Source organism: Zeugodacus cucurbitae, chromosome 2, assembly GCF_028554725.1.
Source record: "Zeugodacus cucurbitae isolate PBARC_wt_2022May chromosome 2, idZeuCucr1.2, whole genome shotgun sequence".
Lineage (NCBI taxonomy): Eukaryota > Metazoa > Arthropoda > Insecta > Diptera > Tephritidae > Zeugodacus > Zeugodacus cucurbitae.
Genome location: NC_071667.1, coordinates 13210610 through 13281385, shown reverse-complemented (window position 1 = coordinate 13281385; position 70776 = coordinate 13210610). Strand labels below are relative to the sequence as shown.

Below are 70776 nucleotides of genomic sequence, written 5' to 3'. Positions count from 1 at the left end.
TCAAATTCGACTAATTCAGTAATGCCGTTGCTTGAGGTGTGAGTTGATGCCTCGATGTCGAACCGGCTCAACAATTCGACATAGTGGATCTCTCTGATCGTATATTACTTCTCTTGAACCCATGAAAACTGTGGTCGTAAACTATTCGGTCTTCACTTTTATTTGAACAGTTTCACCGAATGAAGTTTATTGTTAATTGGTCTGGTGTGTAACAGTGAATCAATGTTAAGTTAATTGACAACACTAAAATACCCCGCTGCTGTGAAGTTTGATGTTACTGTCCGTTGTCAGAACCAGTTAATAATGTTAATCTGTTGTATGTAAATGGAATGATCACTTTGTATCATTTCAGAATACATTTCCTTTAAAATAATGATATTTTTGGAGCGACATTTTTGAAAGAATTCTAAAACGAACGGAATTTCCTACAGGGTTGTTAAGGCACGTATATTTTTAATAAATGGCTTTGATTTTCCACTCTTTACTGCAGTGAGCGTTGTGGTAAAATCGTAAAAATGAAAATTCGAAACAAAGTCATAAAATGTTTATGAATTATTTACATAAAAATGTTTGCATACATTAACTTGAGTATTGTACATACATATATATATGTATGTATTATTGCGTTTCGAAGAGGAGTCTATTACATTCAGACTATACACTCTAGTATTCAGGGTTTGCGATAAAAAATAATTACTTATATACTTGTACCCATGTTTGTATCTATGTGTTGTAATGTAGTGGCACATTTGAATAAAAATATATTGATGAAATAAGAAATTACACATGACTGAATAAATTTATTTGATTGATATTATCTGAGTTAGACTATGGCGTTATGGCTTATGCGACTTATGAGACTACAGTTTTTTTTGTGGTTGGTCAGATGTTGCGTTTGGCTTCAGCTATAAATTAGTGTATATTTAGTGTATAAAAAACTGAACTTAGAATGAAGGTAGTATGAGAGTTATTGTCGTAAAAGATATATACAAAAATTTAATTTTTTTTGGATTCCCGTGGAGGAATTCCCATTATGTAAAATTTGATACACCAAAAATTTCAGGTTCAGTAAACTAAACACATAAACTTATTAGAGAGGTTCACCGTTACAATTTCTTAACTCGCGTACTAAAGGGTGATTTTTTAAGAGCTTGATAACTTTAAAAAAAAAAAAACGCATACAATTTGCAAAATCTCATCGGTTCTTTATTTGAAACGTTAGATTGGTTCATGACATTTACTTTTTGAAGATAATTTCATTTAAATGTTGACCGCGGCTGCGTCTTAGGTGGTCCATTCGGAAAGTTCAATTTTGGGCAACTTTTTCGAGCATTTCGGCCGGAATAGCCCGAATTTCTTCGGAAATGTTGTCTTCCAAAGCTGGAATAGTTGCTGGCTTATTTCTGTAGACTTTAGACTTGACGTAGCCCCACAAAAAATAGTCTAAAGGCGTTAAATCGCATGATCTTGGTGGCCAACTTACGGGTCCATTTCTTGAGATGAATTGTTCTCCGAAGTTTTCCCTCAAAATGGCCATAGAATCGCGAGCTGTGTGGCATGTAGCGCCATCTTGTTGAAACCACATGTCAACCAAGTTCAGTTCTTCCATTTTTGGCAACAAAAAGTTTGTTAGCATCGAACGATAGCGATCGCCATTCACCGTAACGTTGCGTCCAACAGCATCTTTGAAAAAATACGGTCCAATGATTCCACCAGCGTACAAACCACACCAAACAGTGCATTTTTCGGGATGCATGGGCAGTTCTTGAACGGCTTCTGGTTGCTCTTCACCCCAAATGCGGCAATTTTGCTTATTTACGTAGCCATTCAACCAGAAATGAGCCTCATCGCTGAACAAAATTTGTCGATAAAAAAGCGGATTTTCTGCCAACTTTTCTAGGGCCCATTCACTGAAAATTCGACGTTGTGGCAGATCGTTCGGCTTCAGTTCTTGCACGAGCTGTATTTTATACGGTTTTACACCAAGATCTTTGCGTAAAATCTTCCATGTGGTCGAATAACACAAACCCAATTGCTGCGAACGGCGACGAATCGACATTTCACGGTCTTCAGCCACACTCTCAGAAACAGACGCAATATTCTCTTCTGTACGCACTGTACGCATTCGTGTGGTTGGTTTAATGTCCAATAAAGTAAACTGAGTGCGAAACTTGGTCACAATCGCATTAATTGTTTGCTCACTTGGTCGATTATGTAGACCATAAATCGGACGTAAAGCGCGAAACACATTTCGAACCGAACACTGATTTTGGTAATAAAATTCAATGATTTGCAAGCGTTGCTCGTTAGTAAGTCTATTCATGATGAAATGTCAAAGCATACTGAGCATCTTTCTCTTTGACACCATGTCTGAAATCCCACGTGATCTGTCAAATACTAATGCATGAAAATCCTAACCTCAAAAAAATCACCCGTTACTTAAAGCTTCTATCACGAAGGTGAGAATTTATAAATGCATAGCTTGCCATTCGATGCTACTGCCTCTCTACTCAAACCAAAATATCTCTCCCGAGATTCCTGCTCCTTTTTAATGGCATAAGCGCTCTTCAAGTACAAGAGCCGAAAAAGAATAAATAAAAATACATATATCAAGTATCTCTTAAGAAGTTAAAACTTCTGACTCAGTCACATTTCATTTTGGTGGCCCGTTTATAGGAGTTTGCTTATGGTAACCAAGAGTCTTTGCAATCTTCCCCAACCAAGCAAACTGTTTTGATATTCTGCAACACGACATTTTAGTGCTTTCGCTTTGGCAATTTTAGTGACCTCTTACCATAAAAATGGAAACGTCCAACGGTGCTTGCTTGTTTGTTTGTACATATGTAACAAGAGCGCTGGTGTGATTTTTATTGCGTTATGCTGGTAATGAATGTGAAATGGCGGTGCCGCATTCCCGTACCACACTCTCATTCTATTAAACGGCATATGTATGCTTCGTGCCTCTACTGTATCACCGTCGTGCTCCGTTGCTCTGTTGCTTTGGTAACTTGTGACAAATTGTTGCGATGATGTTTTTTATTGCCTAACCTATCTGACAAAATGCCCCTGACTTATATACATATATGCAACTATGCAGACATACTAATATATACGCGCTCATTGTATATGCAAACGTGAGCAGATGTGTTGAAAGCACACGCGTTGCTCTTTGTATTGTGTGATATTTGTTGCAAGCACATTTGTTGATGTTTAGTACGATGATTCCCAAAGTGTGAGTTGCGGACAATTTTCCATTTGCGTTAACTGCTACCGTTTGCTCTATTTGGTTTTTGTTTTATAGTTGTTGTTATTCGTCTGGTGCACAAGTTGGCAGCTCATAAAAATGTTTCATATATCCTAAATGAATTTCCTTTTCAGCCATATAAATATGCAGAGTTGCATGGAACACATAGGGTGTCCGATAATAATTCCGGTTTACTTCAATAAATTTCTATAAAACTGACTCTTTGTATTCAGAATATATGTTGAGTATGTCAAGGTCTAGTCTGGATAAGTAGGAGTTTAACCTGTGACAGTATCCAGAACGAAGTTGCGTCACGGTCACTCTGGTTTCGCGAAGCAACTCGAGCTTTATGTGCGATGGGTGGGGGTTTTATCACCAAGTACGCCATTCACGAAAAGGAAGTCGATGAAGGTGTTAATGTTAATGTGTTTGTCGAAAGTTTGTCGCATACGAAGTCCGATCGGTATAGTCCTGTATGTCGTCGATGTATTTCAGGAAGAAACTCTTGATGGCTCTGAGAGGCGGCGCAACTTGCAGTGGGTGACTACAGGGATAATTACCACGAAAACTTCCCAATATCAACTGTCTGGAGAGCATTTCGTAATGCTCCATCGCAGGTAGCATACGGGCCTCATTTTACAAGAACTCAATCGGAGACATCAAGAGGAAAACTGTCCGGAGAGCAGTATTCTGAAAGTCTGAAGCTTCCCCATCTGCGACCCACTGCGTCCAGGCGACCATATTGGGGCTGCGTAGTTTCATTGCCCACAACAGCCTGTCCCGTGATAGACTCGGACTTTCGGATCCGACCAAGGGCTGTTATTTTGACGATCCAGACCTGTTTGGATCGGTAAGTTTTAGATTGCTGAATAGTGTTCACCGACGCTCAAATCGGTTTATGTTCCCAACAACTGTTGAGTCATAAAAATTGATTTGAAGATGCGATCAAACTAGCCATATAAATCAGTTCACCCTGTATGCGCCTTTACCATTCTGTCATACTTTGTCTTGTCGTTCTTGTCACATTTGTTGCTTTCATCAGCGTATTGCTAGAACGTGATTTAGTTAACTACGCCATATACACCCACATAGGAACATTATGTATATATGTATGTCCAAATACTAGCGAAAAAACGTTATATTTTGTTAGTATAAACCAATTTTGAAATTAGCACGACTTTCACATCTCCATTTCAATTTCTCACTGTTATTTATAGAGCGCTAACAGGTGTATGCACTTATAAATTATACGAAGCTATGGCTCCTAAATTGTTTAGATCAATTAGTTCAGATTTTTAAATGCTATATATCTTCAAATGATATTCTAATTTACATAAAAAGTACTCCATAATTAGAATTCACACAAAATAACTTGTGATTAGGTAGCTAATTTCTTATTTACTTCCTAATCCACGAATACAATATAGATTTATGCTTCTAGAACAGATCCTATTTTACAACCAGCCAATTGCCGTAGCGGTGTTCTTCACATCAGTTTGTGGACATCATTTTTATGCTGTTTTAACTGCAATATTTCTGTATTTGTTTTTTTTTCAAAGATATAGTATGGACCTCAGATATGGTTCTTTAAACAGGTTATGAATTATCAGCCTGAACGGTATGAAAAGACAACAAGTAAGGAAGGGTTAAGTTCAGGTGTAACCGAATAACTGTTATGTGAACAAAACTATTATACTCTTTGTGCAAAATGTTGCGAGAGTATAACAATGTACAAAATTTTAAGTTCTCCAGACAAATATATGAAAATGCAATTGTGTTCCTGATCGAGAAAGTTAATGGACAGTCCGTCCAGTACCAAAACTATGGGAATAATAACATAAGTACTTGGTAAATATTTCTTATTACCTAAATAACGACTATCCTCGGTATTATATGTAAAAATCAATAATATATACATTGGCAACCCTTAACAATTATGCAACTCTTCGCGAAATACTTATTCAGTATCAGAAATAATACAAATGCTGTTCCAGCTGTGCTACTTTAAAATCGAATAGGTATTTATTTTCTCTACTCATTCCATGTGTTTTCATTTGCTTATATAAATTGCCATATTTTAAATTGGCGACGGTTGCAATACAATATTTCGCGCACACACCGACGCGTCGTGTCCCACTTGTGTGGCAACCTACTACACTTCACGGCACTTTACTGCGCAGCAACATCATGTCACCACTTGTGTCTGACAACAACACGCCTTGGAAACACATAAATAATCTTGTTGCTTTCAGCCGTTGAAATGTTAAATAAAATGAAATGTTAAATAAGAACGGTTGTTTCGTTTTATTTTTTTGGAGCTTGCGCACTTTTTACCCGCTTTGCAGAGTTCTTGCGACAAAGGCAAATATATTTACACAACATTGTTAGTGTGGCCAACGGAGACAAGTTTTACTGACTTATTATTCAAGTACGATTTGGAGACAGAAAAAAGTAAAAAATACTTGATTCGCGTTAATGCGCCGCTCGCGGCAAATGCGTGCGAGGCGAATGAGCCTTTTCGCCTGAATTTATACTTTAAATTTCGACCCACACCCACATTTGCGCGTATTTGCTTTGTGTTTATTCACGCGTTTTGCTGGTTTCGTTGCTGTTACTCGTAAATATTATTGTCACACTTTTTTCGAGTATTTTTTATAGTTGTTGCTTTGGTTGTCTGCGTTCTTGCCGCTCAGAGGTGCTGTTAAAATTTACAATGTCCTTTTATATTTTTATTTCGAATATAATTTGTGTTGCTAGATTTTGAGTTAATGTCTCCATTCAAATGCTGTTTCGCTCTTGAAAGCTTTTACAAATATACATGTGGTATACAGTTATTTGCCTCTAAGCTTTCCTATTGCTCTAGAAACCTTAGTACGCTCTATTAAGAACTTATTTGTATTTATGTATTTGTGCTTGCTTACTGTCCCTAAAGGAAATTCTTACTAGCTTAGGATCGTATTCCTTCTTGGTTCACCCAAACCTATCGACGAGTTGTTTTTCGATAGATCAGCGTTCCAGCTTAAATAAATACGGTGTGGTTTCAAGAAAAAAAATTAATTTTTTTTCCTCAATCTCTAGATATTTAATTTTCATAATATTTGTTCATGTAGTTAATCATATTATTCCTCAAAACTTATGCGTGGAATATCTCTGTAACACATAGCAGTATCAGTCAGTCACTATTTCGGCTTTCATTTGAGTTACTTTTTTCGCATCGAGAAATGAATAATCATTTATACATACATACATTTATAATGTGTTTTTATAGCCTTTTCGCATGGCCAAATTAATTTAATATTTACATTAAGATTATAATTGAGAAACCTGCTTTTGCTTTTCGCACAGCCTGGCTACTGGATTAACGAACAGCTGTTATATATTTTGTTTTGCTGCTCATAATAAGTTGGAAAGTTTTACAGGGTGGACAATAACCGGCAGAGTTGTATTCCAATTTCAACTCGATTTGTATTCGATTAAAAATTAATGTAGTAAAATAAGATTTTTTTGTATGGTAAATCGATCTAAATCAGCACTTTATTTGAGCAAAAGTCGTTTAATTGATCAATCAACTCCAGTGCGAAAAAGCTACTAATCGAAATGTTTGTTTCGTACTAGTTGTAACTGGCTAATGGTTCCATTACAGGTCAATAAGTAAATAACTATATAACAAGTAAGGAAAGGATAAGTTCGGGTGTAACCGAACATTTTATACTCTCGCAATTTATTGAAGAAATTTTATTAAGATAACGCACAAATTTACCCATAAATTCGGCATAAAGTTTAATAGAATAACGAAAATGGTCATACATAGATATGAGGGCTGAGGTAATTCCTGAACCGATTTCATTCAAATTCACCAGCAAGGGACACTATATCCAAGACTATACGCTCACTTAATTTTGCTAAGATATCTCACATATTAACCAATACATATATGCGTAATAAGGCCCAACGAATGTTTGCAAAACCTATAATTAGGTATATGGGAGCTAGGAGATGTTGTGACCCGATTTTAATAATTTTTGGAACAGAGACACACTGTTGGAAGAAAACAATTTCCTCTGAATTACATTAAATTAGCTGAGAGATTTACCCATATTTTCGGTTAAAATTTAACCTTAGGCCTTGAAAAGTTATAGTCCGTTTTCGACAATTTTTTCACAAGTGATGCCACAGATCATATACTGTATTTGTGTAAAGTTTTATTTCGCTATCATCATTTGTTCCTAATGTATATATTATAAAGTGAAGGATTCAGATGGAATTCAAAATTGAGTTATAAAGAAAGTAGTCGTGGTTGTGAACCGATTTCATCCATTTTCCACACATGTCATCAGGGTGTCAATAAAATATTATATACCGAATTTCATTGAAATCTGTCGAGCAGTTCCTGAGATATGGTTTTTGACCCATAAGTGGGCGATGCCACGCCCATTTTCCATTTTGTAAAAAGATCTGAGTGCAGCTTCCTTCTGCTATCATTCATGTGAAATTTTGTGTTTCTGAGGTTTCTCGTTAGTGAGTTAACGTACTTTAAGACATTTTCAACCTAACCTTTGTATGGGAGGTGGGCGTGGTTATTATCCGATTTCTTTAATTTTTGGACTGTATAAGGAAACGGCTAAAAGAAACGACTGCAGAAAGTGCAAGATATATACAAAAAACATATTTGGGGGCGGGGTCACGCCCTTTTTTCCAAAAAAATGACATTCAAATGTGCCCCTCCCTAATGCGATCCTATGTTCCAAATTTTATTTTCATAACTTTATTTATGGCTTAGTTATAGCTCTTTATGTGTTTTTGGTTATCGCCATTTTGTGGGCGTGGCAGTGGTCCGATTCCGCCCATCTTCGAACTTAACCTTCTTATGGGGCCAAGGAACACGTGTTCCAAGTTTCATTAAGATATCTAAATTTTTACTCAAGTTACAACTTGCACGGACGGACTGACGGACAGACAGACATCCGGATTTGAACTTTACTCGTCACCCTGATCACTTTGGTATATATAACCCTATATCTAACTCGTTTAGTTTTAGGACTTACAAACAACCGTTATGTGGACAAAACTATAATACTCTCTTTAGCAACTTTTGTTGCGAGGGTATAAAAAACAAGGTCACAGTAGGAAGATTATACAATAATAACAATACTAAAAAATGTATAACGCTAAAAGAAACCGCACTCAATAATAAAGATTTGTACAAGCAACGGCTTCGTTTCGTTTACACTTTACAGTAAGAGTATTTGAGTAAGAGTATTTAAAAATTTGTATTGCTTGTTCCGTCTCATTCCTACATCTTGACAATTTCATATTTTCAGTGTTTAATGTGGCTAGTACGCGCTACTCCACCTAACACCCACCCGGCCGGCTGGGACGCTCCCAAAAAAGGGACGACTATTTAAAAAATTTATGGCGGATTTTATGCTGTCGGCTATTTCCGGTTTATGATGATTATGTTTTCTTTTACATTTCCAAACAAGGGAATTACATATTTTTGAAGATGGTCTTTCAGAAAATTCCATATCTTGCTTAAAATACGCTCGCTGTAAAGTTGCTATCCCTTGCTTTGTGTTGTATGAGAAATGTGTGCGCTATTTTGTGTATTTGTTGACGTTTTTTTCCAAAGAAAAGAGCTTAAAAGCGCGTAGTCTAACCCGAAAAGTGTAGAAGTTGAAGTATGAATTGCTGAAGAAGGAAGCGAAATTAGTAAAGTAAATGTTAATATTAAGTCTTGTTATGCTTACAAGTATATTTTTGAGGTCGTAAAGCACGAATTGTTCACTGAAGTAAATTAAGACAGGCACAAGTGATTGGGGTATATGTAAGTTGGTGAGGTTTATGTAATTAATTTAAATCGGAGTTGATTTGAAAATCATCGATGGTACTGAACTAGGTACTTACTTATTAAATCATGTTATTTTACAAAAGTAATAATATGGCATTATTATACAATATTTTGACTTAAAGTCACGAAATTTTGGAAAAAAAAATTATTACTTCCAAAGTTATAGCTGTCTGTGTTTCTGTCCCAGTTTCAAAAAAAGGTCCTTGCGGTGACAATCATAAGTCCTTGGAGATTCATCTAAAATCAATCGGTTAAGAAAAATTAGTTTTATAAATAGATAATCCTGGGCCTGATCCGAACATTTTTTTCAAAAATTAGCAAAATGGTGGCCTCTGGATTTTTTTAGATTTTCGAGAAAAATTGTTAATTGGTCTTAAAAAATCGAAATTTTTGAAAAAAAAAAATCCTTCGGATCAGTCCTGAGTTTATTATGGATGAATTTCATTAAAATCTACTGAGAACATTCTTAAGATATTACACTTAACGAAAATACAAAAACAAAAAAACGTAGTTAATGGTGACAACTGTAACTCGCAATTTGTAGATTTTAATGAAACGTCTACAGCTTTTAGAATACATAATTATCCTGGGCCGGATCGAAGCGGTTATTTTTAGTGTCCGACCGATACCAAAATTTTGGCCGATGCCGATGGCGATGCCAATAAATCGGCCAGTTGGCAAAGAATCGGCCGATGCAGATGTCGATGCCGATTTTTTCATCAACAACTTTATTTAGTAAATTAGTATAGTAACAAAATAAAAACAAAGACAAATAACATCACAAAATAAGTAAACAACTCAATTCATATGTAAATATGAACTTTTTTATTGATTTAATTAATATTCAGAACTAAATAAATTATTATTATTAGATATATAGTATGTTGATAGAACAAATAAGTTATTCGCGTTTTCTCAAAGCGAATCAGCAATATAGCTTTTTTTCTTTAAGGGGTATACCGGTGTGACATTTTCAAAAAATAGATTTTTTATTTTTTGCTTATTCGATAGTTTATAATTTCAAAAATATCCTGTGAAAGCGGTAAGGTCGTTTCTTGAATAGTTTTTGAATGGCAGCGTTATAAAGAGCAATCACCCACAGGTATAAGCTGCTATAGCCGAAACTTTAAACGCGTATTTTTCGAAACGACTTTTCACAAAATTACTGACATCATAACTTAACGAGATATTGACCGATCAACTTCAAATTTTAACTGAATGTTCTTGAATATATTTTCTATACAATGACCTACGATCTTTTTGATTTGTTGAAAATTGTCAATTTGGCAACGACCATTTTTTACCTAAAAAATCGAATTTTTTTCAGATCTAAGCCATTTTGTTAATGTTTGATATTTTTCAATAATCGAGGGTCATTGTATAGGGAATATATTCAACTTTAATAACTTTTTTAAATTTGTGTGTTTCAGTTACTCATTCGGCCGGAATCATGTTAGCAATTGCGGAACTGTTTTTTTTTGGCACTTCCCAAGACAACCCATAACTCCTTTATTTTTCAAAATTTTTGTAAAATAAAAATATTAAAATATAGTTGAAAGTACAGCTTATTATGTCCAAAAACTTCGAAACATTTAACCGAGTACTTTCTTTAAAAAAATTCACTAAAATCGCTTAATTTTTCATGGGTTACACTGGGTTACCCCTTAAGGACAAATATGAGCATTAAGGCCAATATTCGAAAATAGTAGGTCTAGTAAAAATAATCCGTTATTTTCAAAGAGATGACTTTTGTCATTTATATCTCGTATTGTGAAAAGCGGCAAATAGTGATAGTGACTCAATAGAAACTTCGGAAGCTTGTTGAAAGTTCTTTTCCATGCACCTTATAATCCAGGCCAGCACCAAGTGATTATTGTACTTGACCCTGTCTATGGCAAACTTTTAAAAATAGTTTAACCTAGTTACGAGTGCTTCTATAATAGTGGCTTTATGACATTAAAAATCTCAACAACTTCAAGCCAAACTGTACATATTTGACATAAATCGAATGTTTCTAGCTGTGCTAAATAAAACCTTTTATTAATGCAAAATTATTGAATTTCTTAAATTATCACCATGATGAATTGTTAGTTTAGTCAAATGTGTTTCACTGTGTTTTATATGGTAAGCAGAAGTATTCAAATTATATGCTCTAAAGAAGTCCAAAAAGTAAAAAAATGTATTTTAGTGAAATCCGAAAGAAGTAGAAAGAATCGGCTAAGAATCGGCTAAGAATCGGCCAAATATGGCCGATGCCGATACCAAGGCCGATTATTGGTCGGTCTCTAGTTTTTTTATTTAGGTTTTTAAGACCAATTAATTGTCGATTTTTTCCGAAAAATTTAGGAAAAAATTCCTGGAGCCGCCATTTTGTTAATTTTTGAAAAAAAAAAAAAAATAATAATCGATCCGGCAAATTTTTCTCATCCGACTGATTTTAGATGAATCTACAAGGACTTATGGTTGTCACCGCAAGGACTTTTTTAGGAACTGGGTTCCTGACTACCCCTAACACCTTAAGTGATTTAATTGTAGATATGAAATTCAAAGACAGAAGAAGTTACATATAGCCCTACCCGCGAGCGGAATTTTAAAGTGTTATTTCCATCTTTGTTATAAGCTGTTCGAGAAAGGAAGGTCGTTCGCGGAAAGAATCGGCTAAGAATCGGCCAAATATGGCCGATGCCGATACCAAGGCCGATTATTGGTCGGTCTCTAGTTTTTTTATTTAGGTTTTTAAGACCAATTAATTGTCGATTTTTTCCGAAAAATTTAGGAAAAAATTCCTGGAGCCGCCATTTTGTTAATTTTTGAAAAAAAAAAAAATAATAATCGATCCGGCAAATTTTTCTCATCCGACTGATTTTAGATGAATCTACAAGGACTTATGGTTGTCACCGCAAGGACTTTTTTAGGAACTGGGTTCCTGACTACCCCTAACACCTTAAGTGATTTAATTGTAGATATGAAATTCAAAGACAGAAGAAGTTACATATAGCCCTACCCGCGAGCGGAATTTTAAAGTGTTATTTCCATCTTTGTTATAAGCTGTTCGAGAAAGGAAGGTCGTTCGCGGCTCTTGCTGTTGTGATAACTCTCAATCAACCAACATACCAAGTTTTCAAACATATATTTGATCTTCTTGCCAACAAAATTCGTTCCAGGTACCCACAATCCAATAATCAATTTCGTTCCTCCAAACTTATTATTTAGACTAACGGGTTTATTTGATCATTGCTTCTATGTCATTAAAGCCACGCTTAGCAGCTCTTTGAACAAGCTTAATATACATGTTGCCAATTAACCAGGAATATCGAGTCTATTTGTTTCTTTATAATATTAATTTTTTCGTAACATCTAAAAAAATAATATTGAAAGCTTATAGCTAATATTTAGGCATTTCCTTCCGTTTTATTTACGTCTTAGCTTAGTTAAAGCACATAATTAAGACATAAACTCTTTTGTAACATGCAAAAGTCCGCAAATCCACAAATTTGTTGGCAAATCTCGAAAAGCCAATAAGCATAGAAATACCGTTAAGTATACTTAACTCCATCAAACTGTTAAACGAGTGGTAGGAACGTTGAGCTACAGGTATGTGTATAAAAATTGCATACAACAGGAAAATGTAATAAAAATCTGCTATTGTATGTGGCAGTGTAAGTGCAGGAAGAACACACCGAAATTAGTAGCATTTTAGTATCATGTCTACACATAAATTTAATACCTTTAATATACGAGTATACTCTTCATGATGTTTATAGGAGTGGCATATAAGGCATGACAGAAGCAAGCAGATCTGGCAAATAACGCATAATAAAATGTCAAATGAAATATGAAATTGAATAAATGGAAATGAGTCAAAAGTAAATAACACGAAACATAAATTGCAATAAAAAGTGAAAGAAAAGAAAAGAAACGTATACTTACATGCTATTATTGCAAGAAGAACTGAGCTACCACAAAAGGATGCATAATTTTCTTGGTAAAACATAAAAATTGCGCTCGACAGTAATCCCTTCAAGCGTCAACCGTAGGTTTACATCAAAATTCATCACATACGCTCAGCGCACGCAGTGTTGCATGCAACGCAACATTTGTGGATGACTTTGGACTACGGTACACAATAACATAGCTACACACACACATAACATACAAACATGCTGGCTGATGATGCTCTGTGTATGGCAGAAATGACACATGCGCTCACATTTCCGCCTTTGATTTAAAATAATTTTTCCACTGTGTCTGTGTGTATGGGGTAGTAAAAATGTTATACCACCTACAGATGTAGGATGTGTGTGTTTGGTTTGTTTGAATATATGAATGGTTTGTGCGCGCTATAAAACGACTGTTGCCAATTTCGTCGAATTTTTATTGCACATATTTTTATTAGATTTTATTAGATGAGATGTCATGGCAAATGCCAAAAGCCAAAGGCATATACGAGTTTATATGTCTGTAGCTACAATATGATTTTGCGTTTCAGCGTGTGTCCGTGTGTTTGAAGGGAGTAATGTGCGTTTTCCACACCCCTGTCAGGAGCAGCAGCAGCTGCTGTGCGCAGGAAGCACATAAATGTCGTGATTCGCCACAGAAAAGAGGTCATCATAATTTTGTGAATTTGCCAAATTTCATGAGCTAACTCATAAATTCGCTGTTATTTGTTAGAGAAATTTAAGATTTTGTATGTTATGAACGCGAAAATAAATCCGTTTGCGCTGTGAAAAATTGTCATGTTAAATGGTTTTTGTAATGGCACAAAATATTAGCGAAAAATTACTGGCATAACGAGTTTTATTTTCATACTTATCTTTCTGAGCAGTAAAATTCTTTCTCGATGAATAAAAACACACAATGAACGCAAGAAAGGTGAAGAGAAAGCATTGTGAGCTTAACGAGTATGTTGAGGTTAATAAAAAACAAGTAAGGAAGGGCTAAGTTCGGGTGTGACCGAACATTTTATACTCTCGCAATTTATATATTTAATTTTATATAATACACAATTTGACCCACATAATATATATATATATATTGTATAAAGTCCGTTGAAAGTTGGAAACCCTAATATTAGGTTAGAAGCACCGAGGTCCTCATGTTCTAGATATGAGGCCTTGAAAACCTATGGTCCGATTTCGGCGATTTTTAGAATGGGGCTGCCATACTATAAACGTAGTATTTGTGCAAAGTTCTGCACCGATATCTTCGCTAGGACTTACTTTATATATTGTAAAGTAAACGATTCAGATCGTCTTCAAAGTTCTGCTATATAGGAAGTAGGCGTGGTTGTAAACCGATTTGGCCTATTTTCACAACATATCATTGGGATGTAAGGAAACTATTACAAACCAAGTTTCATTGAAATAGGTTTGAGTAGTTCCTGAGATATGGATTTTGACCCATAAGTGGGCGATGCCACGCCCATTTTCCATTTGGTAAAAAAATCTGAGTGCAGCTTCTATCTGCCATTGCTTCTGTGAAATTTAGTGTTTCTGACGTTTTTCCTTAGCGAGTTAACCCACTTTTAGTACTTTTCAATCTAACCTTTGTATGGGAGGTGGGCGTGGTTATTATCCGATTTCTTTCATTTTTGGACTGCATTAAGAAGTGGCTAAAAGAAACGACTGCAGAAAGTTTGGTTGATATAGCTTTATTGATTTGCGAGATAAATACAAAAAAGCTATTTGAGCCACGCCCACTTCTCCAAAAAAGTTACATCCAGATGTGCCCCTCCCTAATGCGATCCTGTGTTCCAAATTTTATTTTAATAACTTTATTTATGGCTTAGTTATGACACTGTATAGGTTTTCAGTTTCCACCATTTTATGGACGTGGCAGTGGACCGATTTTGCCCATTTTCGAAAGCAACCTCCTCAGGGTGCCAAGGAATATGTGTTCCAAGTTTCATTAAGATATCTTAATTTTTACTCAAGTTATCGCTTGCACGGACAGACGGACAGACAGACAGACGGACAGGCGGACGGACAGACATCCGAATTTCAAATCCACTCGTCATCCTGATCATTTATATATATATAACCCCATATCTAACTCTTTTATTTCTTGGTGACACAAACAACCGTTATGTGAACAAATTTATGATACTCTGTGCAACATGTTGCGAGAGTATAACAATGGATTTTGCATTCTATGCAAAAATTTCAGGCGTCTTGTTAAGCTACATATAATGAAAATAATCGGGACCTATCAAAACAGCGAAAAGTTTGGATCTAGCGGAGAAAGAGAGAAAACTTCAAAAATAAAAAAACTGGTTTCACACGATCGAAGAATTGTAGTTTCAGGATTTCTCAAGTAAAATAAAATCACAATAACAAAAAAATCGTTTCATCGAATCTCATCCTTTAATTATAGATTGCTGAACCTAATAATATCTGCCATCAAAACGGAATATACCTGCTTGTATGTAGGACCACCATGCCAGAGTCTCACTCAAGCCGTGCGCTTGAAATTAATTGCAGGCAAGCAGCTGACACTTTTACGATGCCTCTCTAGTAAAAATTCCAACAGTGCCGAAAAATGTCGGTCATACTCGTATAATAGATAAATTTTGCTTTGATGGATATAAAAATGATGTAACACAGATTCAATGACGCACGCAATAGACACTTTGGAGCTGTCTAAACATGTATTTTATATTGGCTAATCGTCGCAGTCCTTTCGTAACGTAGGCAATTTACTAAGCGTTCAGTTTAATGTTTCGTCTCCTTTTTTCCTTGAGCGCAAATAAAGCGTTCGGATCGTTAAATAACCTGCCGTTGGCTGTATGCACGCTCACGCACATGCACACGCCCACGCACCAGCAAATGCGTATGTGTGAGAGTGTTTGTTTTGCGGACCAACTAATTAAAAGCTTAACGAAACTTTGCTATTTCATATCCCAAAACGTCGGGCAATAGGGACTCTGCATGAAAGTAAACAATAAAAGCAAACAAAATCTCACATGTGGCCGTAAAACTTTGTGGCTCTCCTGGCTGCGGGGACGAAAATTAATCACGCTTGAAATTTTACGCAACAGCATATTGTAGGGATAGGCCAAAAATTTGGGTTCTAAATTAGTTGGCTGCTTTTAGGAATTTTACGCTGCACGGCGAAAAGAGGACTTAACTTATTGCCTACAACAGCTAAAGCTAAAGAAGGTGTAGGCCAAACTGCCCAGTTGTGGTCACGTTTGATTGCAACGAAGTCGTAAAATAAAAACTATTAAAGTTTAGGGAAATTTGCGAAGAAATTATTTATCAACGCTCTTAAAATCTTATTATTATAACTGGTACGGTCAATAAATTTTGCGGGATGTGTTTTATTAACTATTGGAAAATTGTGGTATTTAATTTGTTGTTTTTGTGAAATAAATTGTTTTTATATAAGAAGCAATAGACCGTGACTGTGCTGATATATTTACCCTGCAGCGATGTCAACTTGTACTACCATAAGCTATTTTAAGCACCAGGAAACACAAGCTCAACTATTCAACCGACTGGCTATATTTTCATTCATGCAATGTGTATTTTATTTCATGTTGATGTTCTATGAGTTGTGTACATTCAGATTTCAGAAATATGTATATTGCGACCATACTAGTTCAAGTGAAATCGGGAGACTTCGACAATTTCAGTAAATATGAAATTTTAGGTGATGAACAATGGCTGTGGCTGATGATACATTGTAAGTACGATATTACATTCAGACAAGTTGTTGCACCATTTCGCAATTGTATAATGTTATAGCTGTACTTGAACGAGCTTACTTTTATTAATCGCTCATCAATTGATCTCAAAATTGACAAATTGTGTGATTTTGAAAGAGATGAAACATTTGACATCTGACTAAATATATTGTCCCTTTAGGACATCAAATTGAGTTATACATATATTATTAGAAAATATTATTTCCCTCAAAGTAGTTTTTTTATTACAATTTCACAAGGTATATTTTGTTTGTGGAAGATGTGGCTTTGAGGCAAATAAAATTATAAGAAAGGTATAGAGTGAAATGTATAAATACATATATGTACACATTAGTATATGTACTTTGTAAAAACATACAAAATTGGATGAAATTGAAAATTGTATTTTAAGAAAATTTGCTGATTTCGTATTTACTTAAATACATCTATAGCGAAATATGTAAAACTATTTGTATTCTGGCCCTAGTCATAACCTGGCTGCCTACACAATTTTGCGCATGGACTATGCTTACATTATATAATAAATAATTTTTAGGGGTTTTCAATAAGAGCATTCAATTAAACAAAAAAGGTTTGGGTATCAATGAATTTCTTTATTCCTGTGAAAGTACATTCGATGCCGTTATGTATGGAACTCGATTTCTTTTGCACTCTTGCAGAAGTCCAGACGCTGAACCCAATTTTAGGCGGATTTCAAGCATAAATCGCTCGATATTGCTGCAATTCACATTCGATATTCGTACGAAGTTTATCCATTGTCGCTGGCTTGTTGGCATAGACTTGGCGTAACCCCACAGGAAATAGTCTAACGGCGTCAAATCGCACGACCGAGGCGGTCAAATGACTGGGTCATTTCGTGCGACAACACGTTCACGAAATTCGGTTTTCAATAAATCGATTTTGAAATTCATTGTGTACTGTACTGTTCAAGTCCATATCATCCAAGTCGGGCCAAATATATTCGTGTTTTCGTGTTGTTCGTATATTTGAGCGGTCAGACAGGACTATTATGACGACCATAAATTGGACGTAGCACTCTTAAAATTGAGGCCACTGACTCCGAATTTCGGTAGTACATTCTATTAATTTCGACACGTTGTTGGATCGTATATCATTCCATGTTGAAATGCCAAACCTTACTGAAGAGAAATGTCAAAAGTGCGGGAAAAAATATGGCGTCGTTTGATGTTCATATCGCTCTACTTTTGTAGCTTCCCTTTGGAAATCCCTTTATAACTGTTACTTACACAAATCTCGCTTACAAATAAGCAAATGTAGAATGCGTGGGTATTACTTCGGTTTGCCGAAAAAATTGAAATATTTGACATTTATGTTCTATTTGTTCGGATTCGTTACGTAATATAAATTAGATATGTGGAAATATACTGCCAATATACTGATGTGTCGGATTTACGTGGAATTTGTTGCGATATGTCAAATCGTTTCAAAGAAATAATATAAATCTAGTATATCAGCCAAATAGAAATAAACAGCTAACGGTTAAATAAAGTTGGTAACACCTCAAAATTATTTTGGTAAGTTTTTGTTCGAGAAACGCCTTCACTTATGAAGCGTTTTGTACTCTAGAGGGTCAATAATAGTGATAGCACCTCTTGCTTTGGCATTGCATTTGGGTACTTTTGTTAACTTATTATTTTCTTTCTGATAATTTGTATTTATGTTTTCTCATTCTAGATAGAAAAGTTTAGATAGAAAAGTCTAATTAGTTGGACTACAAAAAACTGGTTAATAAATATAAATAAAAGTATTTATATATTTGTTTACTTGAAGTGACCTTGAACTTAATGACAAATGCTTTCAGATATACAACAATAGAATAAACTAAATAAATATATGATTACATGTAGTACAGCGTTACTATTTTATTATTATCAAATTTGCTGCAGAATCTATAAACATACAATTTTACATATAAAATTACTATCTGTTAGACACAAATAAATGTAGCATAGCGTCATTAAATGCACGAGTGTGTGTAATGGCAGAATGCAACGGTAATGTAATTGCTATTCTTCGCCAACGAATACATTATATATAGCAATATTTCATTTGATAATATAGCGCTTAGCATGAGAGATAGTGCAGATAGTGTATGAGATACAAATACGGGTTTGGGCCGAAGAGTACACTTCAGCAAGCACTTGTAAAAAGTTCTATGAATTATTGAAGTATGTATGTGATTGGCGTTGCAACCGTTTAGCCGGTTATAGCAGAATCGACGATAGTGCGCCACTTCTCTCTCTCCTTCGCAGTTCGGCGCCAGTTGGAGATCCCAAGAGGTCGCTCTCCACTTGGTCCCTCCAACGGAGTGGAGGCCTTCCCCTTCCTCGGCTTCCTCCGGCGGGTACTGCATCGAACACCTTCAGGGCTGGAGTATTTTCGTCCATTCGGACAACATGACCTAGCCAGCGTAGCCGCTGTCTTTTTATTCGCTGAACTATGTCAATGTCGTCGTATAACTCGTATAGCTCATCGTTCCATCGTCTGCGGTATTCGCCGTTGCCAATGTTCTGAGGACCATAAATCTTGCGCAAAATTTTCCTCTCGAAAACTCCTAGTGTCGTCTCATCTGATGTTGACATCGTCCAAGCTTCTGCACCGTAGAGCAGGACGGGAATGATAAGCGACTTGTAGAGCTCGATTTTGGTTCGTCGAGAGAGGACTTTACTGTTCAATTGCCTACTCAGTCCAAAGTAGCACCTGTTGGCAAGAGTTATTCTGCGCTGAATTTCGAGGCTGACATTGTTCGAGTTGTTGATGCTGGTTCCCAGGTATACGAAATTATCTACGACCTCGAAGTTATGACTGTCAACAGTGACGTGGGAGCCAAGACGCGAATGCGCCGACTGTTTGCTTGATGACAGGAGATATTTCGTCTTGTCCTCATTCACCTCCAGACCCATTCGCTTCGCCTCCTTATCCATGCGGGAAAAAGCAGAACAAACGGCGCGGTTGTTGCTTCCGATGATATCAATATCAATTGAAGTAAGACTGGCTATTTTCAAGCAAACAACTTTCTAACAAAGAAAACAAACAAATTCATTTTGTTCATAGCATTCGAACTAATTGCACACCATTACATCGAGTTAATGTTTAATAATACTTGATATTAAAATACGCTCTCTCATCTAAAATTTATAAAAGGAAACTCTGCGGAGATTGCAAAATCAGTCGGTGACAAACTAGTGTGGCTACTGTATAGAAACTGAATTTGTAAATATGAGACGGATTGCATTTGTAACATTGACATTAGCGGTGGCTGCGATTGCACCAAGATTCACGGAATCGGCAAAAATACTTGTTGTATGTCCTTGTATGGATCCCTCGCAGTATATCTGTGTGCAGTCGTATTTGAAGACATTGGCAGCGCGCGGACATGAAATCACTTCGGTATCGGCATTTCCTCAAAAGAAACCGTTAAAAAACTTTCGTGATATAACATTAATTAACAGGTATACCGAACGAGCGCGAGAGATATCTGCAACTTTCCATGATCGACCAATGAAACCGCTCGATGCGGCAATCTATTGGACTGAATATGTGCTGAGACATAAGGGTGCGCCACAATTGCGTGAAGCCGCACGTCATTGGAATTTTCTACAACGCCATAGTGTCGATACAATCGCGATATTATTTGGTATTCCATTGTTATTGATTATATTTATAACTCGCGGTATTTGCAAGTTGTTATTGGCTATATTCAGAAGTAAAGACCGTGAGAACAAGAAGCAAAAGAACGAATAAACATGGAATTTCGTAAACGAGGCTATAGTTACCAGATTATAGAGATAATTCTAAGCAGATGACAAAGACTACAAGAAGCTCGATTGGGATTCCTCGCCATGAGGCCTTATGTTCAGAAATTAAATAAATTAATATTTTTTTAAAAAATTAAATAATGCCTTTTAAATTTATATTGATGTGAGATATTGAAAACTGTAATTATTCATTAATTTCACGGATTTATTTTTTTAAAGCGATAGTTTTTATTTGAAAGTACAAAATCGGACTATAAGAAAGAAAGAAAAGCGATTTGATCAAACCAAGTAATATTTGTCTGTAATTTTTACCGCTCGAAAGCAGCTGAGTTTATGTTCGGCGATTTATTTCTAAGATTTGTAATATCACTTTATTATCTAAAAGTGTAAATGTTGAACTTATGATAAGCTGAGGCTTGATAAATTAGTGTTTTAAATAATATTGTGTAAGTTGTGATAAATGAACAAATACAACGAGCAGAAAGTTGATATTGTTTTTTTATTAATATTATTTATCACTTTTATATTACAGTCTTAGTAAAGTAAAGAATGATTGATTACCTACGAGAGCTAAATTGAAGTAAAAAGGGTGTTTCTTTCAACAGTATGATATATTCATTGACATCATAAGCATACCAAAATAGTGCTACCATAACCTTGTTTCCAAGAGATAGGCTTGATGGTCCCTGTTTTCTTGTACAAATTAAAACCAATTATTAAATTTTTGGTATTTTCGACCAAGTTTGCGTAAATATCTTTCCCGACTGTCTGTCGTATGATGTACAATAGTTTTGGTACAACTTATATAGTATGAACCTCAGAATGGTTAGAATCTAATTTATATATGAGCAGATCGAATATATCTAGGACCAACCTCGAACACTGAATTATACAATATCATTTGCTTATTATGATCAGTCCGGTGCACAGCTCCTGCACTGTTTATTACTCACTAGGGAAGCAATGTTTTTTCCGAAGATTAAGAAACTCATGCAAAAGCTTAGTTTTATAGTGCCATAAAGTGTATTAGGGATTTAGAGATCTCCATTAAGTTACTAATATCATAAGTTAGTGTGGTACGCAGATTTGTTCAGCCTGATGTGTTCTCTGTTGTCTAAATAAGTATAAAGATCAAGACCCTCACAGTACCTTGGTTTAGTCTAATACGAAGTCTGTTGGTGCGTATTAGTTAAAAAGTTTTCAAAATGTGTGCAATCAAATGCATAGCTATTGTTGTGTGGATCTTAATGTGTAGTTTAAATTCATTGGAATCCGCAAAAATACTTGCTGTTCACCCAATTCCGGGTCCTTCTCATTACATGTTTATACAGTCGTATTTGAAGAGATTGGCGGCGCGTGGACATGAGATCACTTCAGTTTCGCCTTTTCCACAAAAAACACCCATAAAGAACATTCGTGATTTAACATTACAAATAGACAAGTCGGGACATAAAGGTAAGCGTAAAGTTTTACGATAAAGGAAATTTGTTTTAATTAAAATCATTTTAGAAAGAATAATCAATTTGATCGAAGAAGCTTATGAAAGTAAATTGGACCAGCTGAAGAGGGTTAGGGACTATGTGACATCGTCTTCTTTGCTTGTGTTGAGGAATGAAGAATTTCAAAAACTATTGCGCTCAGATGAACAGTTTGATCTCATCATTATCGAAGTATTCTGTCAAGATTCGCTTTACGCATTGGGTCAACATTTCAGAGCGCCAATGATTGGGGTGTCCCCATTTAGTACAGATGTTGTGATCGACGAGTTGGTGGATAACACTTCGCCGGTGGCATATGTACCAGCACCTAGCGGCACGAACTTGGATCGCATGAATTTCTGGCAACGCCTAGATAACCTATATGCTTACACCATAGAGCTTTTGTATAATCATTTAGTTATAATACCAGAGCAGCAGCGATACTATGAAACGTATTTTCCTAATGCGACTATGCGCTTAACAGATGTTCGTAAAGATTTTTCTCTTTTGCTGCTCAATCAACATTACTCATTCAGTTGGCCACGTCCATTAGTGCCGAATGCAATCGAAGTGGCTGGTATGCATATTGATCACAAACCAAGTAAAATACCAGACGATATGGAAGCTTTTATTAATGCCTCCCCTAGAGGTGCTATCTACTTCTCAATGGGTTCGAATATAAAGAGCGAATTTTTGCCGAAACATAAATTGCAAGATATTATGAACGCATTTGCCTCACTGCCCGTGAACGTGTTGTGGAAATTTGAGAAGACTGATCTAGTTGGTAAACCAAAGAATGTCTACATTAACAAATGGTTTCCACAATCCGACATACTAGCTCACCCCAAAGTGAAACTTTTCATTACACATGGTGGCATGCACAGTCTGATAGAAGCAGTGCATTATGGCAAACCGATTGTGGGTATGCCAGTATTCTACGATCAATATTTAAATGTGGAAAAAGCAGTGAGTAAAGGTTTCGGTCTTGCTCTTAACTTTCGAAATTTCACCAGTGCCGAGCTGCGTGATGCCATTTTGGAGGTATTGAACAATCCCAAGTATACCGAACTAGCGCGAGAGATATCTGCGACTTTCCATGATCGACCAATGAAACCGCTCGATGCGGCAATCTATTGGACTGAATATGTGCTGAGACATAAGGGTGCCCCACAAATGCGTGTTGCCGCACGTCATTTAAATTTCTTACAACGCCATAGTGTGGATACAGTTGTTGTGTTATTTGCTATTCCATTGTTGTTGATTTTATTAATAACTCGTTTGATATTGGTTATATTCAGAGGTAAAGATTATGTGAGTAAGAAGTTAAAGCATGAGTAAACTAGGGAATTCCATTAGTGAGTGTATATCTAACTGTTTAATGAGATAATTCTAAGCACATCACAAAGACTACATAGAGTTTCATTCGGTTCTTCTTACATCTAAAAGATTTTAAATAGATAATGAGGCGACATAAATTGCTTACTTTTATTTCCATAATTGTTAAGGGCTGATCAATATGTTTCTGATAGTATTGTTGATAGAGCCAATGTAATTGATTTCTTTAAACAGATAATGTGTAATTTTATATTGTTTATGACACTTTCAGTGCAATAAAAATATTTAGAGCAAACTATATATGTTAGTAACTTGTAAGTGAGAAATCACGGTAATTAAATAAATTAAGGTGAATATGCTAGTCCTTCAAAAAGTCTCTTTATCAGCTATTGACAGTGTCATATATCATATATTTGGCCGCATAAGTAATTGAAAACAAGTAAGAAAATACTAAGTTCGGGGGTAACCGAACATTTTATACTCTCGCAATTTATTGATATAGTTTTATTAAGATATCACAGCTTTCACTTTTCACACTTTTGATAAGCCCTCATTTTCTGAACCGATTTCACTTATTTTCATCACCAAGGTACACTATATCCAGGACGCTCACTTAATTTTGCTAAGATATCTCACATATTAACCACTATATGCGGAATAAGGCCCACCGTATTTTTTTTTTTTAAATTATAATTAGGTATATGGGAGGTAGGAGATGTTATGGCCCGATGTTAATAATTTTTGCAACAGAGACACACTATTAGACGAAAAAAATTTCCTCTGAGTTACACTAAGTTATCTGAGAGATTTACCCATATTTTCGGATAAAAATACGCTTGGGCACTGAGTTCATCATGAATTATTTCGATATATGGGGTCTTGAAAACCTATGGTCCGATTTTTAGAAAGGGGCTGCCACACTATAAATGCAGCATTTATGCAAAGTTCTGTTCCGATATTTTCAATAGTGCTTACTTTACATTTTGTAAAGTAAACTATTCAGCTCGACTTCAAAGTTCTGGTATATAGGTATAGGCCGATTTGGCCTATTTTCACAACATATCAGTGGGATGCAAGGAAAATATTACAAACCGAGTTTAATTCATATTGGTCGAGTAGTTTCGGAGATATGGTTTTTGACCCATAAGTGAGCGGAGCCACACCCACTTAAAATTTTGTAAACCAATTTGGATGCAGCCCTTCTGTACCTTCTTTATAATGGAATTTAAGGTTTCTGGTATTTTCACTTACTGAATTAAAGCATTTTTATTAGTTTTCAACATAACCTTTCTATGGGCGGTGGTCGTGGTTATAATCCGATTACCTACCTAATTAAAAGAAACGATTCTAGAAAGTTTGGTTCATATAGCTTAAGAAGTTACGAGATATATAAAAAAACTTAGTAGGGGGCGGGGACCCGCCCACTCCTCCATAAAAATTACATCCACATATGCCCCTTCATAGTGCGATACTTCCTACCAAATTTTATTTGCATAGTTTTATTTATTGCTTAGTTATGGCACTTTATGTGTTTTCGGTTTTCGGAAATCGTTTAGTTTTATGACTTACGAACAACCGTTATGTGAACAAAACTATAATACTCTCTTGTAACATCTGTCATGTAAGACAATTTAGATTATGTGTATCTATGCTTATTTTATGTTTATTATTTATGATTTTTTAGTATCTTTATCATGTAATTAATAATATTTTATTATATTTATTAGGCGTGTTTTATTTGACCACCACAAGCTAATAGCTAAATCATGGACAAATAAAACGCATTTAGCTTATTTCATATCTTCGCTTAAAAATGAATTGTGTTGGCAATGCGGGCCCGAACTCTCAGCTGAAATGTAATTTATTTGAAAAAAAAAAAGTTGAATTTATAAATCAAAATTCCTTTTGTTTACCGCTTTTCTATAATATTCTGAGCTTTTAAGGAATCTACAATCATTATTAGATCCGGGATGGTCTAAATAAATATGGATAAAGTTCGATAGAATTTAAAATTTTGGTTTGTTTACATTTTTATCTGTCAAAATGGGGTTTCTCGCTATTGCCAACTACATTTTTTTGGAAAAAAACCAACTATTGTGAATGAAAAAAAACGATGAACTGGCAATGGCTCTAGTTCAATATACAAGCTATGATAGCTTATGACAAGCCAACATAATTATGTTGGCTAAGTCTTCCATACAAAATAAGGTAATAGCTTAATTTGCTGGTCAAATAAAACACGCCTATTATTTTAAAAGTATTTTTTTTGAACTTCGAATCCAAATATTTTTATTTTGGTGGCGAAATTGGAAAATTTTTTTTACTTATGTATGAGTATACTCTTATATGTATTGCCAAAAAAATTTAAATATTGTTATCCGCCAAACAGAAGGAAACAGGCAACGGTTATATGAAGCTGGAAACATTTCAGAATTATTTTGAAAAGTTTTTGATTTAGAAATGTCTGTACTAGTGAAACGTTTAGTTCTCTTTATGGCCAGTAATAGTGATTCTCTAATATATAATTGTAAACTTTCCTTTTAAGAAATATATATGTATATATACTATATATTTTTATTCAAGACTTAAATTTCGTTATGAATTATATGAATATATGAGCAAGAAGCAATTTTTATGAAGAAATTATAGCCTCAAATTGATAAACAAAATCTATACACCACTAGTGACTTAACATTGCTCTCCATTTTGTAACCAAAATAATACTGCAAAGGAATTGTGTCGAAATTCAACCGAATAATTTGAAAGCCGAATCAATACAAATAAGAAATAGTACAAAGGATGTAGCGAAACCGAAACTGAAACCGCAGCAAACTGGAACATTGGCTTTGTCTGCTGCATTCATTAAAATTGTACATTTAATAATTGGTTGCAAGAGATATGGCTTATAAGCCTGTCCAAAATTATCGTTTGCTTTGACATAGCATTTTGGGTACTTTTGTTAACTTATTATTTTTTTTTGTTAATTTTGCAGTTATGTTTTTTAATTCTACAATAAGTTAATGTCGATAAGTCACGCAAGTTTGCTTACAAAATTTTAATTATTATATTAAAACATTGAAAATATTTCAAATCCCATTATGCCTGAATTCACATAATAAAAATATCTTACGTATTTGCATACTCGACGTGACTTTGATACTTAACTACAACAATATTATACAATATAATATAATAATCTAAATAGACGATTAAATGTAGCATATTATTATTATCGCATTTATTTCACTCATTCATATAGCGCAGTATCTATGTATAAATATACAATTCCACATATATATACTATCTACTTTACTATCTGTCAGAGGCAGAGTAATGAAAATATATAATGAAATATCTGTAAATATTATATATTAGTGCGTGTAATTGCAGAATGCAACGGATATGTAATGGTGAATGTAATTGATCTTCTCTATATGTCATAAATATGAGTAATATATAGAGCGGCTACTTTTAGAGATAGTGCAAATAGCGTATGAGAGGTAACAAAGACTAAACCCGGCCGTATCATCAAGCACTTGATAATTTTTGATTTCGTCTATCTTTGAAATTAAAATGTTAGACTTTGTGCCCAAAAAATTATATTTGCAATTTTAGATACCTTCCATTAAAGACATAAAATTTTCTTTATGCTTGTTTTTGGTTAACATGTCAATGTGAGAGATCTGGACGATCAAACGATTGGATAGACGTTACCACAGTAATCACCGCTTAAATGCCCCCTCTTAACATGCACGAGTTTTGAGACACTTAAGCGGGAAAGACACTTAAATGAATTCCGCTTAAGTGCCTCGAGGTACTTACCACGCCTTTTCCCAAATGTTTCGACCTATTATTTTTTCTTTTAGAATGAAAAGCACATTTATTTCTTATTAATAACAAAAATACTTTTTAATGACAATAAATATGAGAATAAACATAAAAAACTATGTAGATGTTTTACTTTTGACAATACTCGGCGCATTCAATGTCAAAAATATTAAAAAGCATTTAAAAGAGGAAATTTGCAAACAATTTTGTTTTTGTGGCTTAAATATTGTAAGCATTTAAGCGGGAAAGGCACTTAAACGGAGGCTCTTAAGAGGGGAATATTATATTTGAATTGATAGAAAAAATAACGATGCTGCAAAATATGGTCACTTAAGCGGGAAAGGCACTTAAACGGGTGACACTTAAGCGGGGATCACTGTACATAATACCTTTTGTGATTTGATCTAATTTAAAAGGCTCATATAGGCTTCCATTTAATTCAATCTGAGCTTCGATAGTTCGAACTTTTTGGTAGTAAGATTATCTAACTTCCATGCAAAAAATTATATAATAAAGCAGAAATTGTACTTCTTAAAATTGTTTCCATGCACAGTTGATAATAAAAACGTTCATTTTGTCCATTGGTTTCGAACCTATTAACCCTGGCATGTCAGTCCCTTGCTAATTGCATACAATTACATCGAATTAATCTTAAGTGTTACTTTTTATTAAAACCCGTTCTCTCTTTTAAATGCATAAAAGCACACTTTCCTGAGAGCATTACGTCAGTCGGTTATGTACTATTGTGGCTACTGTTAAGTTTGTACAATAAATATGAGCCGGATTACATTTGTAACATTGACATTAGCGGTGGCTGCGATTGCACCAAGATTCACGGAATCGGCAAAAATACTCGCTGTATTTCCTTTTACGGGCCCATCGCAGTATATGTGTGTGCAGTCGTATTTGAAGACATTGGCTGCGCGCGGACATGAAATCACTTCGGTATCGGCATTTCCACAAAAATCTCCCTTAAAAAATTTTCGTGATATAACATTAATTAATGAATACCAAGATCATGATGGTTAGTGTGGTGCATATTAAAGATATTTGTCTATCAAAATTTATTTCGTTGTAATTATAAACTGTATTTTTAGAATTCATTATCAGTGCGATTGAGGAAATGTCTGAAAGTAAATTAAATCAGTTACGTACCGTGAGGGATTACGTAATTATGGGTTCCTTGTCAGTGCTGAAGAATGAAGAATTCCAACAACTACTGCGCTCCGATGCCCAGTTTGATCTCATCATTATCGAAGTAGTTTGCCAGGATTCTCTTTACGGTTTGGGTGAACATTTCAGAGCGCCTATTATTGGTGTCTCCACATTTGGCACAGATGTTGTGATCGACGAGTTGGTGGATAATATTTCACCGGTAGCATATGTACCATCGCCTACTGGTAAACATTTGGATCGTATGAACTTCTGGCAACGCTTAGAGAACTTATATGCTTACACCATGGAGCTACTGTATAATCATTTAGTTATAATACCTGAGCAGCAGCGTTACTATGAAACGTATTTTCCTAATGCGACATTGCGCTTAACAGATGTTCGTAGAGATTTTTCACTTTTGCTGCTCAATCAGCATTACTCATTGAATTGGCCAAGTCCATTAGTGCCGAATGCAATCGAAGTGGCTGGTATGCATATTGATCACAAACCAAGTAAAATACCCGACGATATGGAAGCTTTTATTAATGCCTCCCCTATAGGTGCTATCTACTTCTCGCTAGGGTCGAATGTTAAGAGCGCAAGTTTACCGAAACATAAATTGCAACATATTATGAACGCATTTGCCTCATTACCCGTGAACGTGTTGTGGAAATTTGAGAAGACCGATCTAGTCGGTAAGCCAAGGAATGTCTTCATTAACAAATGGTTTCCGCAATCAGATATACTTGCTCATCCTAAAGTGAAACTTTTCATTACACATGGTGGCATGCACAGTCTGATAGAAGCAGTGCATTATGGCAAACCGATTGTGGGCATGCCAGTGTTCTACGATCAATATTTAAATGTGGAAAAGGCAGTGAGTAAAGGTTTTGGTCTTGCTCTTAACTTTCGAAATTTCACCAGTGCCGATCTGCGTGATGCCATTTTGAAGGTATTGGAGAATCCCAAGTATACCGAACGAGCGCAAGAGATCTCGGCGAGTTTCCATGATCGCCCAATGAAACCGCTCGATGCGGCAATCTATTGGACTGAGTATGTGCTAAGGCATAAGGGTGCCCCACAAATGCGCGTGGCCGCACGTCATTTGAATTTTCTACAACGTCATAGCATGGATACAATCGTTTTATTGTTTGGCATCCCATTGCTGTTAATTATATATTTAATTCATCGTATTTACAATTTATTGTTGGCCATGTTGAGAGCCAAAGACAGTGCGAACAAACAGCAAAAGAACGAATAAACCTAGGAATTTCATAATGGGTTTACATACCAATTTATAAAGATAATGCTAAGCAACTACATGAAGTTCGATTTGGTAAATTAAGGTTTTTGTTAAAGGTTTTGTAATCTGTTTTAGTACTGATATAACAAATGAGATCCCATGATAGTGAAGTACATAACATACATTTGTTCAGAAGAACTCTTTAATTATTTTTACACATTAACGGTCGATATCTAAAGTTTTAAAAATCACTTCGTTATATTTCAATGACAGATAGGGGCCAATTAATATAAATTGATAGTAATGTTGATATGGTGAATTTAATTAGTTTGAATAAACAGATAATATGTGGTTGTGTATTATATGTATATTACACTTCCAGTAGAAGTAAAATTAGACTTTGGATGTAGTAAACAATGCATTAATATTAGGTCAACAACTTTGCTTCCGCCGTTTCCAATAGATGTTTCTAGGGTCAAGCACTGGTCGATTAAATCTTTTTATATCGATCGTGGACATTTGTGTCAACATTAACCCAACAAAATCTGAACTGAAAGAATGTCACTTTTTGAGCCGAATTCTCGACATTTGCCTCGATTTTCTCGACAAAAGCCTTAAATTTACAAAAAAAAAACAGAAGCAAAGTTGTAGAATAAAATAAATAAGTTAAAAATGTAAACTGTAAAGTATGTATGTATGTGATTGGCGTTGCAACCGTTTAGCCGGTTATAGCCGAATCGACGATAGTGCGCCACTTCTCTCTCTCCTTCGCAGTTCGGCGACAGTTGGAGATCCCAAGTGTAACCAGGTCGCTCTCCACCTGGTCCCTCCAACGGAGTTGTAGAATAAAATAAATAAGTTAAAAATGTAAACTGTAAAGTATGTATGTATGTGATTGGCGTTGCAACCGTTTAGCCGGTTATAGCCGAATCGACGATAGTGCGCCACTTCTCTCTCTCCTTCGCAGTTCGGCGACAGTTGGAGATCCCAAGTGTAACCAGGTCGCTCTCCACCTGGTCCCTCCAACGGAGTGGAGGCCTTCCCTTTCCTCGGCTTCCTTCGTCGGGTTCTGCATCGAACACTTTCAGGGCTGGAGTGTTATCGTCCATTCGGACAACATGACCTAGCCAGCATAGCCACTGTCTTCATATTCGCTGAACTATGTCTATGTCGTCGTATAACTCGTACGGTTCATCGTTCCATCGTCTGCGGTATTCGCCGTTGCCAATGTTCTGAGGACTATAAATCTTGCGCAAAATTTTCCTCTCGAAAACACCTAGTGTCGTCTCATCTGATGTTGACATCGTACAAGCTTCTGCACAATAAAGCAGGACGGGAATGATAAGCGACTTGTAGAGTTTGATTTTGGTTCGTCGAGAGAGGACTTTACTGTTCAATTGCCTACTCAGTCCAAAGTAGCACCTGTTGGCAAGAGTGATTCTGCGCTGGATTTCGAGGCTGACATTGTTCGTGTTGTTGATGTTGGTTCCCAGATATACGAAACTATCTACTACTTCAAAGTTATGACTGTTAACAGTGACGTGGGAGCCAAGACGAGAGTGCGCTGACTGTTTGTTTGATTACAGGAGATATTTCGTCTTGACCTCATTCACCTCCAGACCTATTCGCATCGCTTCCTTATCCACGCGGGAAAAAACAGAACTAAAGGCGCCGTTGTTACTTCCGATGATATCAATATCATCGGCGTACGCCAGGAGCTGTACGCTCTTGTAGAAGATTGAATGCGCTTGTTTGAAAACTAAATTATAGATATATATATAGGTATTATGATAGATACATACATATGTTTATATAATAAAATATTGTCTGTTATCTTACATATTATATTTATTATTGTATTTCAAAGGGATAACTCTATACTCGGAGCGTCAAAATTATAATAGTGAATTGCTATCCTGTATCTGCTGTCATAATACATATACACACTGATATTTGGTTCTCTGATATGAGGTGTTATCGTGCTCTTGCATATTTTGGTGTAGGATTTTTGCATTTCTTGCAGTAGTTCAAACTTGCAAGAGAACTCGCCTACTAGATTAACACTACATATTTGTACCATTACCGTTTATTTGCATTTTTTTATTGTTTCTTTATTTATTGGATCTGCTTTGTTTAAAGTCTAACAATAAGTATTAAAATTTTAAATCTATTTAAAACTAAAGAAGCTCAAGAATGTGGTTGAACTGTTTTGGTATAACGTTGCTCTCTAGTAGACTTGTAACCTTTTTAAACGTGTTTGATTGCAGTAATATACCATGGTATTAGCCAATGGCTTTGGATGTTCAGGAAGTTTAGAAATATATTTCTTTCAGCAGTCCTCTATCTCTTTCTTTACCATAGGAATTTCAAGATCCTTATGGATATTTTCATTACTCATGTATCTCGGTGAACCCGTGATTGATCTAAGCATTTTAGATTGAAATCTCTGAATTATATCAATGTTATCGTACCCCACATTACATTGTTTCACAGGACTTTGTTGCCTACGCTAAGTTTAGAATTTTTATTTAAGATTTAAATTTGCTGCTCCTAATTTTATGCAAATTATTTTACTCGCTATATGTTTCCACCTCGATCGAGGTGAATCCATAGATAAGTTACTTCATTCCTATGGGGTACTAGTTCATTGTTTATTTTAACTGTACGACATTTTCCTTGCCTTAGCGAAAATGTTACATGATTGATTTAAATGAGATAACCTTGCAATATCACATTATTGTGTACAAAGAGAGTGTTTGTTTACAGATGACTTGCTAAATTGACGAAGTGATGATAATTAAGAGTTTATAGCTTAAACAAATAAGTATTTAAAAGCAATAGAGATAACGCCTACACGTGAGTAAAACTATTTAAAATGGATAAGATGTAAAAGTAAGTTGTAAACTTTTTACTAAAGGTGTGATTTAAAATTATCTATCATATATAAATATGTATATATGTTAGTATACGTAAACAATGGTCGAATCCGTAAGAGAGCTATGAATACTCGAGTAAATGGTGTATTTCTTGCAACGTTACGTGAACATCACTTCAGTTTCGGCATTACAACAGAAAATAATTAATGTAATCGATTTTATGCAGATGTATTTTTGCCTTTAGACTTAAAGGGGTCAAACTTGTGGTGTTACAAATAAAAAATGTAATAATTATACTCTCGCAACAAAAGTTGCTAAGAGAGTATTATAGTTTTGTTCACATAACGGTTGTTTGTAAGTCATACAACTAAACGAGTTAGATATAGGTTTATATATATCAAAATGATCAGGATGACGGGACGAGTTGATGACGGATGTCTGTCTGTCCGTCCGTCTGTCCGTGCAACGGATAACTTGAGTAAAAATTGAGATATCTTAACGAAACTTGGAACACGTATTCCTTGGCACCCTGAGGAGGTTGCTTTCGAAAATGGGCAAAATCGGACTATTGCCCACTACGCCCACAAAATGCCGAAAACCAAAAACCTATAAAGTGTCATAACTAAGCCGTAAATAAAGTTATTAAAATAAAATTTGGAACATAGGATCGTATTAGGGAGGGGCACATTTGGATCTAATTTTTTTGGAAAAGTGGGCGTGACCCCGCCCTCAAATAGGTTTTTTATATATAATTCGCAAACCAATAAAGCTATATAAACCAAACTTTCTGCAGTCCTTTCTTTTAGCCGTTTCCTTATACAGTGCAAAAATGCCACGCCCACTTCCCATACAAAGGTTAGGTTGAAAATGACTAAAAGTAGGTTAACTCACTGATGAGAAACCTCAGAAACACTAAATTTTACAGAAGAAATAGTAGAAGGAAGATGCACTCAGATTTTTTACAAAATTAAAAATGGGCGTGGCATCGCCCACGTATGGGTCAAAAACCATACCTCAGGAACTACAGATTTTAGTGAAATTCGGTACATAGCACCTTCTTGACACCCTGATGACACATGTGAAAAATGGATGAAATCGGTCCATAACCACGCCAACTTCCCATATACCTCAATTGTGAATTCCATCTGATTTCCTCACTTTATAATGTATACATAAGGAACCAATGAAGATAGCGGAATAAAACTTTACACAAATAGTGCATATCATCTCTGGCTTCACTTGAGAAAAAATTGTCGAAAACGGACTATAACTTTTCAAGACCCCAGATATCGGACATGTTGAACTTAGCGCCTAAGGGTAAATTTTAACCGAAAATATAGGCAAATCTCTTAGATAATTTAATGAAATTCAGAGGGAATTGTTTTCTTCTACTAGTGTGTCTCTGTTCCAAAAATTATTAAAATCGGATAATAACATCTCCTAGCTCCCATATACTTAATTATATGTTTTTACAAAACGAAGATGGGCTTTAATCTACATATACATATGTATTGGTTAATATGTGAGATACTATATCTTTGCGAAATTAAGTGAGTGTATAGTTTTAGATATAGTCTACCTAGCTGGTGAAAATGAATGAAATCGGTTCAGGAATTACCTCAGCCCTCATATCTATATATGACGATTTTTGTTATTCTATTAAACTTTATGCCGAATTTATGGGTAAATTTGTGCGTTATCTTAATAAAATTTCTTCAATAAATTGCGAGAGTATAAAATGTTCGGTTGCACCCGAACTTAGCCTTTCCTTACTTGTTTTAATATTGTTTTTAATTGGGTTTGAATTGTAATTTATTTCTAAGCCTTGGAATAAGTATGTTCCTCTATTGATACTAGTTACTAGTGACAGAAACGAGTTTTAGCTGATCGCGCAAGAACGGTTGGTGAAAATTTCGCTAGCAGCAATTAGCTGCTGTAAATCAGGGATGCTTTGCGCAGTGCTTTGATTTTGTTAAATTTTAAACAGATTAAACTTAGATGTTTCTTTGAGAAGGAGCAACTCTAGTTTTCTGTTTCTTTACTTTTCCTTTGTTTTTCCGGGAGAGTAACTTGTCATTTTGGCACGCTCTTTCTGATAGCCAGCAGATACAGTTGTTAAGAAAGAGAGTTAATATCACACTATTGTGTAAAGCAGAGCGTTTGTTTACAAATGGCTTCAAAAATCTTTACCTTATGATAAGATGATAAATTTTATTCGGTAAGTTATATGAAATGTTCATAATAGTGAGTTTTATTAATATAAAAATAAATACAATGAGCATTTAGTGAATACTATTTATTTACCATATGTATGTATATTACAGTCTTAGTAAATAATAATTGAATCCGAAGGTGAGCCTATTTTCAGTATTTCTCTCTCGAAATATTACTGAAATATTCTTGTGGTTGAGAGATAAGCTTTTCATGCGTGAACTATGCTAAAATAGTTACAGCGCAAGCACAACTTCTTCATTGTGGTTAAATACGAAGGAAAACTTGGGCGGTTTTCAGTTTCGGATGAAGTAAGTAGCTTGATATTGTCAAATAAGGCGTATATTTTCAAATTCGTGGCTGAAGTTTGCTTTGTCATTAAATCTTCTTTCTGTCTTATTGCAATTCCTTCAGACTGCGAAATGTTATTTTCAACAGCTAATCAGTATTTTTGACTCGTCAGACCTAAGCATCTAATTTATATACGTATGTTAGTCAATCCAATACATTTGGGGTCATCCTCGAATACTGAATATATAATATTACATATTTTTGATCAGTCTGGTTCACACTCCTCCGTATTGCTTATCCACTCACTGTGGAATTAAGTGTCTCCCAAGTTAAAGATACTCATGTAAAAGCTTAGGTATTTTGTTCTCTGCTTTCTAAAGAAGTATAAAAACAAGTTCTCACAAACTCATTAGTTTAGTTGAACTAAAAGCGTTGTGATTAGGGATGCAAACGATGTATCGATGTTTTTGAAGCATCGATGTTAGCCATCGATGTCTCGAATCAAAAAACATCGATGCATCATCAACGATGTTTTCTGTCGATGTTTTATATAAAAATTTGACTTCACACTTTTTCGGGTATTAACTCGAAACCCTCTATTTGGATACGCTTTATTACATTGGAATTCGATTTTTGTAAAATACGGAAAATTCGTTAAGGAAATGTGCGCTTGGACAATACTGCGGTTACTTTTATGTTTTATTTATACAATTTAATTTTGGCGTAGGCTACTGCGTTAGAAATGCTATGGCTAAAGAAATACTTTTTTTTTGTTTTATAAAAAATTCAAAGAATCGCGCTGATACAACGGAATCTTCGGATGAGTGTGAAACAGAATACTCGTTTGATATTTGGAACCAGAATAAACATTTGGTCCACCAAAAGGTGAAATGTAATCTGTCAAATTTATCTACAATTACAAGGACAGAAGATTGAATCAAAGCAGAAGTAAAATCGAAAAGAAATGACAGTGAAAAAACTTTCCATGTCGATGTTTTGAAATTCTGTTATTTGTTGAGAAAAAACTTTAACAGACATATAGTGCTAAGTGAAATAAAATGTATCAACTTAAGACGTACTACATTTCATTTATTTATGCTTCTGCTTCTGTATTCCTTAGCTTTTCACACTAAATTTAAAATAAGTTAAAAAAGTTCAAAAATATATCGATGTTTCGATGTATCGATGTTTTAATGGCCGATGTTTTTGATTTCGATGGGTTTTGAAGAAACATCGATACATCGAACCATCGATGTTTCATTTCACGATGTTTGCATCCCTAGTTGTGATGCATATTACTTTAAAAGTTTTCAAAATGCATGCAATGAATGCATAGCTTTTATATTGTGGATCTTATTGTGTACTATAATGTTATTGGAGTCCGCAAAAATACTCGCTGTGGCACCTATTCCAGGTCCTTCGCATTATATATTTGTACAACCGTATCTGAAGACAATGGCGGCGCGTGGATACGAGATCACTTCAGTTTCCGCGTATCCACAGAAAACACCCTTAAAGAACTTTCGCGATAGAAAATAGATCATGAACTTTCGCAAATAGAAAAATCAGATCATGATGGTTTGTGTAACTTTTGACAATAAATACAATTTATTTAAATCCAAATACTTTTAGACCAAATAACCAATTTCGTCGAGGAAGTTTTTAAAAGAAAATTGGATCAGATGCAAAAGCTTAAGGACTATGTAACATCGTCTTCTTTGCTTGTATTGAAGAATGAAGAATTTCAAAAACAATTGCACTCAGACGAACAATTTGATCTCATTATTATTGAGGTGTTCCATCTAGATTCACTTTACGCATTGGGTCATTATTTCAAAGAGCCTATAATCGGAGTATCCACATTTGGCACAGATGTCGTGATCGATCAGTTGGTGGATAATATTTCGCCGGTGGCATACGTACCAGCACCTAGTGGAACGAATTTGGATCGCATGAATTTCTGGCAACGCCTAGATAACCTATATGCTTACACCATAGAGCTTTTGTATAATCATTTAGTTATAATACCTGAGCAGCAGCATTACTATGAAACGTATTTTCCTAATGCGACATTGCGCTTAACAAATGTTCGTAGAGATTTTTGTCTTTTGCTGCTCAATACTCATTACTCATACAGCTGGCCCCGTCCATTTGCGCCGAATGCAATCGAAGTGGCTGGTATGCATATTGACCACAAATCAAGTAAAATACCCGACGATATGGAAGCTTTTATTAATGCCTCGCCTAGAGGTGCTATCTACTTCTCAATGGGTTCCGAAACATAAATTGCAAGATATTATGAACGCATACTCACTGCCCGTGAATGTGTTGTGGAAATTCGATAAACCGGACTTAGATGGTATACCCAAGAATGTCTACATTAACAAATGGTTTCCACAACCGAAGGCGGTACATCATGGCAAACCGATTGTGGGTATGCCAGTGTTTTACGATCAAAATTTAAATGTGGAAAAAGCGGTAAAAAAAAGGCTATGGCGTTGTTCTTAATTTTCGAAACTATTCCAGCGCCGATCTGTATGATGTTATTCTAGACGTATTGAACAACCTTAACTATGCCCAAAGAGCGCGAGAGATTTCGGCAAGTTTCCATGATCGTCCTATGAAACCGCTGGATACGGCTGTCTATTGGACTGAGTATGTGCTGAGACATAAGGGTGCGCCACAAATGCGTGTTGCCGCATGTGATTTGAATTTTCTACAGCGACATAGTGTGGATACAATGGCTGTGTTATTTGGTATTCCATTGCTGCTGATTATCTTTATAACTCGTCGTATTTACAATTTATTGAGTATAATGTTTAGAAGTGAAGACCATGCGAACAAGAAGCAAAAGAACTAATAAACTCAGGAATTTTTTACAAAAAACTTTGGCCCCTTATAATATGGCAACCCCGCGTTACACAGACCTAAAACCATATGTTTTATTTTAGGTTTTACATGTACTATAAGATATATCATTGCCAAAGAAAATAAAGAACTTTTTTTTCAAGTGGCTTTTTTTCCAGAGAATGCCCCATATATAAAGTATGCACTAGTGAAGATATCGGTGCAGAACTTCGCACAAATATCGCCAAAATCGGACCAAAGGTTTTCAAGTCCCCATTTATCGAACATGAGGACCTCGGTGTTTCCAATCTAATATTAGAGTTTCCAACTTTCAATGGACTTTATACAATATATATGACGAATATGTGGGTCAAATTGTGTATTATATAATATTAATTAAGTTAAATAAATAAATTGCGAGAGTATAAAATGTTCGGTTACACCCAAACTTAGCTCTTCCTTACTTGTTTTAATAAGAAATGATATATCTGAGAGGAAAGTATGTTATATATGCTTTGCATAGTTTTATAGTTCTTTAAAATTTATTAGACACGATTTTGACGATTTCGGAAGGTTTTCAAAAATTTTTATACAGAGCTAAATGTTTAGAAATTATGTACTTACATTTATTCCGATAACATATAAGAGATAATTAATATGAATTGGTGGTATCGTACACATATATAGTGTATTTATTTGACTTCCGTAATATATAATGTTTTGAGTAAAAATTAGATATCTGGATAAACCTTGAGTAAACATATTCCTCGGTAGATGCTACGCTCACTAAATGGCGTTAATCGAAAAGCTATAAAGTGCTTTAAGCCATAGGTATTGGCATATTTGGAAGAAGTTTTTCTGGGAAAATGGGCGTGGACTTACCTACCAAACTGACTAGATGTATGTCCCTTAAGTTTGCCTTCATACACCGTGAATATGGGTGCAACTGGATAATAATCACACCCACCCGCCATCCAAAGGTTATATTGAAAAATACTAAAAGCTTGTTCGCTCGAAAAACGTCGTAAACACTAGACATTATAGAAAAGATGGTAAAAAAAGTTCATTCAGATGGTCACTTTACAATATATAAATAAAAAACCAATGAAGATATCGGAATACAAATTTGTAAAAATACTGAATTGGAGCTGATTGTGACAACGCCCATTTAAATATTATCGAAATCGGTCTATAGCTTTTCAAGACACCAAATATCGAACACGAAGAAAATAAAATTAGTGAAATTAGTCCAGACTATATATATGTATAATGATTTCCGTTTTTCTAGTGGACTTTTTGACGATTGTGTATTATAAACTAAATAAATAAATTGCGAGAGTATAAAATGTTCGGCCCTTTCTTACATGTTTAATTTTGGCTCGGTTAGAAGCCTTGAGGACCACTTCATAGAGTCTACCTTTTAAATTACATAAATGTTATATTCTATGAGAAAATGCACACAGCAACGATGTTTGTAGTTCGAAATATGATAATACTACGATTTGGAGAGGTCGTGAAAGATTGATACGCTGAGTGCTGATAATATTTGCAAGTAAATCATATTGTTTAAAAGTTATAGAGATAATGTCAGCCGCTATTTAACGCAGATAAGATGTTATACTCTTATAATAAAACGATGTTGTGAAAAATTTTCCAGGTAGCGTGACAGATATCTATGCTACTATTATAAAGAGGAAATATTGCAAGAATCTCAACTTTCTGGAAATAGTTCCCAAGTGAGGGTATCAAATAGACTCCGTGATGGAGAATCTTAATCTGAAAATCGTCTTACAAGTCATTCTCTTCGTATCGAAATTGCATGCCAGAGAGTCGAGTAACGAGCGCTCGCAGCTGCTTGCTGAAAAAAATTTCTAAACCTCCCAAGTACGCGCTCGGAAGTCGAGTATGGAGCGTGTGCAGCGGCTTGAAGAAAAAAATATCGCACTAGGGCGTCGAGCTCTGCGCATCCCCAACGCTTTTATAATCAGAGAGAAAGACAACGTACACCAGAGACTAGAGGTCGTAATCAAGTTTAGCTCATTGCAATTAAAATATAATTTCACGTTCGAATTTTCTTCATTTTACTTTGTTAAAATGAACCCTCACAAGAAACGGGAAACTACAACGTATATATTGGAGAGTGTGTATAAGTGTGTAAAAACTTAAAACTTTTGAAATGTATGTATTATATATTCGTAAACATTTTCGAACATATGCGATAGCTACATTCAGGTACACAAGATCTTTCTTGGTCAGGAAACTTAAAATACAGTTTTTGCGGGTGGGAGCTTAAAGTTAAATATCCGCTACAATACTGTTCTCTCTTTCAAAAACACTACCCCAAAGTATTCAAAACATTCGTGCAAACATTTCAGCAAAGCTTCCAATAAATCAAGCATTGCTTCTTAAGAATGTAAACAATGGACCGAGGTTATAGCTTCCACGACAGTTACAATAATAATTTATACGTACAATCTAATTTGGTTACTTATCTTGTTAACACAGCTCCTACCTACTTATCAGTCAGTATAATTCTCCAAATATTATGAAACCTAACAGCAAAGTTTTGTGTAAAAATTGTAGTAGCATAAAGTGATTTAAAGATTCATTGTTCTCTATTAAGTTACTAATAGGTTAATGTGGTTATCTACTATTTAAATAAGTATAAAAAGCAAGTCACTCATAGCATATTAGTTTTTTAGTTAGTTGAATACGAAGGCTGTTGGTGCATATTAGTTTAATAGTTTTCAAAATGCTTGCAATGAAGTACATAGCGATTGCACTGTGGATCTTAGCGTGTTTTACAAATTCATTAGAGTCCGCAAAAATACTCGCTATATTTCCTTTTAGGGGTCCATCGCAGTATATATGTGTGCAGTCGTATTTGAGGACATTGGCGTCGCGTGGACATGAGATCACTTCTGTTTCGGCATTCCCACAAAAAACACCTTTGAAAAACTTTCGCGATATAACACTACAAATAGAGCAATCGAATCATGATGGTTGGTGAAATTTGTTTAACATGTATATTAAGAAGCAAACTCAATTTAATTCAATTAATTTCAGAGCAAATAATCAATGCAATCGAGGAAACGTCTGAGAGTAAATTGGATAAGATTAAGTTACTTAAGGACTATGTAACATCGTCTTCTTTGGTGATATTGAAGAATGAAGAATTTCAAAAACTATTGCACTCTGACGAACAGTTTGATCTCATCATTATTGAAGTATTCTGCCAAGATTCACTCTACGCATTGGGTCATCATTTCAAAGCGCCTATGATTGGTGTATCTGCATTCGGCACAGATGTTGTGATCGATCAGTTGGTGGATAATGTTTCACCGGTGGCATATGTGCCAGCGCCTAGCGGTAGACATTTGGATCGTATGAATTTCTGGCAACGTCTAGATAATCTATATGTATACACCATAGAGCTTCTGTATAATCATTTAATTATTATACCGGAACAACAGCGTTACTATGAAAAGTATTTTCCTAATGCGACATTGCGCTTAACAGATGTGCGTAGAGATTTCTCTATGTTGTTACTCAATCAACATTACTCATTCAGTTGGCCACGTCCATTAGTGCCGAACGCAATCGAAGTGGCTGGTATGCATATTGATCACAAACCAAGTAAAATACCAGACGATATGGAAGCTTTTATTAATGCCTCGTCTAGAGGTGCTATCTACTTCTCACTGGGGTCGAATATAAAGAGTGCATTTTTGCCGAAACATAAATTACAAGATATTATGAATGCATTTGCCTCACTACCCGTGAATGTGTTGTGGAAATTTGAGAAACCAGACATAGCCGGCAAACCAAAGAATGTATACATTAACAAATGGTTCCCACAGCCAGACATACTAGCTCATCCCAAAGTGAAACTTTTCATTACACATGGGGGCATGCACAGTCTGATAGAGGCGGTACATCATGGCAAACCGATTGTGGGCATGCCAGTATTCTACGATCAAAATTTAAATGTGGAAAAAGCAGTAAGTAAAGGTTTCGGTGTTGCTCTAAACTTTCGAAATTTTACCAGCGCCCAGCTGCGTGATGCTATTCTAGAGGTATTGGAGAATCCCAAGTATAGCGAAAGAGCGCAAGAGATCTCTGCGAGTTTCCATGATCGACCTATGAAACCGCTCGATGCGGCAGTCTATTGGACTGAGTATGTGCTGAGACATAAGGGTGCGCCACAATTACGTGTAGCCGCACGTGATTTGAATTTCCTACAGCGACATAGTGTGGACACAATGGCTGTGTTATTTGGTATTCCATTACTTTTAATTATATTTATAACTCGTCGTATTTACAATCTACTATTGTTTGTGGTGTTTGGAAGTAATAACCATGCGGACAAGAAACAGAAGAACGAATAAACCGTAGCATTCCATAATTGAGTGCAGCAGACAAGCATTAACCGTTTCGGGACGATGGGGATGTTTTTATCCCGAAGAAATTCAAAAAATCGTAACTGTCACAATATGGGAGCAATTTGGTTCAAAACAGTCCCAAATCATTCATTATACTCTTCTCTACAAAAACAAAAATACCAGCTGTTGGTTGGAGTCATCAGTTTTTTATTAAATGTCATTTTCTTAGACACGTTGTTGCGTTGATGGTACTTGTTTGGAAAAAGCTTAGAAAATAAGTGACTTTTAATTGAATTATAGTTACATTTTGTGCAAATAGTGCTAATCTATTGAAATAAAAAGTTTAGAATAAAGAATAACTTATTTTTCTTATAAGAAGTCAAGGTAAGTTCCGTGGGAAGAAATCATCCCAAATCTGTTTATTTGTGGGATATTATTATCCCATACGTACTCATGTACATTATTTTACTTAGAGAATGGAGAGACCCAGCAGACTGGGTGTTTCACAAATTCAGAACTTTTTGAATGAATCGAGTTATGAGGATGATCTGTTTGCTGATAGTGGTTCCGCATATAGTCCCAGTGAAAAAAGCAACATTGATTCAGAAGATGACGTAGTGGCGTAGATTTTGCGGACAAAATGGTTACCCTGTATGAACTAGACCGAAAGTCTGCTAAATGGTGGCGAAAAGTTTTCTTTCGGCTTATAATGACATGCGCCGTAAATGCTTGTATTATCCATGCGGAAACAAACCATCCACGTCAGAAAAGAGAACCGTTCTTGGGATTCTTGGTAGAGCTATCCGAATGCCTCATCGACGAAGGGAAAAAGAATGCGAAAATTCAGCGCAAAGTTCGAACAGGACCGGTCTCCGCAATGAAGAAAAAAATTAAACAAAATCTGGGAGATCATTTTCCACAAAGAACGAACAAGAGACAACGATGCGTAAACGAATCAGATTTGCATTGCTTGCAACTTGGCATTTTGTAAAAAATGTTTTACTCCTTGCCATCAGATATAAATAAAATGTCTTATAAGATAAAATTAAATATATAAACGACAAAATAAAATGAAATCTAGTGAATTTATGTCTGGATTTTTTTTTAATATTTTTGTCTACAGATAGATTTGGGATGTTTTTATCCCAGGACAACATCTCCTTTTAGGGATGCGCTAAAAATATATTGTCAAATTACTTTTAAATTTTTCTTTAAAATAGCCATAGGAGACGAAATAAACACTTTTCTTTGATATTGTACGTCACAAAAGTTCCCGTCCCGAAACGGTTAAGTAGAGTTCGATTTGGTTTCCTCGCTTTAGAGACCTTGTGTGTGGAAGTTTTTATATAATAAATGTTTTGTTAAAAGTGAGACCATGCGTCTTAATTCTGAAATAATAAACCAGAAATCTTCCGAGAGTGTAGTGTATAAAATATGTTTTGAATAACCTTCTAGCCTTTAATATTTTGTCACAGAATTGCAATTCCTCCAATGTAATTAGTACAAATAATGTTGTGATTACGTGCAATTTGGTTGATAGCTGATTTCGAATTTGTTTACTTTTATTTCAGTAACAGATAAGGACAAAATAATACGCATTGATAGTAGCGTATGTAGAGTGAATTTATTCGACTTGCTGAATGTGTAACTCCCAGTAGGAGTTAATATGGTCTAAATTGTGCTGTCGCTTCTTTTACAAATATAATTTATATATAGTTCAGATATTCAGTTTATTTGTGGGGCTATGTTCAAAGGTATTTACTTACTAATTTCATTCATTCAATTATTTGCAATGTTGGTTAGTGTTGAGCAGCATCACCATCATTGAAGGAACACAATTGCTGAGAAATACAGCTCCAAATTCTGGTTAGGTTTGTTATTCCATCTTAACCTGAATTCATCAGGTTCAATTCTGATTGCGAAAAATTTTCAGGGTATTTTTATTTCGAAGATCATTAATTTGTTTTGTCTTTCGTTTATAGTCCCTATTGCAGCTTTATAACACAAACTGGTAGTACTATGGATTTAAAGAGTATTATAAGAGATGCGTTATAGTCCGATTTCGAAAATTTTTATAAGAGCTATGTCCAATGCAGTGTTTTGTTCCGATATCTTCACTTCACTTTATTTATGACTTAGTCATAGCACATTTTAGATTTTCAGTTCACCCTATTTGATGGACATGGCCATCAACAATATATTCTAAGGTGACTTCTTATAATTTTTGTCATGGAACTCAGGCAGACATCCAGATTTCAATTCTACTCATCATCTTGATTACTTTGGTACATATAACTACATATATTTAAATCGTTCAGTTTTAGGTGTTATGAACAACCGTTATGTGTACAAAACTAGTATACCGTTTAAAGGGCATTCCCTGCCGAGGCTTTTTGAAAGGTCCAACAAATTTTTTAACTTTGTAATTTCACATACTAATGTACAATGAAAGTGTTTGTTTACAAAAGCTACTTTGTAAAATGTTGACCTTGTGATAAGTGGATGCTGACTTTAAATTATATTATGTAAATGCAATAGAGATAACACCTAATACATTAATATATACATAATATATTAAACTTATGTTTGTATGTATGCAAACTAAGTCGTTATTTTTTTTTTACTAAAATTTAGATTTAGTATTATCCGTAAAATCTTGAATTTGTATTACAATTTTAATCACTGAAGTCTATTAAAGATTCTTAGCTCTCTACTAAGTAACAATTATGCTACTGTAGCTCTATTTCTATCTCTCTCTCTCTCTACGCTCTGAAGGAGTATAAAAGGCAAGTTCTTCACGACAAATTAATTTAGTTGAATACGAAGACAGTTGCTGCTTATTAGTTACATAGTTGTCAAAATGTGTAGAATAAAGTGCATAGCGATTGCACTGTGGATCTTAGCGTGTGCTACAAATTCATTGGAGTCCGCAAAGATACTCGCTGTATTCCCTTTTACGGGTCCATCGCAGTATATAAGTGTGCAGTCGTATTTGAGGACATTGGCGTCGCGTGGACATGAGATCACTTCAGTTTCCGCGTTTCCCCAAAAAACACCACTACAGAATTTTCGCGATATAACACTACAAATAGAGCAATCGCATCATGATGGTTGGTAAACTTTTTTAACATGTATATTAAGAAGTAAACTCTATTTAATTCAATTAATTCCAGATCAAGTGATCAATGCAATCGTCGAAATGTCTGTAAGCAAGTTAAACCTAATGAAAATTGTTAAGGATTATATTTTATTGACATCTTTGGTGATATTGAGGAATGAAGAATTTCAAAAACTATTGCACTCAGACGAACAGTTTGATCTCATCATTATTGAGGTGTTCCATCAAGATTCACTCTACGCATTGGGTCATCACTTCAAAGCGCCTATGATTGGTGTCTCTACATTCGGCACTGATGTTGTGATCGATCAATTGGTGGATAATGTTTCACCGGTGTCATATGTACCAGCGCCTACCGGTAAACATTTGGATCGTATGAATTTCTGGCAACGCCTAGAGAACTTAATTGCTTACACCATAGAGGTTTTATATCATCATTTAGTTATAATACCGGAGCAACAACGTTACTATGAAAAGTATTTCCCTAATGCAACACTGCGCTTAACAGATATTCGTAGAGATTTTTCTTTGTTGTTGCTCAATCAACATTACTCATTCAATTGGCCACGTCCATTAGTGCCGAATGCAATCGAAGTGGCTGGTATGCATATTGATCACAAACCAAGTAAAATACCAGACGATATGGAAGCTTTTATTAATGCCTCCCCTAGAGGTGCTATCTACTTCTCACTGGGTTCGAATGTAAAGAGTGCATTTTTGCCGAAACATACTTTGCAAGAGATTATGAACGCATTTGCCTCACTACCCGTGAATGTGTTGTGGAAATTTGAGAAACCAGACCTAGCCGGCAAACCAAAGAATGTATATATTAACAAGTGGTTTCCACAATCCGACATACTAGCTCACCCCAAAGTGAAACTTTTCGTTACTCATGCTGGATTGCACAGTATGATAGAGGCGGTACATCATGGTAAACCGATTGTGGGTATGCCAGTGTTCTACGATCAATATTTGATTATGGAAAAAGCAGTAAGTAAAGGTTTTGGTGTTGCTCTAAACTTTCGAAATTTCACCAGCACCGAGTTGCGTGATGCCATTCTAGAGGTATTGGAGAATCCCAAGTATAGTGAACGAGCGCGAGAGACCTCAACGAGTTTCCATGATCGACCTATGAAACCGCTCGACGCGGCAATCTATTGGACTGAGTATGTGCTGAGACATAAGGGTGCGTCACAAATGCGTGTTGCCGCACGTGATTTGAATTTCCTACAGCAGCATAGTGTGGATACAATCGCTGTTTTGTTTGGTATTCCATTGCTGCTGATTATAGTTATAATGCTTGGTGTTTACAAACTAATTGTGGCAATAATTAATAGTAACGATGGTTTGAATAAGAAGCGAAAGAAAGAGTAAACCATTGATTTTCATAAGTTCATAGCTGCTGGTTATATAACGCTACGTCGTCTATTTGGATTTCTATTCGGTTTACTCCACGCTGCGGAAACAGTATAGAAATCCAAGTAGACGACTTATGAGTTATTTAAGCAGCTCCTTATGTATGGATGTTTTTAAACAGATTATGTTGCGATAGCAGATGTTTTAGAAAATTAATATTTTTTTTCACATTTCATTCAACATGAATTGATAGTAGCGTTGATAGCGTAAATTTAATTAGCTTGTCTAAACTGATAATGTGTAGTTAATACGTATGTCTAGTAAGTGTGAAGTCGCAGTAATAAAATAGAAATTATTTAAGTCTATAAAGTATGCTGCGATTTGTAATAATTAAATTATATTTATTAAATTGAAATCTTTAGTTAATAAGTACTATATAATACATATATAGGTATAAAATATGCGATGTTCAAAGATGTGTTCACTGACTCGTTACGCTCTGTTAATTCTTCAATATTTTGGATTTTCATTTTCCAAAGAGTCGTTAAATCAGTTAACACCAGCGTTATATGAAATATTTTGAGTACTATGATGGCAGATTCCTTTTTTTGTTAGCTGAGTGAACTTTACTTATCAACACTACAACCTTAAAGTTGTGTCTACCAATATATGTCCTTCAAAATTCCTTTTCATATATGTATATAGTCTGTTATTAGACTAGACTAGATGCAATCTAGTAATATATGTACCTGTATATATTCAATTGTTGATTCGGCTATAATCGCTTAAAGCGTTTCCTACGCCAAATATATATACGCCAAATATATATACGCCAAATATATATATATATATGTTCAACGTAAATGAAGGTAAATATAACTATGTTAGTGAGCATAAAAGTAAAGCAATTCTCTCAATTAATATTTTTCGTATTATTCTTGGAATGGACGTCAAAAGATCTAATCAATTTCTAAGCCTTGCAATATAACATTATTATGAACAGAGAGAGTGTTTGTTTACAAATGACTAGAAACATTTTGAACTTATGATAAGCCGAATACTGATAACAATAAATGATCTAATGTAAAAGCAATAGACATAATGTCAGCTGGTAATCATATTTAAGACAGACAAGATGTTATAACTGTGCAAACTAAGCTGTGAATATGTTTACTAATGGTGAGAGTTAATACTATTTACGGTATGTATATTATAGTATGATATCGACATTATCAATGTAAGCATCCCAAAATAATGCTCTTGTAACTTTGTTGTTACGAAGTGGTACGCTTACTTCCTTCTTGTTTTCTGGAAAATACAGATAGATATTTTCCTTACTATACTTTACTTATGAATACACTTATTGTTTATGCGACCGGACAAATAAAAAGGACATACTATGCTTGAGATTCAAGGTATTCTCGGTAGGTTTTTTATGACTTCCAATAGTTTCGGTATAATTTTTGTAGCACGACTTCTTTATTGTGGGTAAACCCGTTGTAAAAACTTGCTAATTTTAGTCTGTTTCGGATAAAGACAAATATGCACAAGCCATAAGATTACTTGTACACTCTGTTTACAACTTCTTTCATTGACAAAAAATTCAATACTAAACTAATGGTTTTAGTGAAAAGAATCTCATTTACATGACATTGAGCACAACAAATATTTTTCGGCCCACCCTCGGTCTGGTTGAGACACCTTCTAACTATTTATCACTGAATTAAATTGGGATTTACTCGTACTACACAATATATACTGTGAAATTGAATTAAATTCTCTCCGAATATTAAGATACTCATGCAACAACTTACATTTATATTAAAAATTTAGCGGCATAAAGTATATTTGAAATTTATGGCTCTCTATGTTCAGTTACACACATGTTAGTGTGGCTCTCTGCTGTCTAATTAAGTATAAAAAGCAAGTCCCTCGCAGCACATCAGTTTAGTTGAATACGAAGGCTGTTGGTGCATATTAGTTACATACATAGTTGTCAAAATGTGTAGAATAAAGAGCATAGTGATTTCACTGTGGATCTTAGCGTGTGCTACAAAATCATTGGAGTCCGCAAAGATACTCGCTGTATTTCCTTTCACGGGTCCATCGCAGTATATATGTGTGCAGTCGTATTTGAGGACATTGGCGTCACGTGGACATGAGATCACTTCAGTTTCGGCATTTCCACAAAAAACTCCCTTAAAAAATTTTCGTGATATAACACTACAAATAGAGCAATCGCATCATGATGGTTAGTGAAGTTTTTTGACTATACTTGTAAATTAGGCAGTATATTTATTTTGTTTAAATTTATTCTAGAGTCAGTAATCAATGCAATCGGAGAAATGTCTGAAAGTAAATTAGACCAAATGAAAATGGTTAAGGATTATATATTATTGACTTCTTTGGTGATATTGAAGAATGAAGAATTTCAAAAACTATTGCACTCAAACGAACAGTTTGATCTCATCATTATCGAAGTATTCTGCCAAGATTCACTCTACGCATTGGGTCATCATTTCAAAGCGCCTATGATTGGTGTCTCTACATTCGGCACAGATGTTGTGATCGACCAGTTGGTGGATAACATTTCGCCGGTGGCGTATGTACCAGCGCCTAGCGGCAAGAATTTGGATCGTATGAACTTCTGGCAACGCCTAGATAACTTAGTTGCTTACACCATAGAACTTATGTATAATCATTTAGTTATAATACCGGAACAACAGCGTTACTATGAAAAGTATTTCCCTAATGCGACTGTGCGCTTAGCAGATGTGCGCAGGAATTTTTCTCTTTTGTTGTTAAATCAACATTACTCATTCAGTTGGCCACGTCCATTAGTGCCAAGTGCAATCGAAGTGGCTGGCATGCATATTGATCATAAACCAAGTAAAATACCAGACGATATGGAAGCTTTTATAAGTGCCTCCACTAGAGGTGCTATCTACTTCTCAATGGGTTCGAATGTAAAGAGCGCATTTTTGCCGAAACATACTTTGCAAGAGATTATGAACGCATTTGCCTCACTACCCGTGAATGTGTTGTGGAAATTTGAGAAACCAGACCTAGCCGGCAAACCAAAGAATGTATATATTAACAAATGGTTCCCCCAACCGGATATACTTGCTCATCCTAAAGTGAAACTTTTCATTACACATGGTGGCATGCACAGTCTGATAGAAGCAGTGCATCATGGCAAACCGATTGTGGGTATGCCAGTGTTCTACGATCAAGATTTGAATGTGCAAAAGGCGGTAAGTAAAGGTTTCGGTATTGCTCTAAACTTTCGAAATTTCACCAGCACCGAGTTGCGTGATGCCATTCTAAAGGTATTGAACAATCCCACGTATACCGAAAGAGCACGAGAGATCTCGGCGATTTTCCATGATCGCCCTATGAAACCGCTAGAAGCGGCAATCTATTGGACTGAATATGTGCTGAGACATAAAGGTGCGCCACAAATGCGTGTGGCCGCACGTCATTTAAATTTCTTACAACGCCATAGTGTTGATACAATCGCTGTGTTATTTGGTATTCCATTGTTGTTGATTATATTTATAACCCGTGGTGCTTACAAATTAATTGTGAAATTTTTTACTTGTAAGGAACCTGCTCACAAGAAGCGCAAGCATGATTAAAATTAAGTAGATATTTAAGTTAAGGGTAATTTTAGTAGCAAAACATTGCTATTTACATAATTCTAAATATTGGATTAACATTTAATCCCCTGTTACCTATATATTATATTATAAATAAATAATGTAAACAAGACATTTTTCTTTGATTTTTACACTTTTATTATGATTTTTGCTATTTTAAAATAAGACAAATACCGGCATATATTGAATAAATTGGAAGTGATAATAATTATAAAAATAAAAACGTTAAACAATAAAAACAACGAAGAACCCTTCTCGAGAGAAGTGAATCTTAAGTGGTTTTGTAATTCATTGGCTCAATTTGTTGGATAACTTTCAAAGATATTTTACAATTATATAGTTTTTCGGATGGAAACATTGTTATAAGATCTACTTATAGTTTGAATTGAATATATAAATATATATATTGTGCTACTTTACATTTACTCTATATTTAAATCTAAATCAGATCTTCTTGGAACATATTGATTTTAGATTGCTACATAAGACAATGAACTACATTATTTGAGCAAGCTTTGGAAATAAGAAAGTTTTTTATAATGTTTTCTGCCCTTTTTCCGCCACGGCTCTGGGATATGTTAGTTGAATGCTTGAGTAGCGATAAGATTTATTGAGATTTTGGCGATTGTAACAAAAGACTGTTGAATAATGAATTTTTAAGTATAAAGTGTAATCATCTAGCTGAGGGAATAATATTTTCATTTATTTTAATAATTTTAATAAATACATACACACATATAGATAAGAGAAGTTTGCTGTGCTGGAAATAATGAAACTATTTTTTACTTTTGTGAAATGGGTGCGAACTGTAGCTATATACATACAATATTAATAATGGATCCATTATAAGTCATTTTAAATTTTAATGGTTGCAGCATAACAATGAGATGCTAATCATTAACATATCAAATTTATTTTTTAGTTGCATTGAGAACAAATATTTCGCCAACCTTGGAGAACAACGCCATTTGAGAGGTCATCACACATTTTTATTTTAAATTCTATTAATTGATTCAATTGTTGATTATTTATAACTACATTAATGCATCGAGCCAAATGTAGACTTCTGAATATGGGTACTCGTATGTATATATAGTATACATATACGATATGCGATAACGATCAGCATGATGAGTGTAATTTACAGCGCTATACTATAAGTGCGCCTCAACTGACACTGTACAATGCCTGCTCTGCACTGTGCAACTGATAACTTAAATGCTTGATTATTTCAGTTTTTATTCATTTATTTTTTTAACTGAAGTGCTCTCAACTAACGTATGCGGCTGTTATGACATATACTCGTCGTTCATTAGCGTGATAAATGCGCGCTAAACAAATAAACATAATGTGTGTTCACACCAAGTACTTATCAACTGCAGTTTTGATAAATAATATTTATTTTTCCTTTTTAAACCTTATCGTCAAATATATTTAATCAGTAATCATTAGAAGATATTTAGTATACAGCCTGTATACTCTGAGCATTTTTAATTAACAGCAGTTCTAATACACCTAGCACCAATTGTTCATATTTTATTTAAATTCACTGTATTCTCTACTTAATGCATTTAGTGATATATATATTTACCGTATAAACGCAACTTTTTCACTCATTTTGAGCAGTTAGGTTTTGTTTTGTTTGTAGACCATACAATAGCGTAGAAATACGCTAAACTCAGAGCGCCTGAAATGAAAAAAATTGCTCTCAGCTCATTATTAGCATTAAAAAATGCAAATTATTAGCATTTGATTTGAGCAGAAACTAGTTGTGAGAGCCAGTTTGAGCAATTATTGAAATAGGTAAACTTGATTTGCAAAAATCTCAATTTAGTCGCTTCGTATTAATAGAAATGGCACGTTTATTGCAATTAATATAATAGATTTGTTATATAGAGAAAAGAGTATTTAAAGTGTAGAAAAATGAAATGCTTATTGCCGCTAAAAGCAGTACTTTTACTGTGCCTCATTACATGCCGCTTTGAAGGTTTATTTGGTGCAAATATTTTAGCAATATTCCCCTTTAGTGGACGTTCACAATATATTTGCGTGGAAAATTATCTAAAAGCGTTAGCTGCAAGACGCCATCAAGTGACTAGCATTTCGGCATTTCCACAGCAGAAACCGGTGCAGAATTTCCACGATGTCCCAATTATATACGAAGGCACATATTTCGACGGTGAGTGTATAGTCTACATATAAAGTATCTGCTGATTAGAAAATAATAATAGTTTATTAAATAATAAAAACTTGCGTGGGAAAAATACAAAGTAAAGGTGTGAGGCCCTATTTTTTATCTCTCTCTCAATCAAAAAAAAAAAAGTGCGAATAAAAATTAATCAAAACAACTAAGGAAGGGCCAAGTTCGGGTGTTACCGAACATTTTATACTCTCGCAAGTTTTTTAATTAATTTCATTAATATAGCACAATTTGTCTCACATATTCGGCATATATTATGTATGCTATAAAGTATACTTCAAAGTTCGGGCATATGGGAAGTAGGCGTGGTTATGAATCGTTTTGGACTATTTTCGCAACATATCATTGGGAAGTCAGTAAGATATTATGAACCGAATTGCTCGAGTAGTTTCGGAGGTATGGTTTTTGCCAATTTCTTCTATACCATCTTTATAATGAAATTTTAGCCATCTGGTGGTTTTCATTGCTGAATTAAAGCATTTTCAGTAGTTTTCAACATAACCTTTGTATGGGAGCGGGGCGTGGTTCTAATCTGATTTGCTTCATTTCTGGACTGTATAAGGTAGTAGATAAAAGAAATGACTAGAAACTTTCCTTGATGCAGCTTTAGTAGTTTACGAGATATGTACAAAAAACTTATTTGGGGCGGGGCCAAAAAATTACATCCAAATATGCCCCTTCATAATACGATCCTTTATACCAAATTTTCATAAGTTAATTTATGGCATAGTTATAGCTCTTTATATGTTTTCGGTTATCGCCATTTTGTGTACGTGGCAGTGGTCCGATTTCGATATTGACCTTATTTTGGTGCCAAGCAATATGTGTACGAAATTTTATCAGGATATCTCAATTTTTACTCAAGATAAAGCTTGCACGGACGGACTTACAAACAACCGTTATGTGAACAAAACTATTATACTCTCTTTAGCAACTTTGTTGCGAGAGTATAATAACTGTATTTAGCTTTTGCTTTCTATACTATGTTTTGGCGTGTTCTTTGGATCATATGAGCTGAATATACTCAAGACATGAACTCAGCTATACGATTTAATTATTATCCAATTAGTATACTAACAGTAATTTAGTTCTATGCCTACATACCCAAGAGAGTAGTTTCCATGTAGACCAGTGCGTTTTTTTTTAGTTTGAGCTAAAGCGCTTATCTTAAAAACTAAAAGATAGTTTTAATTTTTCTAATTTCATTGCATTTATTTTACAGACTTTCTGGTGGACGGTAATACGCCTAAAGTTAGCAAATGGGAGGAGTTAAACTGGGGCATAGAATTCTTAATCGAACCAACGCGTAAAGTGTTAGAACACCCGGAAGTACAGAAATGGTTGGCGAATGGCGTCACATTCGATCTAGTTATTGTGGAAGCACTGCAACAGGATGCGTTGTACGCATTAGCTCACCATTTTAATGCATCACTCATCGGTGTATCGAGCTTTGGTACTGACATACGCATAGACGAATTGGTTGGCAATTCCTCACCGCTGTCTTATGTACCGTCCATTTTAAGTACCTTCAGCGATCATATGACCTTTGATGAACGTCTGGAGAGCTTATATACGCATATTGTTGAGTGGGTGCATAATCATTACGTTATGATACCTTTACATCAAAAACTATATACAAAGTATGTGAATAAACCCGCCGATGATTTTGAGACGGTACGCAAGAATTTCTCGCTTCTACTATTGAATCAACATTTTTCATTGAGCATACCACGTCCATACGTGACAAATGCCATTGAAGTGGGTGGCTGGCATATCGATCGCAAACCGAAGGCTTTGCCAGCCGAAATGGAAGCTTTTATTAATGCTGGTACAAATGGTACAATCTACTTTTCTTTGGGCTCAAATTTGCATAGTAAAAATTTGTCTAAAGAAAAACTTGCGATTATATTGCAAGTTTTGGGCTCATTACCCTATAATATACTATGGAAATTCGAAGCACCGGAATTGCATGGTAAACCGAAAAATGTCTACATTAACAAATGGTTTCCACAAGCTGATATATTAGCGCATCCCAATGTAAAACTCTTCATAACACATGGTGGATTATTGAGTACGATCGAGGCGATTCATTATGCTAAACCGATAGTGGGTATGTCAATATTTTACGATCAACATATAAATGTGGCACGTGCGCAGGTGAAAGGTTTCGGTTTGGGTGTGGATTTTATGAACTTAAATGCTACACAATTAAGGAACACCATATTGACGGTGCTGACAAACCCCAAGTATGCGCAGCGCGCACAGGAGCTCTCTCGTCGTTATCACGATCAACCGCTTAAGCCCTTGGATATGGCAATCTATTGGACGGAATATGTACTGCGGCACAACGGCGCGTTGCATATGCGTGTGGCAGCACATGATTTAAATGTAATTAAATATCATAATTTAGATGTAATTGCTGTGCTGTTCGGGCTGCCGCTACTGACATTCGTGTTTTTAGTGTGGGTCGGCTGTCTTTTATTTAAGAGGTTAGCTGAGAAATTGTGTGATCGAGTAGTGAAACAGAAGCAGTATTAATTGAAAACAATGTATTTGTGATAGCTTGGTTATAGTCAGAACAACCTAAACTAATACTAATGTATTCCAGAACTAGAATATTTTTTGGATGTTTTTGATTTCGAAAAAGTAAAAAAGAAATTCGCTTCTTAATGGAATAAGAATCATTGCGCCGCACAGGTCAGTTTTTGCTTAGTTATTTAAATATTATATTTGTATCACTTCCTAATAAATTGTTTATTACTAAAAATGATCTTTTAATACAAAAAATACAGAACTATCACTAAACAATAGCTTGTTTAGAAAAAATGTGCCAGTTTATAGAGGTTACAGTGAGTACTAGAGGCATAATAGCGTTTTTAGACAGGAACTAATTGATCAATTAACCGGCCTCTGCTCGATTAAAACGCTTATTAAGATCGATTTATCATACAAAATAATATCTCCATTTATTTTGAATTGAATTTAAATCGACATGAAAATCAAATGCAACTCTGCGACAAAGACGTACGATATACTATAAATTTTTTGTCTGCGCTTGGCAGAATTTTTTGATTAAATAGCATTAATACTATTCGACGGTAGATATCGCTACTGAAAATAATACTCAGCTAATGAAACTTACTACTTCTTATGAAAAGCAAAAACAAAAATGTATAACAGCTGATCGGTTATCAAGTAGCCGGCAGTATAAAAGGCAAAAAAGGATTTCTCAATAAAAGTTTAAATTGATCAATTTATTTGGCTGTCGTTAGGTTTCGTTATATTCGAATTTGTTGAAGCTTTTCTTGACTTTCTCGGCACAATTTGTAACTACGTTTAAAGCACATTGAAATACAAATAGAAATCCATTAGTGAATATCATAGAGTTATACCTACATATATGTATATAAGCCACAAGTTACAAAATAGAAATTTAATTAAGTTTTAATCGAGTTTGTGTTGTTGCGCAATAAAAATTTTTTTCTGATTTCTATACGCAATACACTTACCGAATGACGACGGTTAGTCGTTCAAGCGTATATAGTAAATTTTATGGCAATTTGTATTTTATGTCACTACAAAACCTCGTCAACAATGGAAATCAACGTAATTTCGTGTGACAAAAGTGAGCAGCCACCAGGCGGCAGTAAAGTAGTGGTATACAATTAAATATCGATAATAAAATGAAAGCAAAAACTAATTGTAACATTTAAGGTAGCTTAGCTTCGGGCGTAACTGAAATTTCTAAAAATCATGCAAGGAGAATTGGACTTTTAACGTAAGCTAAGCTCTAATTTAACATTTTTACACAAATCTCTCATGAAGTGCTTACTCTTGAGATTCATCTTAAAGATAATATATAATTAACAGTTGTTCGGACCTGCCTTTATACAGCGCCATTATTGTTCATTGTTTGAGGAGATGACTGACAACATGATAATCGCACTTGTTACGGAAGACATCGGTATCGATATCGCTTGAGCTATATTGCATGAAATGTGAAGGTCTCTTAAATTTTCCCTTTTCAAAAGTTTAACATTGTGTATAAAAGCTATTCTTAATCTGAGCAACAGATTACACGAATTAAATATACCAAAATAATGTACACGTGTATGTATATATGTATTTATATTATATAATATATCTGTATGCACAATAGGCTTTATGTTGCACAAATTGAATTGCTAACCTCTAATTCAGTTGTATCACAAAGCTTTCCGGTATGAAGTTTCGATTCATCAATAGTGGATTTTAGCCATTAATTACCAGCAGCTATGCATGTCTTTGATGGCAAAATATATAAATAGAAATTATGTCAATTAAAGCGCACAGCTAATACTACAACAGAATGCTTGATGAAAGGAATATACATACATATGTGTTAGTCGTTACAAGCTGATAGACAATAGACATTGTTAAATGGCATGCGTAGTTTCATGACATATATTGTTGTGCTTACTATATAGGCTAGCTAAAACAGTGTTTGAAACACGGAAAATAGTCATGGTTAACTAGGTTTTCCACCTGTTCAATAACACAGTAATGATTTTGATATCACTTGTGATATCACTACAAGGTTTTTTGGAATATAACTAAGAGAGAAAGTTTTAAGATCTGATGGAACCCAACATTAATCACTCTCATAGTTTGTGAGATGAAAAGGAATATACAAAAAAAAATATGTTTTTGTTTTTGTCTTGAGCGAATTTCAGTATATTTGAAAACAATACCGTTTTTTAGGCGTGGTTTCGTTTAACCCGACCTGACTTAGTCTAAAGAATCAAAATGCCTGTCACGCATGTAATCATAGCGTAGCGTCTAGTCGAGTTATAAAAAAATAAATTTGTTTAGCTCTTTTTTTGCCAACATTACTTATCAACAAAAGCAAGTGAGTGGGTATAAAAGCTGAAATAAAGATAAGCGGTCATTGCTTGTGATGATTAGTGCAAATATATGTGATATTTCTATTATCTCTGGTAAGATGCCTTATCTACATATATGGTGAGAATCTATAAAGGGTTTTTCAATAGGGACGCTACAGAATAGATAGGAACAGTAAACGACGTTTTTTTTCTCCCGCTCTTTTTTCATTTTTCTTCAGTAAAGTTTGTCATTTCTTCATAGAAATATATACGATTTAAGAACGAGTCGAAATTATTAATATTTACTACGGAAATTCAGAGCCAGTGGCCTCAACTTTAAGAGCGCTACGCCCAATTTATGGTCGGCTCATCTCTGGCTGAATGGCTTCGTCAATAAGCAAAATATGCGTTATTGGTTAAGCAGCAATCAACACATACTCCCCTGCGTCCTGAACAAATTAAGATTTGATGCGGCTTATGGGCCGGCGATGTCATTGCCCGTACTTCTTACGTGATTATCAAGACTGGCGCGTTACTGTGAATGGGAATCTCTACCGTTCAATGATAACCGAATGTTTTTGGCCCGAATTGGGTGACATTTACTTGGACAATATGTGGTTCCAATAGAACGGCGCCACAATCCACACAGCGAATGTCATCGAATCGATTTTTAGAAAAACAAGTTTGGTGAATGTGTTATCTTATGAAATAGCCCAGTCAAATGGCCGCCTCGGTCGTGTATTTTGACGCCGTTTTATTATCAGTCTTATTTCTCGTGGTCTATGATCTAGGTCAACAAGCCAGCGACGATTGATGAACTTCGTACAAATATTGATATCCCAATTCCGTTTTTGTTTTATAAAAAACTTTTATAGAGCTCTTATTGAAAAACCCTTTATTTAAGAGGACGAGCCAACAGCAACACACTCCTCGTATTTAGAGCTTCTAAAACTGATAAAGTTGGAATTACCTAAAAAAATGCGAGATAGGAGGTACAGGAATCATTATTAAATTTTATTTATGCGCTTGGTCGTTTCCACTGAATGGGTAGAAAGTAATATAACGGGTGATTTTTTTGAGGTTAGGATTTTCATGCATTAGTATTTGACAGATCACGTGGGATTTCAGACATGGTGTCAAAGAGAAAGATGCTCAGTATGCTTTGACATTTCATCATGAATAGACTTACTAACGAGCAACGCTTGCAAATCATTGAATTTTATTACCAAAATCAGTGTTCGGTTCGAAATGTGTTTCGCGCTTTACGTCCGATTTATGGTCTACATAATCGACCAAGTGAGCAAACAATTAATGCGATTGTGACCAAGTTTCGCACTCAGTTTACTTTATTGGACATTAAACCAACCACACGAATGCGTACAGTGCGTACAGAAGAGAATATTGCGTCTGTTTCTGAGAGTGTGGCTGAAGACCGTGAAATGTCGATTCGTCGCCGTTCGCAGCAATTGGGTTTGTGTTATTCGACCACATGGAAGATTTTACGCAAAGATCTTGGTGTAAAACCGTATAAAATACAGCTCGTGCAAGAACTGAAGCCGAACGATCTGCCACAACGTCGAATTTTCAGTGAATGGGCCCTAGAAAAGTTGGCAGAAAATCCGCTTTTTTATCGACAAATTTTGTTCAGCGATGAGGCTCATTTCTGGTTGAATGGCTACGTAAATAAGCAAAATTGCCGCATTTGGGGTGAAGAGCAACCAGAAGCCGTTCAAGAACTGCCCATGCATCCCGAAAAATGCACTGTTTGGTGTGGTTTGTACGCTGGTGGAATCATTGGACCGTATTTTTTCAAAGATGCTGTTGGACGCAACGTTACGGTGAATGGCGATCGCTATCGTTCGATGCTAACAAACTTTTTGTTGCCAAAAATGGAAGAACTGAACTTGGTTGACATGTGGTTTCAACAAGATGGCGCTACATGCCACACAGCTCGCGATTCTATGGCCATTTTGAGGGAAAACTTCGGAGAACAATTCATCTCAAGAAATGGACCCGTAAGTTGGCCACCAAGATCATGCGATTTAACGCCTTTAGACTATTTTTTGTGGGGCTACGTCAAGTCTAAAGTCTACAGAAATAAGCCAGCAACTATTCCAGCTTTGGAAGACAACATTTCCGAAGAAATTCGGGCTATTCCGGCCGAAATGCTCGAAAAAGTTGCCCAAAATTGGACTTTCCGAATGGACCACCTAAGACGCAGCCGCGGTCAACATTTAAATGAAATTATCTTCAAAAAGTAAATGTCATGAACCAATCTAACGTTTCAAATAAAGAACCGATGAGATGCAAATTTTATGCGTTTTTTTTTTTTTAAAGTTATCAAGCTCTTAAAAAATCACCCTTTATATTATGGAGTTCCATGAGAGAATGTTAACCTTGGCACCTGAAGTGGTTAATGCACTTTATTGAATGACTTTTTATATGAGAAATATAATGAGGGGCTTTAATGTGCTTACTGAGAGACAACCACCGTTATAATAATAATAATAGTATTTTGTAAGAATAATATCTACCGATCTCAATCCAGCCTAACGAATGCTTCAGTTTAGTCAATTTGGTTTCATTCGAAGATGTTGATTTCTTATTTGTCTTAGATTCGCGCCAGTTATTTGAAAGAGCATCGGTTTAAATAAAATATTCTAAATCCAAGTGATAAGATTTGAATTAACTTTTTTTGTAGTTAAAAGAAGCGCAGGTAAAAATTGAATAAATACCAGATTTGACATTAATTACATGTAGAAAAACATTAAAACATGACTTGCAAACAGAAATATTAAAAATAAAAGCGAAAGATAATCTAGAGCAATCAGTATATAAACAAAGGTAAAGATTAAAGATATGTGCCCAAATTGGATTGGTTTTTTTCCAACGAAATTATTCCTTCAATTCAGTACTAAATGAATTTCGAACGCAAGTGGTTGAATTAAAAACAATGCGTACCTCGAGCGCTATTCTGGCTTTGGCCTTTGCTTTCGCATTTAATAGCTTCAGTTGTGGAGAAAGTGCAAGAATTTTAGCGATATTTCCATTTCCTGGGCGTTCGCAATTCATATGCGTTGAGCCATATCTCAAGGCGATAGCATTACGTGGCCATGAACTTACCGTTATCTCAATGTATCCACAAACGAAGCCGCTTGCAAATTGGCGAGATATTGAAGTGACTGAGATGCGGAAGCACTATGATGGTGAGTATATTATATTTATATGTATAGAAGAAAAATTAAAGTACTTCGTATCAGTGACCTTGGAAGCCTAACATAATAATGCATCATAATTTTGTTTTAGCGGTAATGGCGGGTATTTATAAGGAACGTTACACCTACTGGAGCGCATTGAATGCGTTCAAACCTTTAATCAGTATTTCCTTGAAACAAGTGCTCGACAGTCCAGCCGTTCAAGAGCTTCTACACTCTGACGAACATTTTGATCTGCTCATACTCGAACCGCTGCGAAATGAGCCACTTTTTGGCTTTGCGGAACACTTCAAAGCGCCAATAATAGGCATAAGCACATATGGCATGGATCCTCACTTGGACGAGTATGTGGGCAATATATCACCGCTATCATTTACGCCGTTATACACCGTACCACTGACAGATCACATGAACTTTTGGCAACGTCTTCTGAATCTTTGGTGGACCACAGTGGAGCGTGTACATTTGCATACTATTATGTTGCCTTATTACGAAGAGGTTTATAAGCATTATTTTCCAAACAGCAGCACAGAATTGAAGCAGCTACGTAAAAATATGTCACTTCTGTTGCTCAATCAACATTTCTCGTTGAGCTATCCGCGTCCTTATGTACCGAATGTTATCGAAGTCGGTGGAATATTTTTGCCAGACAAAGCAAATCCTCTTCCCGCCGATATGGAGCACTTCATATCTTCTTCACCCTTAGATGTGATCTATTTTTCGCTTGGCACAAATGTTAGAAGCAAAAATTTGCCAAAAGAAAAACTTGAAGCGCTCCTTAATGTTTTCGGCTCTTTAAATGTAAATGTGTTGTGGAAATTCGAAGATACCGAACTGCCTGGTAAGCCAAATAATGTCTATATCAGTAAATGGTTTCCACAATTCGATCTATTGGCACATCCTAAAGTCAAGTTGTTTATTATGCACGGCGGTTTATTGGGCACCATCGAAGCGATACATAATGCCAAGCCACTGATTGGTATGCCAGTGTTTTTCGATCAGTTTTTAAATGTGGCACAAGCAGTGCAATCGGGCTTTGGTTTGCATGTCGATATTAAAACATTTACAGCAGATAATATGAAGCGTGCCATACTGGAAGTACTCAATAATCCTAAATATACGGAGAAAGCTAAGGAGCTATCGCGACAGTTTCACGATCAACCAATGAAGCCATTAGATACGGCTATATACTGGACGGAGTATGTACTACGGCATAAAGGCGCCCCACATATGCGTGCTACTTCGAAAGATCTAAACTTTATACAGCTGAATAGCTTAGATACAGGTCTAGTGTTGTTTGGTGGTCTCGCGGGTGTTTTAGTACTGACGCTATACATTTGGTGTAAATTGTGTGCCAAGCTATATGCAAAATTGGGGAATTCAAATACGAAAAAGCGAAAGCGTGATTGAATTTACATGGTCAGGTAGATATTTGTTAGTTAATAAATACAAATTTGTAACTTTATAAGTGCTTATAAGGAGTGAGAATGTTCTGAATAATTTTGTAAACTTTTTGTTAGTTCTGAGAGTCTATGATAATTATAATATATAACCTTATTATGGTAATAAAGAACATGGAATTTTATTATTAAACTTCTTTACCAATCTTATTATTGTTTAAAAATAATTAACGGTTTATTTTGTTTAGTTTGATTTAATACTGTTTTGCTTTTTCAAATATCTCACACACGTCCACATCGATTGCATGCGAAGACGATTATAAAATTTGACATGCACTTATCCACTTAATACAGAACCAATATGATTAGTAGTACTTAGTGCTAAACATGCAATCACAGTATAAGAGCACGCATATCGTTGTAAAAATGAGGAAATCTTAACCCGTCAGAGCGCGAGTGGAACATAATGTACTTTGGAAAATCAGAGGTATATCGTTGGTAAACATAAAAGCTGCTGGCAATCATTCTAAGCCCAACGACGCTATGCATGATTAGTTTGGATATTGCGTTTAACAGTTATAGACATGTAAACATGGAGTTAATAAACGCCGAAATTAGCGCTATTTTAAAGTTTTCCTTCGTTAAAGGCAAATCCGCTAGATAAACGTTCTGTGAGATAAATGGTGTTTTGGGGAATGCTACTCTATCACTTCGAACTGCGGAGGAATGGTTTCGACGATTCAGAGCGGGTGATAACGACACCATTTATAAGGCAGCCGGCTAAAGACCTGTGACATCGAATACCGACCAAATCACGGAAAACATCGTGTTAGACCGTCATGTGGCATCTCGTGACATAGACCAGGAGATGGGAGTTAGTCACCAAACCATTTTAGCAGAAGGCTGGATACACAAAAAAACTTGAAGTTTGGGTACCGCATGATTTGACGCAAAAAACTTTCTGGACCGAATTAACGGCTGCGATATGCTGCTGAAAAGGAAAGAAATCGACCCATTTTTGATGTGGATGGTGACTGTCGACGAAAAATGGATACGACAATATCTAGCGAAAACGGTGTCAAAGTGGCCAAGCCGGGATTGACGGCCAAGAAGGTTTTACTGTGTGTTTGGTGGGATTGGAAGGGAATCATCCACTATGAGCTGCTCGCATATGGCCAGACGCTTAATCGTCCAGAATTGGCCAACAGGAAGGGTGTAGTATTACACCAGGACAACGCCAGACCACACACTTCGTTGATGACTCTTCAGAAGCTACGGAAGCTCGGATGGGAGGTTTTATCGCATCCACCATATAGTCCGGACTTAGCGCCAACTGAGTACCACCTGTTCCTGTTCATTGCGTACGCCCTTCATCTTTACATGAACTCAAAAGAGGCTTATGAAAAGTGGCTGTCTGAGTTTATCGCAAATAAGGAGGAGGGCTTTTACAAGATGGAAACAGATTATCGAAGGAAACGGCGCATATTTGAACTAAATCCAATCACTGTAACACTTTTCATAAAGCATTGAATAAAAATCAAAAAAGCGGAAGGGAGATATTTGACAAACTAATATACTGATAAAATTTGTTGCAATTTGTCAGTTGGAGCACAAAACGTTGGTAAATTGCTTCCATGAGTTGTTCTGCACAACCAGAAAGTATTCGGCATTTTCTTTTATTCATTTTAAAAATATTTTTTGGTTTGAAATTGGTTTACTTTTGAATTTCAAAATTTAAATTTTTTAATAAATTTAAGGGTTAAATCAATGGCAACATACATGTCAAATTCGAGTAAATAAAAATTAAATGTCATATACTTTGTTCACTTTCATGAATACGCTGTGCTTAAAATGTAATGAGCTTACCTCAGGGTTAAATTATGTCTGAACATAACTACAGGAACAGGTATTACATATGAAAGTCTATTACACAAATGTCAAGCATTTACGACGAACTGGATATTCTATGTACTATTGCATGTTGGCAATTGCTTTTTTAACAGCTTTCTCATTCTCATTTTTGAATTACAATAAATTGGTTAAATACTGCGAGTTCTCAACTCTACTGAATCTGATTTCCTGGTCAGAGTATTGTTATATATAAAACACAACTGATTAACTTTGTTTAGTTAACGTAATGCGGTCGGATTATTTATAACGGATATTATACGACATACAAAAATAAGTGCTGAAAAGTGTGAATGAATTATAGGTATATAAAGTATATATAGAGTTCTTAAAAAAAATATTGCAATTGACGTGTGCAGTGCGGAATACTCTTTATTTTACTGTATTGGATCGATTTCAATATGATGTGACACAAGAATTCGCAATTATCGCGAAACTGTAAAGATATTGAGAAAAGATTACGCTGCCAAACTACCAAACTGCACTCGTTAAAGTATATATGAAAATATAATTTAAAATAAATGAAATGTAATATAAAATATCAAATTCTATGCCAGCTTTAATGCAAACAGTTATTGTTGTAAAATGTTCATCCGTTTGCTGTATTTGACTTTGTTCGGCTTGAGCGTCTTTGAGCAGACACATGCTGCTAATATTCTAGCGATATTTCCCTTTCCGGGACCTTCGCAGTATATTTGCGTGCAAGCTTATTTGAAAGCTTTGGCGGCGCGTGGCCATGAAGTCACTGTGATCTCAGCGTTTCCACAGAAAAAGCCATTACGCAATTTTCGTGATATATCTATAGAAGAAGTACTGAATGGCTACGAAGGTACTTACGCAAATTATGTGTTTTAAAATTTTAATTTATTAAATTTGTTTTATATATATTGCTTACAGAGACCATTGTGAATGTAATTAGAGAGAAGTACAATAAATGGCAAGAATTAAATCTTTATTATAACTTCTTTACCGGTGTCACTTTGTCGGTACTGAAAAGTCCAAAGGTTCAAGAGTTATTACGTTCTAATGCGCATTTCGATCTCATAATTGTGGAAGCATTACAAATGGATGCGATATATGCATTGGCGCATCATTACAATGCCTCACTTATCGGTGTATCTACTTACGGTGCAGATCCGACAATTGACGAATTAGTCGGTAATACTTCACCCACATCGTATGTGCCGTTACCGCTCTCCGAACTGAGTGATCGCATGAGTTTTTGGCAACGTTTGCAAAATGTTTGGCATTACTTGTTGCATCAACTGCATATGCATCTCTTTTACTTGCCCAATCAGGCTGCCATATATAAGCAATACTTTCCCAATTCCACCGTGGATATATATGCGGTACGCAAGAATTTCTCATTATTGCTCTTGAATCAACACTTTGCGATAAGTTTTCCGCGCCCATATGTACCGAATGCTATCGAAGTTGCTGGCATGCACATAAGTGACCGTCCCAATAAGTTACCTACCGTTATCGAGAACTTCATTAAAGACGCTAAGCAGGGCGCCATTTACTTCTCTTTGGGCTCGAATGTGAAAAGTAAAAATCTGTCAAAGGAGAAACTTGCGACTCTAATGCGCGTCTTTGCATCGCTACCGTATAATATACTTTGGAAATTCGAAGCTACAGATTTACCGAATAAACCGCCAAATGTCTATATTAACAAATGGTTTCCACAATCCGATATATTGGCGCATCCCAATGTGAAATCGTTTATTTCTCACGTTGGTTTACTCAGCACCACAGAGGCGATTCATCATGCCAAGCCTTTGGTTGGCATGCCCGTCTTCTTCGATCAATTTCTCAATATGGCACGCATTAGACATGCCGGTATTGGCGTTGCCGTTAATTACAGATCGTTCACTTACGATGAGTTGCGAAGTGCTATCGTTGAAGTTATGGACAATGCAAAATATACGCAAAAGATTCAACAAATGTCGCGTCGGTATCATGATCAGCCAATGAAGCCCTTGGACAAAGCCATCTTTTGGACCGAGTATGTGCTGCGGCATGAGGGCGCGCCGCATATGCGTGTTGCGGCACAAGAAATGAATTTTATACAATATCACAGCTTGGATACACTAACTGTCTTGGTTGTTGGCGCGATATTGGCATTAATACTTCCGGTATGGTTTATCTATAGAAATGTGCAGTGAATGCTTCTGGGAAATCGTGGAAAGTTAAAGCTAAAATATAATTGAAATAAAAATGTAAATTAAATTGAAATTGAAAATAGTACTATAAAAAAATCTCATTAGTAGAGGGTTCTTTCAATAAAAACTTTACTTTATAATAAAATTCTTGACGAGGCGGTGGTCGAGTTATTGACGAGTGTTATCAAGAAATCAGCAGAAAAAATGGTGCTTGTAAAACGTATTAAATTATACCCAAACCTTATCCCAACCTCACATGTCACGGATCACATTGAACGATTTTTATCATAATTGAGAGTTAAATTTGGTATGTAATCATGCCTTTTCTATGGTTATGTCCCATGCATTGATTTTAGCTGGTATCTTCACCTCTTCCAATCGTAGTTTTTTGGGTAAAACTTCATTCTCATGCAGCGGTGTGTATAATTGAAACTTATACAGGAAAAAATCAGTCAAGTACATATACTTCTGTGTCATATAGTGAAAAGAGACAGCATGTTTTGATAAGCAATCTTGACACTGAAATGATAATTGTATTTTATAGAAAAAACTCCTCAAGTCAAATTATTATGTCCGTTCTCATACCTCTCGCGGATGATAGACTCTATATGTGAAATACCAGTCTTCTTCACTTAAATACCCTGCAGTTAATAGAGTACCTGGGTTAAAAGGTATGAAACGCAGTTCGTTGTGTGCATCACGTGAATCTCCAGGCAATACTCCTACAGACCGTAAACAATTACCAATCGCCCAGTCTTCGGGTGTTTGCTCATCTTCAGGTGGGCATAACACTTCATTTGGCACTGCATCGTTGATAAAACGACTTAGAGCTTCGCGGCTTAGGACATAACCGGCACCGCCGGACATGTAATGCTATGAAAATAAGAAATGAAAATACATACTTTATTTAATAAAAGACGCATTTCGTCACCAGCTTATATCAATGGTTCAGTGATGATACCTTATGTACTTTTGAAATTTAACTTACGTTTTCGACTTTGTGTTTCAACTTAAAGTCATGTCCAAAATAGATAGGCATATCCGGACTATATGCATAGAGATAATAGCGCAAATTTTCCACGAGAACGAACCTATATTGGATAAGTGCACAAGGTAAAGTATATATCTGAATAACTCATGATTATGCTATGTATATTGTCAATAAAACGTTCTAGAGAAACAGTCGAGAGTTCGTGAAAGTCAGAGGTAAAGAGAAATAAACCAATAACAGCTTGTGAAAATTGTAAAATTGTAAAAATTGTAAAGAGCTTGTAACTAGTGTCCGACCGATACCCAATTTTTGGCCGAAGTCGATGCCGATTAATCTCTAAGTTTTTTCCCAATAGCAACAAGCGTTTCTATAAGAGTGAAATTATGAAATTATCTTCAATATCTCAACAAGTTGTTGAATAAAACTGTGCATATGTGAAATAAATCGGATCATTCTAAATAATGTAATAATAAATTTAAAACAAATACAATGAAGTTTATACTAGACTTAATATTAGCATCGTGAGGAATAATTGGTTCAGGCAAATATGAATCAAACTGCGTTTTATAAGGTGAACAGAAGACTTAAAATTTTAGGCTTTTAAGAAATCAAGAAAGTAAAAAAATATTGTATGGCCGATGCCGATGCTGTATTTTGTGGCCGATACTGGCCGAAGTCGGTCAGATTCTATTTGTAACTTACGTGTCGTCATCTGCTTTCATGAACCAATCCATTTCATTAGCGTATTTTTCATAAACATGCTTAAATGCTCTTCTCGTTTTCATCCACAATGCATCATAAGTATCAGTGAAATTATGTAGAACAAATGTTTCACCCAATTCATCGGTTTCCTCCGTGGTTACAAATATTAAACGATTACAACGTCTGCCCCAGGTGCGACGAACATGTATAGCCTTCGTTTTGTGATTAGCGGGGTTGGTCATTATCCAACATAGAATGCGCACATTATCTATTAGTTGCTCTGTTAAGCTATTTTCCGCTTCATTTGCAACTTTTCTGGTTGCTCCAGTGAAATTTTCCCAATTCAGTACATTTCGTTTGTATGCTAAATATGTATAAATTATGGAGACAACCACGAGTAACAAAAATATGCCACGAAAGTACAATATTCGCCTTTGAACCAACATTTTCAAACTGAATAGCATTTCGTATGCGACATTTTCTGATTGCGAATTAATCTTCGAATAATGTTGTTAGATAACTTAGTAATAAGGAAGTCTGAATACGTGCGAAACCGAATCTCATAGCATACATATCATATTCTGGGATGCGAAACAATTTGCTCGACTACCTTCGAGAGTTGGATTACTTAATAAATTATAATTTATTTTGTGTATTGTTTTGTGTATCGTAGGTTTTGAGAAAAGATTATAACAATATCAATGGATTGTTACATCCTATAGTTACACTATATTTAATAAGGTAAGAATAAAGACTAGATCAAATATGCGGAATGGACAGTTTTTTATTTAAAGAAACCATCCATTTTGCTTCAGAATTAAAAAATATTTACTTAAGCTAAAAGTAAAGTTTTATGTTCTTGAAAGGTATAAAAACTTACTTAACTGCCCTTGTCTTTTTTAGCTATTATTTCTCTAAGACTTTATCAAAGGTATGCCAAATTCTTCGGAGTAGTAATGTTTGAGAAAGATAAGTTATAAAAAGTTCAGTTCAAAAGCTGTTCATATTTCAGGTATATATTTTGTAAATTTTGAAATTTTTGGTGTTTTTGTATATTATACTGTGTCGCTTGTTCAATATTGAATTATATATCCAACGCATTGCAGGATTGTTCTAACATTCTTTCTAACATTCATGCATAATCTATATATCAATACTATACATCTTTGAAAGGTTTTGACATAATCTACAAAACGACGCTATGCATGATTAGTTTGGATATTGCGTTCAACAGTTATAGACGTGTAAACATTCACTAACAGCGAAATTCGAGTTAGTTTAAAGTTTTCCTTCGTTAAAGACATATCCGCTAGAAAAACGTTCCGTGAGATTAATGGTGTTTTGGGGGATGGTACTCTACCACTTCGAACTGCGGAGCAATGGTTTCGACGATTCAGAGCGGGTGATAACGACACCATTTATAAGGCAGCCGGCGGAAGACCTGTAACGACGAATAACGATCAAACCATGGAAAACATCGTGTTAGGCCGGCATGTGGTATCGCCCATGAGATGGGAGTTAGTCACCAAACAATTTTAAACCATTGAACTCAAAAAAGGCTTGTAAAAAGTGGCTGTCTGAGTTCTTCGCAAATAAGGAGAAGGGTTTCTACGAGGGGGGTATTATGAAGTTGCCGTCTAGATGGAAACAGATTATCGAACGAAACGGCGCATATTTGAACTAAATCCGATTACTGTAACACTTTTTATAAAGCATTGAATAAAGAGCACAAAAGCGGAAGGGTGATATTTGCCAACCTAATATTTGTACATATATATAGAAATATAATATAATATCGCTCTGTCGTTATCAGCAAGCTTCGTGCTGCCTCGCTTCATGTATTTCAGTGTTATCTAAAATTACCAAAAGAGTGGTAATTGACAATACAATTACAGTTATACATTTTGAAAATTATCTCTCGAGTGCCGTAACATTGCATGAATTGGGCGCGATTTCTATAAGGTCGTTTGACTTATTATGTCAAAAATATAAATGTTGAAGTGACTCATATTATTGTACTGAATACAAAGCAAGATATAAAGATAAAGTTGAAATATTCCTTAACGTCTGAAAAATCATCATTACCATTAGATTTCATTATCGGACTGTAACAATATGTTGCTCAGTGCACAGCTGTTCTGTTCACATGATGTTTGGTATCTTCTGGGTCTTTCAGATCCTTCACATGTCTGTATGGATGAAACAATTATCCATTTACTTTACACTTGATATTTTTTGGAATAGGGAAGTTATATTAATGAAATGTAGGTGAGTAAGATATATCTAATATAGAGAAATTTGGAAAATTGATGACATAGATCATTATAGTTAATTTTACATTGGTTACTTACGCAAAATGAGATATATATATTTAAAAGACACCAATCTGTTACGAATCATTACATTATATTTTTACTGGAACGAATATATAACAATGAAACGTGTATTGTACTCAGCCTCCAAGAAGAAGACCCTGCTATAAAAAAACATGTTTATCATAACCTCCAGTTAGAAACTGTGAACTTTGTCGGAGATAGTGATAAAGATGTGAATATTGTTAGATGTGTACTTCCTTAAATGAGCGCTGCTTATTATAAATTAGACAATAAATATGTGTACTAACACTGATTTTCATGTAAAGCATATATATTGCATATATGTTATCGCGCTAAAAATAACAAGCCATATGAACTAACAATTTAGTTAATGGGTTCGACTGTGATCGCAGCAAACGTACTCAACAATGCGTTTAGTTCAATTTCAAACGCGGGGCAAAAATGTTGGAACAAAGTTCCAGTGTAGAGCAAAACAAACGTTTATGTTTTTATCGACGTATCGCTTTTGTGACTATAGAAATCGCATTAATAGCAGCATTTTTGAGTTATAGACACAATATCACAAGTTTGGAACAACTAAATTGGTTTCACGTGGAAAAACTAGACGCATTGTTAGAAAATGCCACACCGAATAATACCGACTTA

General features: G+C 35.3%; 11 protein-coding genes and 1 pseudogene across 12 annotated transcripts in view; 11 read left to right on the top strand and 1 right to left on the bottom strand.

Annotated features, from left to right (window-relative positions):
• The first annotated feature begins 19959 nt into the window (after nucleotides 1-19959).
• On the top strand, nucleotides 19960-21065 carry LOC128921357 (UDP-glucosyltransferase 2-like). Its single transcript, XM_054228715.1, has one exon. It carries the CDS (start codon nucleotides 20038-20040, stop codon nucleotides 20560-20562), a length of 525 nt encoding a protein of 174 aa, XP_054084690.1. The 5' UTR covers nucleotides 19960-20037; the 3' UTR covers nucleotides 20563-21065.
• Nucleotides 21066-21715: 650 nt separating this feature from the next.
• On the top strand, nucleotides 21716-23689 carry LOC128921356 (UDP-glycosyltransferase UGT5-like). Its single transcript, XM_054228714.1, has 2 exons — nucleotides 21716-22031; nucleotides 22086-23689. The coding sequence occupies exons 1-2, from the start codon at nucleotides 21782-21784 to the stop codon at nucleotides 23390-23392; spliced, it is 1557 nt and encodes a 518-aa protein (XP_054084689.1). The 5' UTR covers nucleotides 21716-21781; the 3' UTR covers nucleotides 23393-23689.
• Nucleotides 23690-23839: 150 nt separating this feature from the next.
• On the top strand, nucleotides 23840-31455 carry LOC105220493 (UDP-glucosyltransferase 2-like). Its single transcript, XM_054228709.1, has 2 exons — nucleotides 23840-28241; nucleotides 28315-31455. Exons 1-2 carry the CDS (start codon nucleotides 27992-27994, stop codon nucleotides 29631-29633), a joined length of 1569 nt encoding a protein of 522 aa, XP_054084684.1. The 5' UTR covers nucleotides 23840-27991; the 3' UTR covers nucleotides 29634-31455.
• A 1873-nt stretch (nucleotides 31456-33328) lies between these two features.
• LOC128921355 (UDP-glucosyltransferase 2-like) lies at nucleotides 33329-38075 on the top strand (annotated as a pseudogene).
• Nucleotides 38076-40527: 2452 nt separating this feature from the next.
• LOC128921354 (UDP-glucosyltransferase 2-like) lies at nucleotides 40528-42581 on the top strand. The gene is made up of 2 exons (XM_054228684.1): nucleotides 40528-40842; nucleotides 40907-42581. The coding sequence occupies exons 1-2, from the start codon at nucleotides 40593-40595 to the stop codon at nucleotides 42226-42228; spliced, it is 1572 nt and encodes a 523-aa protein (XP_054084659.1). The 5' UTR covers nucleotides 40528-40592; the 3' UTR covers nucleotides 42229-42581.
• Nucleotides 42582-45018: 2437 nt separating this feature from the next.
• Nucleotides 45019-47068, top strand: LOC128919756 (UDP-glycosyltransferase UGT5-like). Its single transcript, XM_054229204.1, has 2 exons — nucleotides 45019-45332; nucleotides 45396-47068. Exons 1-2 carry the CDS (start codon nucleotides 45083-45085, stop codon nucleotides 46712-46714), a joined length of 1569 nt encoding a protein of 522 aa, XP_054085179.1. The 5' UTR covers nucleotides 45019-45082; the 3' UTR covers nucleotides 46715-47068.
• An 841-nt stretch (nucleotides 47069-47909) lies between these two features.
• Nucleotides 47910-50467, top strand: LOC105219094 (UDP-glucosyltransferase 2). Its single transcript, XM_011195020.3, has 2 exons — nucleotides 47910-48947; nucleotides 49016-50467. The coding sequence occupies exons 1-2, from the start codon at nucleotides 48698-48700 to the stop codon at nucleotides 50332-50334; spliced, it is 1569 nt and encodes a 522-aa protein (XP_011193322.2). The 5' UTR covers nucleotides 47910-48697; the 3' UTR covers nucleotides 50335-50467.
• A 1626-nt stretch (nucleotides 50468-52093) lies between these two features.
• On the top strand, nucleotides 52094-55322 carry LOC105219093 (UDP-glycosyltransferase UGT5). The gene is made up of 2 exons (XM_011195018.3): nucleotides 52094-52534; nucleotides 53778-55322. The coding sequence occupies exons 1-2, from the start codon at nucleotides 52279-52281 to the stop codon at nucleotides 55091-55093; spliced, it is 1572 nt and encodes a 523-aa protein (XP_011193320.2). The 5' UTR covers nucleotides 52094-52278; the 3' UTR covers nucleotides 55094-55322.
• A 4665-nt stretch (nucleotides 55323-59987) lies between these two features.
• On the top strand, nucleotides 59988-62229 carry LOC105219091 (UDP-glycosyltransferase UGT5). The gene is made up of 2 exons (XM_011195016.3): nucleotides 59988-60623; nucleotides 60724-62229. Exons 1-2 carry the CDS (start codon nucleotides 60371-60373, stop codon nucleotides 62040-62042), a joined length of 1572 nt encoding a protein of 523 aa, XP_011193318.1. The 5' UTR covers nucleotides 59988-60370; the 3' UTR covers nucleotides 62043-62229.
• Nucleotides 62230-63737: 1508 nt separating this feature from the next.
• On the top strand, nucleotides 63738-66254 carry LOC128919708 (UDP-glucosyltransferase 2-like). The gene is made up of 3 exons (XM_011195012.3): nucleotides 63738-64244; nucleotides 64498-64769; nucleotides 64838-66254. The coding sequence occupies exons 1-3, from the start codon at nucleotides 64234-64236 to the stop codon at nucleotides 66103-66105; spliced, it is 1551 nt and encodes a 516-aa protein (XP_011193314.2). The 5' UTR covers nucleotides 63738-64233; the 3' UTR covers nucleotides 66106-66254.
• A 149-nt stretch (nucleotides 66255-66403) lies between these two features.
• Nucleotides 66404-68273, bottom strand: LOC105219090 (glycoprotein-N-acetylgalactosamine 3-beta-galactosyltransferase 1). Its single transcript, XM_011195015.3, has 4 exons — nucleotides 67796-68273; nucleotides 67091-67193; nucleotides 66688-66975; nucleotides 66404-66621 (listed from the first exon to the last, which is right to left on the bottom strand). Exons 1-4 carry the CDS (start codon nucleotides 68257-68259, stop codon nucleotides 66418-66420), a joined length of 1059 nt encoding a protein of 352 aa, XP_011193317.3. The 5' UTR covers nucleotides 68260-68273; the 3' UTR covers nucleotides 66404-66417.
• A 1797-nt stretch (nucleotides 68274-70070) lies between these two features.
• LOC105219087 (glycoprotein-N-acetylgalactosamine 3-beta-galactosyltransferase 1) overlaps nucleotides 70071-70776 on the top strand; it is a 2794-nt gene continuing 2088 nt past the window's right edge. For both annotated transcript variants that reach the window (XR_008471680.1, XM_029044760.2), the window contains exon 1: nucleotides 70071-70776. This exon is cut by the window's right edge and continues 284 nt beyond it. Coding sequence is in view for 1 of the 2 variants with exons in the window: in XM_029044760.2 (XP_028900593.2) it covers nucleotides 70573-70776 (204 nt within the window). In the remaining variant the exon portion in view is untranslated.

Excerpts from the sequence above, each read along its gene's own strand:
- LOC105219090 (XM_011195015.3), bottom strand. The coding sequence starts at position 68,259 with ATGCTATTCAGTTTGAAAATGTTGGTTCAAAGGCGAATATTGTACTTT. Across the intron at positions 67,194-67,795 it reads ATGAAAGCAGATGACGACAC|GTTCGTTCTCGTGGAAAATT; the intron begins GTAAGTTACAAA and ends TATCCAATATAG. Across the intron at positions 66,976-67,090 it reads TGAAACACAAAGTCGAAAAC|CATTACATGTCCGGCGGTGC; the intron begins GTAAGTTAAATT and ends TTATTTTCATAG.
- LOC128921356 (XM_054228714.1), top strand. The coding sequence starts at position 21,782 with ATGTGTGCAATCAAATGCATAGCTATTGTTGTGTGGATCTTAATGTGT. Across the intron at positions 22,032-22,085 it reads AGACAAGTCGGGACATAAAG|AAAGAATAATCAATTTGATC; the intron begins GTAAGCGTAAAG and ends AAATCATTTTAG.
- LOC105219091 (XM_011195016.3), top strand. The coding sequence starts at position 60,371 with ATGCGTACCTCGAGCGCTATTCTGGCTTTGGCCTTTGCTTTCGCATTT. Across the intron at positions 60,624-60,723 it reads GATGCGGAAGCACTATGATG|CGGTAATGGCGGGTATTTAT; the intron begins GTGAGTATATTA and ends ATTTTGTTTTAG.
- LOC105220493 (XM_054228709.1), top strand. The coding sequence starts at position 27,992 with ATGAGCCGGATTACATTTGTAACATTGACATTAGCGGTGGCTGCGATT. Across the intron at positions 28,242-28,314 it reads TGAATACCAAGATCATGATG|AATTCATTATCAGTGCGATT; the intron begins GTTAGTGTGGTG and ends CTGTATTTTTAG.
- LOC128919756 (XM_054229204.1), top strand. The coding sequence starts at position 45,083 with ATGTGTAGAATAAAGTGCATAGCGATTGCACTGTGGATCTTAGCGTGT. Across the intron at positions 45,333-45,395 it reads AGAGCAATCGCATCATGATG|ATCAAGTGATCAATGCAATC; the intron begins GTTGGTAAACTT and ends AATTAATTCCAG.
- LOC105219094 (XM_011195020.3), top strand. The coding sequence starts at position 48,698 with ATGTGTAGAATAAAGAGCATAGTGATTTCACTGTGGATCTTAGCGTGT. Across the intron at positions 48,948-49,015 it reads AGAGCAATCGCATCATGATG|AGTCAGTAATCAATGCAATC; the intron begins GTTAGTGAAGTT and ends AATTTATTCTAG.
- LOC128919708 (XM_011195012.3), top strand. Across the intron at positions 64,770-64,837 it reads AGTACTGAATGGCTACGAAG|AGACCATTGTGAATGTAATT; the intron begins GTACTTACGCAA and ends TATTGCTTACAG.
- LOC128921357 (XM_054228715.1), top strand. The coding sequence starts at position 20,038 with ATGAGACGGATTGCATTTGTAACATTGACATTAGCGGTGGCTGCGATT.
- LOC128921354 (XM_054228684.1), top strand. The coding sequence starts at position 40,593 with ATGCTTGCAATGAAGTACATAGCGATTGCACTGTGGATCTTAGCGTGT. Across the intron at positions 40,843-40,906 it reads AGAGCAATCGAATCATGATG|AGCAAATAATCAATGCAATC; the intron begins GTTGGTGAAATT and ends AATTAATTTCAG.
- LOC105219093 (XM_011195018.3), top strand. The coding sequence starts at position 52,279 with ATGAAATGCTTATTGCCGCTAAAAGCAGTACTTTTACTGTGCCTCATT. Across the intron at positions 52,535-53,777 it reads CGAAGGCACATATTTCGACG|ACTTTCTGGTGGACGGTAAT; the intron begins GTGAGTGTATAG and ends TTTATTTTACAG.